At 35.6% G+C, this 72089-nt stretch overlaps 3 protein-coding genes and 1 long non-coding RNA gene across 7 annotated transcripts; 2 read left to right on the plus strand and 2 right to left on the minus strand.

Annotated features, from left to right (window-relative positions):
• The first annotated feature begins 19852 nt into the window (after positions 1–19852).
• On the plus strand, positions 19853–33053 carry LOC107801572 (histone-lysine N-methyltransferase EZA1). 2 transcript variants are annotated; one of them, XM_016624918.2, is made up of 19 exons: positions 19853–19935; positions 20037–20097; positions 20708–20809; positions 21566–21837; positions 22503–22664; positions 23698–23782; positions 23963–24118; positions 24198–24245; positions 24321–24392; positions 24930–25047; positions 25172–25571; positions 27096–27240; positions 28390–28610; positions 29082–29213; positions 29864–29951; positions 30045–30092; positions 30190–30318; positions 32439–32516; positions 32586–33053. In XM_016624918.2, exons 1-19 carry the CDS (start codon positions 19913–19915, stop codon positions 32775–32777), a joined length of 2532 nt encoding a protein of 843 aa, XP_016480404.2. In that variant the 5' UTR covers positions 19853–19912; the 3' UTR covers positions 32778–33053. The 2 variants fall into 2 exon arrangements, with proteins under 2 accessions (XP_016480404.2, XP_016480406.2); XM_016624920.2 differs by lacking the exon at positions 19853–19935 and having other exon boundaries at positions 19974–20097; positions 22484–22664.
• Positions 33054–33565: 512 nt separating this feature from the next.
• On the minus strand, positions 33566–36490 carry LOC107801571 (protein trichome birefringence-like 6). Its single transcript, XM_016624917.2, has 5 exons — positions 35646–36490; positions 35291–35483; positions 34987–35177; positions 34112–34270; positions 33566–34033 (listed from the first exon to the last, which is right to left on the minus strand). Exons 1-5 carry the CDS (start codon positions 36368–36370, stop codon positions 33712–33714), a joined length of 1590 nt encoding a protein of 529 aa, XP_016480403.1. The 5' UTR covers positions 36371–36490; the 3' UTR covers positions 33566–33711.
• Positions 36491–43307: 6817 nt separating this feature from the next.
• LOC107801574 (uncharacterized) lies at positions 43308–47692 on the minus strand. Its single transcript, XM_075244643.1, has 2 exons — positions 47112–47692; positions 43308–44045 (listed from the first exon to the last, which is right to left on the minus strand). Exons 1-2 carry the CDS (start codon positions 47545–47547, stop codon positions 43501–43503), a joined length of 981 nt encoding a protein of 326 aa, XP_075100744.1. The 5' UTR covers positions 47548–47692; the 3' UTR covers positions 43308–43500.
• Positions 47693–61875: 14183 nt separating this feature from the next.
• Positions 61876–65526, plus strand: LOC107801573 (uncharacterized). Of its 3 annotated transcripts, none has more exons than XR_001651663.2 (5): positions 61876–61979; positions 62474–62532; positions 62820–62927; positions 64823–64931; positions 65053–65526. It is a non-coding gene; the product is annotated as an uncharacterized LOC107801573 (long non-coding RNA). The 3 variants fall into 3 exon arrangements; XR_001651665.2 differs by lacking the exon at positions 61876–61979 and adding an exon at positions 61986–62315; XR_001651664.2 differs by lacking the exon at positions 61876–61979 and adding an exon at positions 61986–62227.
• The last annotated feature ends 6563 nt before the right edge of the window (positions 65527–72089 follow it).

Genomic DNA, 72089 nt, shown 5'->3' on the forward strand with positions numbered 1-72089 from the left:
TCATATCTTAATAAAATTTTCATTTCCCCAGAACCAAAAACTGGGGCAGAATTTTGAGGAGGACCCTCAAAATTCCGGAACAAGTCCAGCCGATGCCATCATATGCCAGACAGTCAGAAATTGGTTAAGTAACTGCGGTAGAATTTTGAGAAGGATTCTCAAAATTCTGGAGCAGATCCAACAAACTTCGTTGCACGTAGAACGGCCGAAGGATCAAACTGGGGCAGAGAATTTTGAGGAGGGCCCTCAAAATTCTAGCACAAGGAATCTGCAATGTCTCTAAAAGTGTTACAGTCATTAGTTCATATAATTTACTTGATATTATATACCACCATGCTTCTAAATAACTCTATTTTAACAACGAGTGCATATTTTTCGAAACTTTATTTCTATGGCAGCCAGGTGTTACCCAGGATGACTCGAACAGGGCCTCCAGAGCAAAGCAAGCAGACAAAGGCACAAACCAACCTCCCCTGCAAAACTCACAATTTTTCTTTGGATGTAAGCACAGTGAACATAACAGGAGTATTCGCAAATATACACATATCAAAATCACTATCAATCAGGCCACCAGACGCAAATATATCTTCAGCTAAGAAATATTCTACTTCTATTTGCTACTTGTTCATTGCATAAAGTTAAGCATTGCCTTCTCTTTGCATGAGACTAAGCCCTGTCTCGATCCTTGCATGATGCTAAGCCCTGCCTCCACATTTGCATAAGGCTAAGCATTGCCTTCTCTTTGCATGAGACTAAGCCCTGCCTCAAATCTTGCATGAGGCTAAGCCCTGCCTTCACATTTGCACAAAGCTAAGTATTGTCTTCTCTTTGCATGAGACTAAGCCATGTCTCAAATCTTGCATGAGGCTAAGTCCTACCTCCATATTTGCATAAGGCTAAGCATTGCCTTCTCTTTGCATGAGACTAAGCCCTGTCTCAAATCTTGCATGAGGCTAAGCCCTGCCTCCACATTTGCATAAGGCTAAGCATTGCCTTCTCTTTGAATGAGACTAAGCCCTGTCTCAAATCTTGCATGAGGCTAAGTCATGTCTCCATATTTGCATAAGGCTAAGCATTGCCTTCTCTTTGCATGAGACTAAACCCTGTCTCGATCCTTGTATGAGGCTAAGCCCTGCCTCCATATCTGCATGATGCTAAGCATTGATTTCTCTTTACATGAGACTAAGCCATGTCCCAACCCTTGCATGAGGCTAAGCCCTGCCTCTATATTTGCATGAGACTAAGCATTGTCCCCCTTTCTTGCATGAGGCTAAGCCTTGCCTCCACATTTGCATAAGGCTAAGCATTGCCTTATCTTTGCATAAGACTAAGCCCTGTCTCAAATCTTGTATGAGACTAAGCCCTGCCTCTATATTTGCATAAGGCTAAGCATTGCCTTCTCTTTGCATGAGACTAAGCCCCGTCTTAAATCTCACATGAGGCTAAGCCCTGCTTCCATATTTGTATAAGGCTAAGCATTGCCTTCTCTTTGCACGAGACTAAGCATTGTCTCCCTTTCTTGCATGAGGCTAAAGCCCTGCCTCCATATTTTCATAAGGCTAAGCACTGCCTTCTCGTGAGACTAAGCTTTGTCTCTCTCTGCATAAGTGTTTCTCTATTCTAAACTTTGCATTATCTTCTTCTCTCGGGGCTAAGCTCTGCCCCCAACTCTGCACAAGACAAAGCTTTGTCTTGTTATCACCTTTGGTACCATGTCTCTGCACTTCATGGGCTGATGTATAGCCAACTTGTCCAAAGACGTCATAGTCCGAAGGCATCATCCTCATAGCCTGAAGACACCATGCCATGGCCTAAGGATCTCTCAAACTTGCGTATCATTATTCAAAGGCTGGTTCGGAGGCACTATTTTCATGGCCCGAGAACATCATTTTATGGCCTACGAATCCCTTACCGCACAATTCATGGCCTGGGACATCATGGTCTAAGGACTTCATCCTCAACCGTCCAAAGACAATTCTCATGGTCTGAAGGGAATTTGCATCATGTTTAAATTTATGCAGAGATATATGCTTGCAGTGCATCCTTATTTGCAGGTAACCCGATGAGCAACCTGTTGATACCTAATTTTTCCCTCATATATTTTAAAATGTGCATATACACTTTCTAAGATACTGTACATGCATTTACAAACATGCACAAGTATTTTTACAATATTTTTTTACAATTTTTAAAGGCCCTAAATCCATTTATTTCTGTATTTTTAATTACATAAATGTTCAAAACTATCCCTCATATTATTTTATGCTGATTTAATCATCTAAATTCATCTTTTATGTTCATATGAGTATTCAAATATTTTAATTATATTTTTATAATTACATTTGCATTTTTGAGACTATAATTGCATATTTTGCAAAAATAGCCCCTATATATGCATAACTACCTTATCTACACAGAAAATGACTTTTTTTATTTTTATAATATTAAGTAATTATTTTAAATCACCTTCATGCATGAAACTTATTTTTTACCATTTAATTATCTATCTTTAAAATTTATTTTTATTTAGTAAATTGTGTATTTAACAAATAGCCCCAAATTATACCCAAAATCGGAACCCCCCTCCCAATCCAATTCAATTAAAAACCAGGACCAAATCTAGCCAGCCAAACCCTAAAGACTTCTACCCAGCCCCAAACCCCTCTAATCTTGGCCGTTGATCATAGAGATCAGCGGCCACCAACCATTCATTCATTCCTTTTTTATTCCAAATGAACCCTAATCCTAATCATTCTTCACACACCAGCCGCCATTGAATCCCTTCTTCTCCAGTTCTGTTTGAGACCAACCCTAACCCTAATCACCGCCACCTAAACCTATCTCTAATCCCTTCGATTGTTACCTGTTCCATGGGATTCCATGGCTGTTTCAGACCTCTACTGGTCTCCTACTTCTTCTGGTTGTTCGATTTTTCTATCTCATGAAACAGATCTCAAAGATATCTAGCCCAGATCATGTTCAAGACTCTTTAAGAGTCTGTATATGGTCACCTCCATTTGTGAGTGTTATTATCTTGAGTTTTATTATTCGAATCTTTGGTTCAAAACCAGATTCTCTTTACCCCACCCCTTTTCCTCAAAAACCTAATCTTTTAGACATGAATCTGTCCAGATCTTTGTAGATCTGGAGTGATTCTGAGTTTGTCAGTGATTTTTCTTTAAAGATCTCTTGTTTCTTTATTGTTAATCGATTTTAGCACTTTGTTACATCAGTGTTCTTTGCTTCATTGTTATTTGCTGGTTAGATCTCTGTCTATCTGAAGCGGTTTCGAGTTTTCATAACAGTTTTCTTTAAAAGTTTTCTGATTTCCCTGCTGTTAATCGACTCTAAATGTTTTTCAAAATTAAGGTTCCACTTCGTCTGTTTTTGCAAATGGCTTTTCTGAAATTCCTTATGTGTTTGATTAATCTTTCTTTAATGACTAGGTTCCAGTCTTAGTTGTTTGATTGTTCCTTGTTCACTTCAACATTTTGCCCGTTATTTTTTGAATAGTCTAAGGTTTCATGTTTTGCTGAGATGATTTACCGTATTTTGTCTGCTTTCCTTAATTCTGAGATTCTTAATTGACATTCCTTGCCTATTAAGCTTCAATTAGGGGTTGTTTGACCCCAGATTGGTCTATAATTACTTATGTCACCTTATTTGTGGGGTTAATTGCTTGATTTATGGTGTTCTGGCACTAATTGGCTGTCATACTCACTTCTTTCCTTATTTGAAACTCAATCCGAGTTATTTTTGGGTATAACTCCCTGATTTTCTGCCCTATCAGGCTTGATTGATTGTTTTCCTTGCCTTATTTGCAATGTTGAACCACCTTGCCTTATTTACTTTACACTACTCGACTCCTATTAATACATGACTCTATTCAAACACACACACACACACATAGACCTCAGGAAAAACACCTCTAAAAACTCTTGCTCTCTACTACTATTTGTTTATTGCACTATCTAGCCGGCTGAAAGCCAAGGCTAGATCTTAGATCCTATTTACTTCACTCTCTTACTACAAATTCCTAACTGGTATGCCTCACTTTATTATTATTCAGACATCTGTATGATTTAGTTTATGTACTTCCTGCTCAACCTGATCACTTGCATGTTACTAAATCAGTATGCTTCTTGTTCTCAACATGCCCACTTTCATGTCATTGAATCGGTATGTTTCCCTGATGTTAGCATGCCTGCTCTTAACTAAGACCTATGTAGTTTTTCCCTGCCTTGAATATGTCTACATTGTTTGTTTCCAAGACTTGTGTGTTTTCCTATTCCTAGCATTCTATTTTCATGTTGTTTGAATCAGTATGTTTCCTTGGTACTAGTATGCATATTTCTAAGACTTATGTGATATATGCTAATGCTTTAATCAGCATGCTTACTCGCATATGTTTAAACCTAGAGGGTCATGTTTTCAACATGTCAGCTTGCATATTTCTGTTCACTAGACTTATGTGATGTCCTGCTTACAACATATCTATGTGTCTGCCTCTATGTCATTAGACCTATGATTGTTGTCTTGTTATAGATGTTCATCCCTAATAAACCCCTGATTAAATCATGGTATCTACGCCCTCAACTTGCTTGACTTTATGTATTGTTTGATCCAACATGCTACCCTATGATTGGTACAAGGTTGTATGTTCACCTAGTATTAGTTAATGGACCAAGACCATAAGAAACCTTTGTTGAATCAATGGATCTTGTCTGTTGTTGATTGAGTTCAAGGCTGAAACTCCTTCTGCTGACCCTGGGCAATGTGAATTCATGAGACTTCTCTGAACTCTAACACACTAGGGCTAGCCATTCCACACTGCACAAATCTGTTGCTCTTTAAGAAGGATCTTTGTGTGACCATTGCTCGGGGTCCCTGAGGCCCTTGGAAACTTTGACACATTAGGATACCCTCTCTTGGACACTATAGGATATGCTAGTTTGGACTATTTGAAGGCCTGATTTTTCCCAGGTTTACTTTGGGCCTATTCAGGCTCTCTATAGTATAGTATCATTTATTTCTATAATTCATTTATGATTGGTTTGTAATAGTAATTTCCTTGTAAACAGGGTTTAATCAGTTCTTACACTTAGAAACCATGCTTATAAGTTATTATGACGTTTGTCTGATTATGTGCATTTAGATACCATGCCTATAGATGCTAAAATCAATCCTGCATTTTTACATATCATGCCTATAAGTTTTAAATTAATTTCTGCAATTAGAATTCATGCTAATAGGATTTCAGTATATTTCAGCACTTAGAAATCATGCCTACAGGGTTTAAGATAAAATCAGCCTCTAAAATCAGCAGTCAGTTCATAGTTTAGACATCTAGTCTATAAATCTCGTCCGTTCATCATTTAGGCAAATCTGGTAGGTTCAAAATGGTTATTTCTTGCTGCTTGAAACTGCCCAGATTCAAGAAGTAATAAAATCAGTAGGTAAACTGATTAGGTACTTGCTGCCCCGCTTTAATAAACATTGCATATGTTTTGCTTTGCGCTCACCTAGATATCCTGCTTTAGGATCCTTTGAAATATCTGAAATCTTTCTGTTTGAGATGTGCTATTGTTTGCTTGTATGAGGAGGTAAAAATTAGCCTTTAATTGCCCCTTTATGTGAATGTCCTATTTGTTTTTGCTTGTCGTTTAAATTTTCTCCTTTTAAACACCTTAGGAGAGTCTAGAACTGCCTTAATTAGAGGTCCTAAACACCTTCAGGGCCATAAGAAAGGGATGGGTAATGTACGCATATAGTACATTTAATTAGAATCGATTATATAACCACAAATGGGAGGGTAATCGGGTAGTAGAGGATATGATGACATGTGCGCTAATGTTATGTGTAGCACCCCAACTTGGGGACGATTACCAAGCATTGTACAGAAGTGATCCTGTAGGCTAAAAACCTAGGACCCCTCTTTACTCCTTGTTTAAATATAATGTCCATTTGTCTAAATTTGCTTTATCTGTTTATAAGACTAGTTGACATAATTTGAGTTCGGCCGGGACCCACCGTTGTGGACCTCGAGGGGTGCCTAACACCTTCCTCTCAAGGTTATTTCAAGCCCTTACCCAATCTCTGGTAATGCAAACCGATTTTTATGAGTTACTTGCTTTAGGTGCCCTAACGCACCTTAAATCCGTTAGGTCACGACTCTTCAAATCTCATACCAAATTCCCAAAATGAAATGAGTTGTTCCCAATGAATGTCGAAACCTAGACTCCACGAGGAAAAAAGGGGCACGACGGCATGGCGACTCTGCTGGGGATATTTTAGGCTCTTACCATAACGAACTTGTTTTTTTGAATTAGTCTTAAGCATGCTCTTTTCTGTTAATACATGTGCACCCTTTCCCTTTTCCCTTTACTTGGATTTAATTGCTTATTTCTCAAGCATTTACGATTTCCTTTATTTCCTGAAATTGACTTGTCTCCTTGTTTTCTTTTTTGTAATTGTCTTTCAATTATTTAAATACCGCATTTATCATTTTTAAACGTGAAAATATTTGACAACATGTTATTTATTGTTGTATAAATCATGCTCAACATCATATTCCACTCGTGCGTAATCAATCCTATAGCAACGTTTGATGAGTGTTTGTGCTCTTCCAATATATATCACCCACTAAATGTGGAAAGACGTATTTGCGGTAAAACTAGTTGATCAACGGTGCAGTCGACGGTCCCCTCAAGTTGTCCGCTTTAGGGTCCTAGTCTAGATCTCTATAGCAACCTTACTCGAATTTATTGTACATGCATCATGGTCAAACCTAGTCGGGTTAATATGTTGTCCACATAATAACCCTTTAAGACAAGCCTCACCCAAAAGTCCATCGGGTTTTCCATAATCCTAACGGACGCAACCACGATTGTGTGCATTAATTTTGGAGAAATAAGTGCCAATGTGCTAATCATTGTTGTATAATAGACAAACTTGGAGAGAGAAATGGCCTAACAATATTTTGTTTTGCAGAAAAATTGAAGCACGAAGTCCCCAGGTTCGGCATGGTCGGTAACATACCATCACTTTTGCTAGATTGGTGGAGGGATCTTCCGTCAAGTGACCAAAATCATGTGAAAAGGGTCTTATGCCTTCTTTATTGGACCTGCAGCCAAACAAAATGTTGATCGAGGCTGCCACCATGTTCTAGGACAAAGAAAGGGTTGTGTTCCGCTTTGAAAATATAGAAATGACCCTTATCTTGGAAGAAATAGGGGGATTTGTTGGGTTGCCTTGGGATAGCCCTGGTCTATTGGTACCTGAAAATTGCACCGCTAGGGGATTTCTTAAGATGATGGGGTTGAAGAAGAATGATGACTTGGAGTGCCTGAAAAACTCCTATATACATTTTGACTTCCTCTATGAACAATACGGTCACATCAGGTCTTATCATATTTTCGATGATGAATTCTCTATTACCTCCTTAGGTTGGATTCACCACATGGTCTTTATGTTCATCGTATGTTTCTTGGGTATACTGGTGTTCCCGATCCAAGGGGATAGAATCCATACCAGGCTGGCCATGGTGGCCAAAACTTTGATGGACGGGATCGAGGGGCATACATATACCATTGTCCCTATGATCATTGCAGATATATACCGGGCCTTGGAGCGCTGTCAGAAGAGGTTCAGATACTTCGACGGTTGCAATTTGCTGCTGCAAGTTTGGCTACTAGAACATCTCCAAAAAGGGTCAATATCGTCAGGAATTTTCGCGAAGGCCATGGAATGATCACATAGCATTCCATCATCCCAAGAGAATGACCTATATCCCAGACATGTGTTGTAGGATGGGTACAGTTTTTCAACAATTTGACCGAGGACAAGGTTCAATAGATGTTCGAATAATTCCCTACCGATGAGTTCATCATCAGATCCAGAGATGTTCCCTACTTGGTATTGATTGGGTTAAGGGGCATATACCCTTATTCTCCCCTCAAGGTTATGAGATAGGCAGGAAGGAGACAGGTCATACCACGAGTTGCTAAAATGAGTCACTTCATAGCTGATTTCCAAGGTGACGCCATTCCATACAAAAATGAAGCACAACACATGTGGCACTTGAAGATTATTGTGGAAAAGGATACCATCGAGCCGGATCAATATCATGTCGGTCATGCGTACTTCTACCCCTCATGGTTGGATGATAACATATCAGGAATATTTGAGCCAAAGGTTGGTCCAGGAAACAGGGTCATAGACGAAGTTGCCGAAGCAAAGGTGAAGTGTAACAAATTGCGCAAAAGAGTTTGCGAGTATGAAGCCGAGCATATGGAGCAATATAAAGTCGACATGGAAATGATCAATGAATGGAAAGAGAGGGCTGTTAAATCTAGCGAAAGGCTGGAATATCTGGAGTATAGTCTGATGGAATTGGAAGGAAGAATGAAGAAGAGAGTCACCGATTGCCGGAACGCTGAGGGAAACGAAGGAGGACATTTGGCAAGGGCATTCTTACTACTGAACCTGTGCAAACTGGGGGATCTGATCGACAAGAGCATCCACCCTGAAGCTCCTTCTGGGACCAAATAGATTAGGTTTACTTGCTTTTCAAATGTAATAAGGGCAAGTGCCATTAGTGACTTATCTTATTTAGTGTCGTTTTGGGTCGTCTATTTTTACATTAATGATATGAGGCAATTATTGGCACTGAATTTCTCCAAATCTATTTGTCGCTAGGCCTACCTCGGGTACAATGAGGCTCCCAAATTAGTATACGAATTTACATTCCTGCAATATGTGTTTCAAAACCCTTACTGACTTGTTTACCTTTTGTTTTTCTTTATTCTTTATTATTCATATCCCCTAAGGTTGGTTCGCACATACTGGCATCATCATTATATCACATTAGATCTAAAGGCCCTCCACCTCCTCCTCCTCCTCCTCCTCCAAGTAATACGAGAAGCAAAAGGAAAGCTAAGATGCATGACTTAAGTGGTATGCGAAAGGAAAATGTTGAGAATGCGAAAACTTCAAATGGTCAGAGTACTCCGGCATCAAATGACTTGGTTTTGCAGTTGGAACAAAAGATACTGGAGTTATAGGGAGAACTTGAGCAGGTTCGCAACTTAGCAAACCTCTCCCTCATCCTGAACATCCCTGACATCAACCAACAAAATACTAAAAACCCAATACGGCAAACCAGCATCCATAAAATCCTCCCGCACCACATCAGTATGCAACTCCACCTCAAAATCCTAATACTTTACCAATACCAACTCCACCACAACACCATCATCAACCAATCCAGTACCCACAAATCACTACTTATCACACTCCTCAGAACACACCACAATCCAGATCCTCAAAACTCAACCAACGACACCACTACACCCAAATCCCTGGCACTCACCAAAACAACCTCATATACGTGTAAACCATACCTCACTCCACTCAACCAATCTCCTATACACCAGAATCCGCTGAGAAGGACCTGCCCATCAAGAACATGGCCGAGGAACTCAAGAAACTAACAAGTCGAGTTTAGGGTGTCAAATGAGGTAAAGGGATAGAAGGTCTGAATTATGAGGATCTGTGCATACAACCAGATGTGGAACTGCTAGAGGGTTACAAAACTCCTAAGTTCGAAATGTTTGACGGAATAGGTGATCCCAAGGTTCATTTGAGAACTTACTGTGACAAGCTCGTGGGGTCGGAAAAGATGAAAGGATCCGAATGAAGCTCCTTATGAGAAGTCTTATCGGAGATGCCCTGTCCTGGTACATAAGTCAGAACCCTAAGAAGTGGGCCAATTAGGTGAGCATGACATCAGAATTTATAGACCGGTTCAGGTTCAATATGGAAAATGCACCTGATGTCTTCTACATCAAAAATTTGAAGAAGAAGCCAACTGAGACTTTCCGCGAGTATGCTACTCGGTGCAGGTCAGAAGCAGCCAAGATCAGACCAGCACTAGAAGAAGAACAAATGAACAAGCTCTTTATCAGGGCACATGACTCATAGTATTATGAAAGGTTAGGTCATTGAGAATCACAAGTTCTCTGATATCATCAAACTTGGAGAAAGGATTGAAGAAGGTATCAAAAGCGGGATGGTGCCAAATTTCGAGGCACTACAGGCCACGAACAAAGCATTACAATCAGGCGGCATATCAAAGAAAAGAGAAGTGGAGGTAGTAATGGTGGCTCAAAGCCCAAAATCTCCGCTCACATACCAAATACCTCCACCAACATACCAAACACCTCCACCCACATACCAACCCTCATCTCCCAGATATTCTCAACCCGCCACCGCCTCCGCCTATCACACTTATAATACCCAGCCATCCTACTATCATGCACCTCTAACTCGTCCAAATTACTAGAATATGAAGGGGCACACCATTGACGAGTACCGAACATTGAAAGATAAAATCCAGACATTGATTGACAACAAGGTCATACAGGCAAAGGAATCTACACCCAACGTCCGCAACAATCCCTTCCCAGATCATAGGGGTGGTGGGGTACATGTGATAGAGACAGATGAAGAATGGGATCTTCAGGGGTCGATCAGGCATATTCGGGAAGGCGATAACTTTAAACCCGCAGTCACACTCACTCCAATTGTGGTACAAATACAATTGTCAGTCGAAGTTGAGGTAAACGCATTGGTTCTATTTGAAGTAGAGGTAGCACCACCTTCCGCCACACCTGTTCTGTTTGAGGTAGAAGTGGCCACGCCTTTCACAGTCACGGGATCAACCACACCTCCTTTCAATTGCAAGGCTATACCTTGGGATTAAGTTGCGGAATCCAGGCGAAAAGGAAAAGCAAAAATGGAAGAATCTGATGCTGCACAAGGAATGACTAGAACAGGAAGGATCTATACACCCGAATATTTGGGAGGATCGAGCAAGAAGGCTGCTACTAAGCAACATGTCATTGAAACTGGGCCGGATGATCTTTGGAGGAAAGTACATGCGAGGGAATACTTCGTCGTTGATCATTTGAACAAGACCCCCGCCCAGATATCCATCTTATCACTATTGCAAAATTTGGTGGCGCACAAGAATGCTTTGATGAAAGTGTTAAATGAAGCTTATGTGCCCAACAATATCACCTGTGAAGAAATGGCCAGCATGGTGGGGCAAGTGCTAGAGAGTCATAAGATCATTTTCCACGAAGATGAATTACCGCCCGAGGGGTTAAGTCACAACCGGGCATTGCACATCACAGTACAGTTTGAAGACAAATTCATTGCCAGGGTCCTAATAGATGGAGGTTTAAGCCTCAACATTTTCCCGTTGACTACTCTGAAAAGATTGGGCAAAGGTTTTCATGAGATACGGGAAGTAAGTATGAACGTAAAAGCTTTTGATGGGTCTCAAAGGGCCATAATTGGGGAGATTAATCTTTACCTGCAGATGGGGCCAACTTGGTTTGATGTTGAATTCCAAGTGTTTGATATATCAGCTACATGCAATCTTCTGTTGGGTCAACCTTGGATACATGCCGCTGGGGCTGGGGCTTCCACACTACACAAGGCCGTGAAGTTCAAATGAAACCATCAGGAGGTGATCATTCACGGAGATGGAAGTAATCCTATTTACACCAGTAGAACCATCCCGGTTATCGAGAACAGGAGAAGGCTAGGAGGGGAAACTTATCACCACATTGAACATGTCAATGCAGTTGAGAAAGACAAATGGTGGAGTAACAAAATAGAAAGCATACTGGCATGGTCTGGGCATGAACCCGACAAAGGGCTTGGGAAGAATCTCTAAGGCATTACTAAACCAATACAGCTGAAACGACATGGTATAACTTTCGGGCTCAGATATCAGTATAGATGGAAAAAATATGATGATTGATCACCTTCATAGCGTGGTATTTATTACCCTCTCGAGCAATAAGTGCCACATTTGGGTCAAACTTTTTACCAAGCTGATACAATATGGGGAACTACAGAAGAAGAAGCTTTAGCTGGGTTGAGTAATTTGTTCCTAGAGGACGAGGATATGGATTGTAGTGCAATAATTGAGGAGGAGGAGGAAGAAGAAGAAGGCCTCACCATTCGGACTGTGGAGAAAGGAGCCGTTCTCAGGAATTGGAATGCCACACCATCCCGGGCCCGCCGAGTCCCTAGGTAGCTTGGCATTTAGCCTAAATTTATTTCTATAATCATGCTAGGCATTTCAGATGTTTTCAGTAATTTTGTTAAAGTCGCATTTTGTTTCAAATAATTGCCCGGTTCATCGAGCCCTACTTGTTTTGGATATTTTCAATTTTTAATCAATGAATTGCTATTATTATTCATTATTATCTTTCACACTTTTCTTTCTACAATGTTATTATTACTTTTCCTGATGAACCGATGACTGTGACATGTAATGAGACAACGCAACATAAGGATAGTGACTCGGAGGAAGAAGATGAAATACCTGAGGAAATTGTCAGAGAGGTTGATAACTTTGAGAATAAGCCTAAGTCCAACCTGGACAAGACTGAAGCAATCAATTTGGGAGACGCCGAAACCGTCAAGGAGACTCGCATAAGCATTCACTTATCACCGTCAGAGAAGGAGTAGTATATTCATTTCTTAAAAGAATATGAGGATATCTTTGCATGGTCATATTATGACTTGACCGGTCTAAGCACAATCATAGTGGCTCACAAGTTGCCTATCAATCCAATGTGTCCACCGGTAAAGCAGAAACTCAGAAAGTTCAAACCAGATATAAGCCTAAAAATTAAGAAAGAAGTCAATAAGTAGATCAAAGCCAAAGTCCTCAGGGTAGTTGAGTACCCAACTTGGTTAGCGACATTGTACCAGTCCCGAAGAAAGATGGGAAAGTTAGAGTATGTGTTGACTATCGAGATTTAAACAGAGCAAGTCCCAAGGACGACTTTCCACTGCCAAAATACACATTCTAATCGATAATTGCACCAAGCATGAACTCCAATCCTTTGTAGATTGTTTCGTGGGTTATCACCAGATCTAGATGGATGAAGAAGACGCAGAGAAAACAGCCTTTATCACATCGTGCGGAGTATACTGCTACAAGATGATGCCATTCGGTGTAAAAAATGCTGGGGCTACTTACATGCGAGCCATGACAACCATCTTCCATGATATGATACACAAGAAAATAGAGGTATATGTTGACGATGTCATCATCTAGTCCAAGAGGGCCGCAGATCACATAGCGGATTTGAGAAAGTTCTTTGACAGGCTAAGGAGATACAATCTAAAATTGAACCCCGCAAAATGTGCATTCGGGGTTCCCGTAGGAAAGCTATTGGGATTCATTGTCAGCCACCAAGGAATCGAGTTGGACCCGTCCAAAGTTAAGGCTATCCAGGAGTTACCACCACCAAAGAGCAAAAAGGACGTGATGAGCTTCCTAGGACGTCTCAACTACATCAGCCGCTTCATAGCACAGTCCACAGTTATATGTGAACCCATCTTCAAAATGTTAAGGAAAGATGCTGGAACAAGTTGGACCAAAGATTGTCAGAAGGCTTTCGACAAAATCAAGGAATACCTGTCTACACCATCAGTCTTAGTCCCTCCAGAACCTAGGAGACCTTTGCTACTCTATCTATCTATATTAGATGGGGTTTTTGGATGTGTTTTGGGACAACATGATGAGTCAGGAAGAAAGGAGCAAGCCATATACTACTTGAGTAAGAAGTTCACACCTTACGAAGCATGATACTCTCTGCTGGAACGCACTTGCTGTGCTTTGACCTGGACAGCTCAAAAATTGAGGCATTACTTCTATGCCTATACCACATACCTTATATCTAGGATGGACCCTCTGAAGTATATCTTTCATAAGCCCATGCCAACCGATAAGTTAGCCAAGTGGCAAATATTGTTAAGTGAGTTCGATATCGTCTATGTAACTCAGAAGGAGATCAAAGGACAAGCATTGGTAGACCACCTTGCTGAAGATCCTATGGGAGGAGAATACGAACCCTTAAAAATGTATTTCCCGATGAAGAAGTATCGTTCATAGGAGAAGACATTGTTGAAGCCTACGATGGTTGGAGAATGTTCTTCGATAGAGCTGCAAACTTCAAATGAGTGGGCATTGGAGCAATTTTGGTATCATAAACAGGCCAACATTACCTGGTATCTGCAAAGCTTAAGTTTCCATGCACCAACAACATGGAAAAATACGAGGCTTGCATCATGGGTCTCAATCTGGACATCAATATGAATATACAAGAGCTACTGGTAATCGCTGATTCGACTCTTCTGGTACATTAGGTTCAAGGAGAATGGGCTATGAAGAACACCAAGATACTGCCATACTTGTATCATGTGCAGGAGTTAATGAAAAGATTCACGGAGATAGAATTCAAAATGAGTTCACAGACGCATTGGCCACCTTATCATCAATGATACAACATCCAGACAAGAATTTCATCGATCTGATTATGGTGAAAATTCACAATCAATCGGCTTACTGTGCTCATGTTGAAGAGGAAACGGATGGAAAACCTTGGTTCCGTGACATTAAAGAATATTTGGCGAGAGGAGAATATCTGGAGTAGGCAAACCATACTCAGAAACGCACTCTACGGAGGCTATCCAATCACTTCTTCCAAAGCGGAGGGACACTGTATAGAAGAACTCCCAATCTGGGGTTGTTAAGGTGTGTCAATGCAAATGAGGTTCCTAGACTGCTCGAGGAGGTACATACGGGAACTTGTGGGCCATATTAATGGCTTTATCTTAGCGAAGAAAATTCTCAGGGCTGGATACTTTTGGATGATCATGGAAACGGATTGCATCCGGTACGTACAGAAATGCCACCAGTGCCAGGTGCATGCAGACATGATAAAGGTACTACCAAACGAGCTCAATGCAACAAGTTCACCTTGGCCTTTTGCTGCCTGGGGAATGAATGTCATCGGTCCGATCGAGCCCACTGCTTCAAACGGGCACCGGTTCATTTTAGTGGCTATCGACTATTTCATAAAATGGGTAGAGGCCGCATCTTACAAAGCTGTAACCAAGAAAGTTGTCACGGATTTTGTCAAGGACCGTATTATTTGCCGATTCGGAGTTCCCGAGTCCATTATCACTGATAATTCCGCCTATATCAACAGTGACCTAATGAAGGTCATGTGTAAAAACTTCAAAATCAAGCACAAAAACTCTACAACATACAAGCCTCAGATGAATGAAGCTGTGAAAGCTGTTAACAAGAACATCAAAAGGATAGTAAGGAAGATGGTAGAAAATCACAAACAATGGCACGACTATCACTTAGGCAAGCCTGACTATCACTTAGGCAAGCCTGTAGGTTAATTAAAATTCTAGGTCTAAAAACTGTGATTGTTTGTTTGAAATATGCCCGGATTCAGAGTATTAACAAAATCAGTAGGCAAACAGATAGGTACTCGTCTGCTTGCTTTAATAAAACTGATGTATATTCTGTTTATGCTCATTTAGATATCCTGTCTATAGGATCCTAAAATCATTTAAAATTGCTTATTTGAACATTGTGTATTTGTTTGTCTATTTGTAGAGGTTAACATGAGCCCACTTAATTGCTCCTTATGTGACAATCCTACTTGACTTTTGTTTGTCGCTTAGCTTTCTCTTTTTAAACAACATAGGTGAGTCTAGAACCACCTTAAATAGAGGTCCTAAACACTCCCAGGGCCAGAGGTAAGGGATGGGTAGTGAACGCATAAGGTACGTACTGGATGTTATTAGAACGCTTAGGTAATAATTGAAAAGAGGAGGGTAATTGGGTTGTAAAGGAGATGATGACATGTGCGCTAATGCTACGCGTAACACTTCAATTTGGGGAAGGTTATCGAGTATTGCATGGAAGTGACCCTATAGGCTAATAAACTTAGGATCCCTTTAATTCCCGTTTTAAAATAATCTTAATTTGTTTAAACTGCTTTATTTCCCTAAAGACTAATTTACTTAAATTGAGTTTGGCCGGGACCCATCGTTGTGGACCTCGACGGGTGCCTAACACCTTTCTCTCAAGGTAATTTCGAGCCCTTACCCAATCTCTGGTGATGTGAACTAGTTTCATGAGTTAATTGTTCTAGGTGCCCTAACGCACCTTAATCCGTTAGGTGACGACTCTTCAAATCTCTTACCCAATTCCCAAAAGAAAAGGAGTTGTCCCATAATATCGAAACCCGGACTCCACAAGGAAAAAGGGGGCGCGACACAGTCCATAATGTTCTTAAAAATATATACTTTAAGTTTTTATCATCTTCCGCGAGGGTGTTAATAATTGATATATATATCAATTATTTTTACAATATTAGTTAGAAATATATGATTAGTAATTAATATATTTTCAAGAAACAATATGTATCTTAAATGTCAAATTTAATATTATTAATAAAGACATATATTTGTTAATCTTAACTTTTAATTTTTGATAATTAACTTTATATTTAAAATTTAATATAATCGTGTAATTTCACTTTGTGTAACTAAACAATACACTTGTAATTATATTATAACTAGCATCTATGAACGCGTTGCACATTAATAATAGCACATGATGATTTAAATACCGAAAATCATTATTACATTAGCATAATACATGAATTTAAAGTAAAAGAACATTATCAAAACTTACACAAAGGATCAAATTTGTCATGTTAGTTGGAAAATTAACGAACACTTCTTTGTGGGCAATATTTTTTTATGTATGTTTCCTCCTAATAATTTTGTTGCTCTGCCTTAACCAGAAACTCTTGTTGTCGATCTTGATATCTATCATGAAAGTGCAATATATAACTGTTCATGTAAGAAAATATATTGCGGTAAATATAGTCTAATATTTAGGATGTTTGTCCTTGTGCTTTATTTATTATATTTGCAAAGCATAAACATATTATAAATTATTTTCACATAAATTTAAAAGAATATTCCATAGTTTCGGAAGACGGAAGTTGAATTCATGGATAAGAATATACTTAGAATCACATTGACCAGTATCATAATTTTTGCATGTATGACGTTATTGTCAAAACTTCAATATAGCATCTATGTCCTATTACATAAGCTATTTGGCGTATCTAAGTTAGCATGACGATCATATTTTTCTTCAAAATCAACTTATATACAATAGAAGATCAATTTTAACTTAGTCTATTATATAAACGGTGACACTAACATATGTAAGAAATAATAAACTTGACAACAAACATATATGGTAGAATGTCATTTGGTATTAAAATTCTTAAGTATTCTTCTTGGTAGTAATTATTGGTATCATTTTTTACTGAGTCAAAAACAGGAAAATATTTTATTTTTACTATAAAATTTTGCAACTAACCTTTTATTTAGTTGATCACCATTCATTTCTGATAGCTAAGATATCTTTTTAATTATATCATGAGATTTGCACAAATTGTGTTTTAATCTAATAATAGAAATATTTCTCTTATTAAATGCACTACTATTACCATTGGGATTGATAATCAAGTGTTTAGAAAGAACCAAATCATCTTTTATTGGATGCTCTTCTTCGTTTCTGACACGAAGCAAAAAGACATTGTATATTGTTTGTCCCTGCTTTATATTTCTTGTTAGTTGAATATTTTTTGTTTGAGACCAGAAGTATAACTTTGACAATTTAGCTTTTATAGTCTTTGCTTTTCTCGATTTTGGAACTACTGGTAGTACTTGACATAAATCACATCCCAAACCATTAATTTTCCACCAAACGGTTTATTAATACCCAATATATCTCTAGAACTCCGGGCAATTATTTTGATCGTTTGACACTTAGCCATAAGTACTTCATCCCATATTATCAATTTCGCCTTCCTTATAAATTTAGCATTATTACTCTAATTTGATATATTTGTGATGGTTATTTAAGTTGTTTGAAGAGGTATATCAAATCTAAAGTGGGTGGTGTCACAATAAAATCGTTATTGGTACACCACTTAATGATATTACTAATAGTGTCATGCCTCTTGATATGATATTTGTAAGTAATGTATGATATAGAAATATTATTTCGATTTGCCGGAGGCATCTATAAAGAATAATCCCATTATGGCAAAGTCGACTCTTTATAATATAGTCTTGAAAGCTTGTTCTAGTTTGGGATTTAGCTTTGATTGCGCTTCCTCAGTCACTTGTATGGTATTTTGATTCTTAATAATATACTAATCTTTTTACATTATGTTCTAATACTCTTTTTATGGAATAAATTTACGTAATCTAAGATTTATTTTTAACTTGAATAAGATTTTTACTCATATGATGAATTTAATAAATAATTGAATTGGATTCTCTTGCTAAATAATTAATTAAAAGATTTAATTATTTAGTTTTAACATAAAAAATAATTTATTATATGTTGGTTCAGATCTTAATATAGTTCATCTCTTGTTTTAAATATTTAATCTTAATTATAATTTTATTCACCATAAATTTTATTTTCAAAGAGTAAAAGATTGATATGACATTTTACTTTTATATCTTTATGTTTGTAGAATCATTAGTGGCATTAACTCTTACCAACCATTTTTGTTTTATTTTTCACGCATTTATATATTCTTAAATATTTTCTTAGTTGTTGTTTAATAATTGGGTATTTTTCAATATTACACGAAAAATTAATTAAAAAATATTATTTAGTAGGAAAATAGTTCAAATAAAATATAAATATATTATCATGAGGGTATTATTTTTTCTCAATTTCAACTCTTTATGCAGTCCCTTAATATTACTTTTATTTTTTCTTGGTATTGACATTATGGAGTGATAATGTATTGCCAATACAGAGGATTCTTATGAAATTTAGTTTATTAAACTTTCACATATTTTTAATAGACAAAATTTTATTAATTTTAAAATTTTAATTATTGAAATTAGTGTAGAAGGTATTGTAGTCCAAAAAATAGGTTATTGCAGTTATGTCCTCTTCCTATGAGTTCTTCTGTTTGATAATTTAGGGCTATTTTGGTATATTAATATCGTATTTATGCTTTTATAATAATACAAGCTCTCCTTTTTCAAATGAATTTGGACAATATAATACATTCTCAAATTAAATTAGTAATAGGACATTATAATACATTTTTAAATTAAATTAGTAATAGAAATTTTTGTGAAAGTAATAGAATTACATGACTAAAGATATTTGCTTTTTTAATTTTACATGAATTAAATAGCCCGAAAGTAATTATACTAATAGGATTCCTAAAGGTAATTATGTAGGATTCCTAACGTGTAGTATTATGTCCTAAAACTAATTGGATTATAAGAATAATATATAGAATTACGGTTATGTCCTTTTATTATGAGTTATTATGCTTAATATTATAAGTTTATTTTTGTAAACCGACATTGTATTCATGCTTTTATAATAATTTTTTTATTTTGCATTGTCAATTTTAGTCTCACAAAATGAAACTTCTAAACAATTTTAATAATAATTATCAAACGATAAACATTTATGGTAAATCAATTAAAATAAGACCATTTAAATTTTTAGAAGTAGGTATCCGAACTACTCATTGAAAGCGAGCTTTAATTACTCATTATTTAAGGAAAATTTGTATTATTCGCTGCTTAAATATAGGAATTAAGTCCCAACAGGAAAAGGTTTTACTTTGAGTAGTTTCTATCCAATATTACAATTATATCCTTCATTGAATTGCTTTAAATAGGAAATATTTGAGGGATATTTTTGTCCACCAACATTATTATTCGTATTTTTATAATAATATAGATAGATTATATTTTAACAAACAAATAAATTATCATAATTACAATTAATAATTACACCAATTTCAATTATCCTATGGCTTACCGGACCCTAAATAAAGCTAATTTTGAGCTTCTTGCCAAGATATGTTTTTACCGTTCATCAAGTTACTCTATTTTCTTACCCAAGGTTTATCTTCCCGGCTAGTAGTCGGGAGTATTATCTTCGGGTTTCATGTCACAGTCAGCACTCTCCACGTAAAGTCTCCTCTCACTTGGCTACTCTACTCTTCCTTAATTCTTCTTCAAATAATACTTCCTCTTTCCTAATGTTAACGTTGTTTCTGAAATATCTACAGACAGCACTTCTTCATGATCTCCTCCACCTCCGTTTCCGCTGAATCTGACGCCACCCCCACTGTCAGTCCCTTTTATGTCCCTTTTGATTTTGAATTGGTTATAAGTTAATTAAGTTCTTGCCAATTCACCAAATAAGTCTACTTTTTGCACTCCCTTCTGCTCCGATCATCTTGTTGATAGATCTTTTTTTGTGGGGTATTTGAAATTCTCGAAAAACTATAAAATTTGTTGAAGAAAAAACATGTTTTTTTTCTTGGAAATTTTCCTTCTCCAATTGATGAGAAAACAGGGGAAAGAGTAAGGACATAGTAAAAAAAAATCATGCGTTCTTGTTTGTTGGTCTTTTATAAAGTAGTGTGCTTTACTATGTCTATTTGCTCTAATTTTACAATTGAATTTGAAAACTACTTTTTTTCTAGCTAATGATCTATTGCCCTCACCTTGTTGAGTGAAATCATGGGCTATGAATTTATTTTTGTTTTGTTTTTTTCTCTTTTGCACCCCTTTTTGTTATTTTGATGTGATCAAATAATTTGGGCTCTACCATAGGTAATTTCATGAGGTCTGAACTTTTCTTTATTCAATCAATTTTAGATGAGTACTTGTTTGTGTTTCTTTTTGGCTATATAATCAGGCAATAGATGAAACCTTTATCTTTCTAAATTGACAGATGTCCTATGGAGAACATGAAAGAGATTCTTCGCCGTCTCTGACGTACAGACTCAATCAGCTGAAAAGGCAAATTCAGGCAGACAGAGTTCTTTCAGTTAGGGTACGTGTTCTATTGCATTCTTCTATTTTCTAGACTATTGTGTATTCAAACTGTATTTCTGCTGATATCATAGCAAGAATACGAATCGGCTTGTGCGTTTCGCCGATACTTTTCATCTCTTTCTCTTTTTGTTTAATAGTGTTTGCACTCAAATGGATTTTTCTTTTCTGAAGATCTTTGTTATTTGATTCTTCTTTGATCAAAGAAATTAGTGACGAATTTCTATTTTGTAATTACCAATTGGAAAACTTTTGAGTGGAAATTTCAAAAATTTAAAGTGGAAAATTGAACGTACGCGCTGTCAGTTTGTTGATGTGTATATATACACACACATATATATGTATGCATATGTATGAGGGAAATTACATAAAGGCTGGTTCGTTGTGCTTAAAGAGGATGATCGATTCATACTCCTAGAATCGAGTCAGATAACGAATTGTTTCTGGAATTTGATGCATCAAATATATCTCAGTTAGGATGGAAAAAGGGTTGTATAGGATGGTCAAAAGATGGCTTTGGTATACAAAGGGCCTAATATTTGGTACTTGAGAAACAAAACATCAATAAAGTAACTGTACTTGAAATGAAGAACACGGAGAAGGTTATGTGACCCAATAAAAGGAAACATCAATTTTCCTTGTTCTCATTGCGCGACTGTGCTGTACTATGCCATATGAATTTCCCTTTGGAATTCCCACACCATAATTAAAAGAAAGAAGGACAAAAGATTGTCTGACCATGCTTGTTTCTGTGTAGGACAAACATGAAGAAAACAAAAGGAAGCTAGAAAATCATGTTTCTGAGCTTCTTTTATTGGCTACGTCAAGGAGGGATACTATGAATAACTCTGGGACTGGCAAAATGCTTTCTTTAAGAATAGCAAATCCCCGCTGTAAAGTTGGTGGACTTCTTCAAGGATCAGGAGACAGGGACTACGCTAATGGAGAGGAAGTTGTATCTTCAACAACTGCCAAGCTTCCCATTGTTGAGAAGATTCCACCATATACCACTTGGATCTTTTTAGACAGGTATGTGATAATCATAGTTATATCAAGTCCAATACTGTAGAAACAAGTACATAGAAGAGGACACTTAGGAAAGGAATTCTAAAAAAATAACATTTGTTTGACTCTCACATCACATCAATTGGGACAAAGGAAGTATTACTTATGTGGAACAGAAAGAGGAAGCTGGATAAAGATGATAGATTTTTTAAGGTATCAGCTACATTAGATAGCCTTTTGTATATCGTGAACCTGAAATCTACTGTTCCGCCAGTATAAGGCTTAATTAAATTTGCATCTTTTTCTTTTTTTCTTCTTTTGTCCACAACAAGCTTGAGATAGAACCCTTGACCTTTGTCATGGATTTTTTTTTCGTTTAGCATCTATTTTGGTGATAATTTACCATCAACAGATGCAGTTTCACTCTGATGACTTAAAGCAGCTCCACAATTTAATAGGTTGGAGAAAATTGGGAGGGAAACTATTTTTCAGTAGTATCATTCATCCATTGTCATGCATTGAAGCTAATCTTGTTCGTCATGCTTTTTCCATTGTTTTTTGTTGAGTTCTTTTGTTAAGGCCAATAGTTGCAGCTTTAGACTTGCCTGTGGCTATGATTATACTTTCTTCTTATTCAAAATGAGGATTTTATTTGCTCTTTGTTCTCAAGTCTTCTTCAAAAAGCACAGAAATCAAAGAATGGCTGAAGACCAATCAGTAGCTGGGAGAAGGCGGATATATTATGACCAGCATGGTAGCGAGGCGCTAATCTGCAGTGACAGCGAGGAAGATATTGCAGAACCAGAGGAAGAGAAACGTGATTTCTCCGAGGGGGAGGACAAAATTCTGTGGTGAGTTCAGATAATACAATAAGTACTATAGCTTCATAAAAAATTCGCACTTTGCCGTTTTTCATTTATTTTAGCAGATTTTTGCTTCAGTGTCAAAGAGAAAAACTGACTATAGGCTGATCTGAAGAGTTGGAATTGATGTAATTTATTTTTCTCCACCAGTGTTGTTCACTTACTGCTTAGTGCTTACATAGGGAAGGTTTGTACAAGAATTCTGCAACTGGGAGTTTATCCACGGATCCTCTTTCCCATTTTCTTTTTAATTTCAAATTTCCTCTGGCTAGAATTTGAAGAGTTATCTTGTTGCTTTTCCTAGATAATACAGATGCACAGCACAATTTTTCCTTGCATCTCTGTTCTTGTTCTGTTTCTTTGTCCATATATTTCCTTGATTTTTAGCTCTGTTAAGGAAGGGATGATCAGAGACTCATAGCTCATATGGGTAAAGAAAAATACTCCCGCTATCCCATTTTTAACAACATTATTATTATTACTATCAGGACATTTTCTACTACTAATTTCTCAGACATTTTAAAAATACTTCAATAAGAAAACATTGTGATCTGTATCTCTTTTAGTAGCTCTAAATATCTGGTTTTTATTTCAATAAAAATCAATGTTTAGATTCACACCAAAAATTAGATGCTTTGACTCTCATACTCCAATCCAATCTCTCTTTTTGGCATGGAGGAAGTATGATTTTACTGTTCTAAGTAGTTAGATTGACGGATGATTTCTCATCCTGTCCTATCCCCAGTACTGCAGTAGCCTGGTCTTATTGCCCTGCTTCTTTTCCTTGGATAGAATAGTTAATGTTTATGTAGGCTGCTGGGCACCCTCAGTTGAACTAGAAGTCCTACATTTAGCCAGCTGGAGGGAGTTGCTAGCACTCATGCTAGCTCCCCGAACAGAAAGGGTATAGCTGCAGCCTGCAGATTTCAGACAGAAAAATCCATTTTGCAGTGTTTGTCAGCTTACTCCTTTTTGGTGTCTCCAAGGGCCATCTTAAATTCAATTTTTGGGATTTGTGTAGGATGGCTTCTCAGGAGTTTGGGCTTAGCGAAGAAGTTGTGGACATCTTAACCCATTATGTTGGAGGCACCTCTTCTGAAATCCTGGTAAACTGAGTTGGTGCTGTAATTGGGTGATGAACTTGTTACATGTTTTGGTTACCATGTTTATGCGTGTTTGATGTGCTCACACCATGTAGCTGGATATTTCATGGTTATCTTGTTAGTGGCAATCTGTGAAACCATTTTGTATATAATCTTGTTTGTGTTTGTTTGTTCGTTTATTAGGAGCACTGTAATCTGCTTGTGGAAAAACATCAAAATACAGACAGCAAAAGCTTCAAAGATTCTGGGAAAAGTGGACTTGGAGGGAACATATTTCTGGACAAAAGCCTTACTGCTGCTTTAGATTCTTTTGATAACCTTTTCTGTCGCCGCTGTCTGGTATGTGATTGAAATTTGTTCTTTTTTAGCTGATACAGAAGCTAAATGTGTTTTTATTTGGTTCCCTGTACTAAAACAGGTGTTTGACTGCCGTCTGCATGGTTGTTCACAAATTTTTATTGATGCTGTAAGTATAATTGCTTGTCCAGCTTTTTCTATTGAATTTGTATATGAAAATCTGAAAGAGTCTTTCATTTGGCAGAGTGAAAAGCAGCCCTATTCATCTGATTCTGAAGATGATGGAAAACCTTGCAGCGACCAGTGTTATCTTAAGGTATTTTTAAATATTTATAAAAGCGAAGAGGTCATACTTTTTTAAGTTCGGAATACCCCTTAACGTGTCATTGACTTGGATTTTTTTAAGATAACTTTTGTTCTTGAGGTACTTCGGAATATTTATGGTTTTAGTTCCTAAACTTATTCAACTAAGCAGCTTTGCTTTTTCGATAAGTACCTCGGCATCTCTGCATTTTCGATAAGTACCCCAGCATCTCTGCTCTTACCATATAACTTTTGTATTAGCTGGTTTGCTAGCTTTTGAGCTGATTGTAGAATGCCAAGTGATTTTGCTACTTTTTTTACTCTCTGCGGAGTTAGTGCTCTTAAACATACATCTTTTATAGGCCTTTAACATCCATTTTGATTTTGATTTTTTTCCTTGCTATTACCATAATCAGTTCATTTCGTATCACTTGCCACTACTACAGACTGTCATTCTCATTTGCTACCTTGCTCTTCCCCCTTTTACCCCTATTACTTTTTCACTCACTTTCACCTTTTTATTTGGGACAAATTCATTTTGCTCTTATAGGTAAAAGGTGTGACAAACCAGATTAAATATTCAACTGCATATCCACCGCAACGGTCCGAAAAGACCACTTCAGAAGTGGGAGGTACTACTGTGGCCACTAAAAGAGCTGGAGATCGAGGTGACAATGAGATTTACACACTTTTGCTGACCGATCACTTTTGCTGATCTTTTCTTGTCTTGACTATAACATTTGAAGTTACCTGCTGATGGTTCCCCTTGTGCATGTCTCATTGTCACAACAGAGGAGCACACTGATAGCAAAATGAAGCATGGAGCATCAGATTCGATATATGCAACTTTAGAGAAGTCAGATCTAGTTCCAGATGACCAACAAGATTCGTCTTGTAAGAGAAGGAAATTATCACTCCCTACTGCTGTTATTGTGGCAGCAGAAGATGGATATGACAGCAATGAGACGTCTATTATCGCCAAAGATCATGTACCACAATCACAAGCACCAGATCAGTCTGGCAATAATAATGGTGCTTCTTTGCATAAGGCTGGGGACAATGTCAGGAATGAAGGAGAAGACACTAAAATGGAAACTGTGAAGCAAGCATCCTACTCGAAAAATATACCTGAATGGAGACCCCTAGAGAAAGAACTGTACTCGAAGGGGATAGAGATTTTTGGGAGAAACAGGTATGTCATTTTAGTTAATTTTGGTTTTTTCTCAATAAAAGAATTACAATTATTTTACATTAGAATAGGATGATGTCATCAGTAGCAAGAAATTCATGTCCAAGTGAATTACACTAGGATTTTGCTTTCCATGTCAATATCATCTGGTAAGGTAGTTGTTTCTTGTTGACCACAGACTGAAGAGTGAGAGGTTAGATGGTAAAAACAAAAGGAGTCTTTCTGAGTCTTCACATGTCACTTGGTAAATTTGGGAGTACTCAGGTCAGTAGTAACATATCCTTAAAACTTTACAACCCCATGCAATCTATTTCCTCCACATGCAAAGGATATGTCAGACACAAAATAAAAACTGTCTGCCCATCTCTTCTGGCTACAGACACTAGTGTTGCAAGCCGGCATCTGGGAAATTTGTCTTAAGATCCAAAGCTCCACATTCGTTGTGCTCAATAAAAGGATTTCCATGTGTGTAGGCGTTGCTCTTGTTTTTGTGTCTCCCACCCATTTCAAGCAATCCTTTCCTGGGGCTTCCAAATAACAAATCCTCATTTTTCTTCACATTTTATAGTTGCTTGTAATAATTTCCAATGGAGGCCTTTCATATAGTTCTACAGGCAACACATATCATGTTCCAAGTGACTACTCTTGTACCATCCCTGGCACCATTTTTGGGAGCCACCATTATGGTGCTGATTAAGCTTTGGGATTCAAAAGCGCACGTCCTTGTGAGAAACCATGGGCAATTGAGGATAGGTGAAAGTTCAGGGGAAAAAAATGAGTTGGTCAGTGGGCTAGGTACAGGAAATGGCTTTAGCTGTACTACATTTTCTGGGAACATCATGCTATGTTGAATTATATTTTACATAAGTACTATTGATATCTTTCTGGGACCCCGCGCATAGCGGGAGCTTAGTGCACCGGGCTGCCCTTTTTTTACTGTTGATATCTCTCGGGCAATAAACAATTTGAAGGTGACCAAGTGATTAGATGGTTTTTGAAGTCTTTTCACTTGTATTATTGTGAGAAATGAGGCAGAGTTGAACTCGAGGAGATTTATTTAGCTGTCACTTTAATTATGATATTCCATTCTATAAAGACCATATGTTAGCTAGTCAAAGTTGTTGTCGATTCTTTCTATGCCAAGATTAGTTGCTGAAATTTCCTCAGTATCAATAAGTCAGTCAATCAGAAAAGTGGAAGTAGGGGACATCATCTTTTTGATAGGCTTTCAGACATCTTTTCAAAAGAGTACTTTTTTGCCATGTTACGAGAAAAGGAAGCACCTACACCATGTTTTAGCACATTAGTCCCTCTATGTTGAGAAATCTGCCATACTTTTTATGCAAACCATATTCTAGCCCCCCCCCCCCCCTCTTCCTTCCTCTCCTCCCCCGCCATGCTTGTTGAGTAACATGGAGTGGATTACGTGTTGGTAACAGATTCTTTTTGGTCAAGTGATATACTCGAATACTCAAATCATATGGTCATGTCAACATGCCAGCTCTAATAATATTTCATGCATTGCAGTTGCCTCATTGCTAGGAACTTACTTCCTGGCTTGAAATCTTGTTTGGAGGTATCCTCTTACATGGATGACGGAGCACCAGCGCGACATGGAGGCTCTGCTAGCTTGTTTTCAGAGGATAATGGGAAAACCGACATGGATTACATGGTTTGTGCTCTTTTCGTCGTGCCTAACTATTTTCTTGATGCTTTGGTCCAAAGATGGTAATACATGAATTTTCATATTCCTTAGACTTGAAAAGACTCAGAAGTTCTTGTGGTACACAGGTTTGGAGACACAGCATTTCTCTATTTAATAATTGGGTGTTTGGGACTGTGTGTGTGTATTCTTAAGAACACTCTGTGTGCTGATATTTTCCAATCCAAGGAGAAGTGGATATTGTTAACTGGATTGTTAGTCTTTTCTTTAAATCCTAAAATGGAAAAAGTTTTCCCTACAACATGATGAATTTAAATCCAAGGATAATTTTAAAAAGTTAATCCAATTGCAAAACCATATATTACGTTGCTTTGAAGTCCATATCCATATTTTAGTGCGATAAATATAATACAGCCACTCTTTAATCACACTTCATAATCTACTTAATTATTTATATTATCTAAAAAACTAATTCATGTACTGTAGTATAGTCTAGCACTGTATCATCTTAGCAACAAGAAGACAGGAGTACAACAAGTATAATCTACTTATTTTTGTTCAAATATATTTAGAGGTAAAGTACTTGACCAGAGGACAGACTTGTAATTCCAGTCAATAATTTGGACAAAGTAGTCTGAACAGACTGTTCCAGGCTATCGGCCTTGTAATGAGGGGGAAAAAAGGTGGCATGGATCTTTTGGTGTTTATCAAACCTTGTCGACTGTTATAAACATCTGCAGCAGCAGGCAGTTCTACTTTCTAACATTCTGTACTCTCTTTTAATATTTTATAAGAATGGGGTAGCTGCTGTAAAAAAAAATGGCATTTCTCTAGCCAGAGTAAGATATTTTCATGTGCAGAAGGAAGTATCATTACTTCTAGTTCATTTTTGAAGCACAGAATGATGCACAAGTTCATTTATGAAGTTGAGAAACTAGGATTTTCTTCTTTGAAAATTGATGCATATATGAGAATATTATTTCTCTTGAATTTCTCATGCTATAAATGAGAACATACTTCTGTATAGGGGTGCTGCTGGAATTGAAACGGCTCAAGCAGCTTATTTTACTTTTGTTAGCATTCAACCCTCCTAAGTTGAGTTTGAGTCACTTCCTTCATGGTATATATCCACCTAATTTGATGTATTTGGATATTCAGGAGCCAGATATGCCAACAAAATCACGTTTTCTTCGTAGAAGAGGAAGAACACGGAAGCTCAAATATTCCTCAAAGTCTGCTGGGCATCCCTCAATGTGGAGACGAATTGCAGATGGAAAGAATCAATCCTGTATACAATATAATCCATGTGGATGCCATCCTGTTTGTGGAAAGAATTGTCCTTGTTTACAGAATGGTACTTGCTGCGAAAAGTACTGTGGGTATGTTAAGCTTTTGAATTTATCAAACAAGGATTTTGACTTTGACCTGTTAAGTCAGATGCTTCTCTAGTCTACCTCTTTTTCTCTTTTTTTTCTTTCTTTCTTTTAATTAACTTTATACCCTCCTGTAAAACTTGCGCTCTTGCATCCTCCCCTCTTGGATGCATGGTGGTTCTGCTTGATGTTACTAATGAATAATTCATGCTGCTACAGTTGAAAGTGGGTGCAGTGCATCAATTTTTTGTCGCATCTATTCTAAGTTGAACTTCAGTGAAGTTGGATAGGACTTGATAAACTAGAACAGTTATGTCCTCAATTGTATTATTTGTTGTGTGGAAGACTGCAGCTTGATATCCTTGACTTCGTTCGTTATTGGAACAGTCTTTTAACTTAATGCTTGCTCAGTGTTTGTTCACTTTACAATATTATTTCAGGAACTTATTATCTCTCATATCTCTTCTTCCATTTCAGTTGCTCAAAAAGCTGTAAAAATCGTTTCCGTGGATGCCACTGTGCGAAGAGTCAATGCAGAAGCAGACAATGTCCATGTTTTGCTGCTGGACGTGAATGTGATCCAGATGTTTGCCGCAATTGTTGGGTTAGGTAATAATAATGGGCTTAACACACGTCATTATAGATACCTTTAGTGGCTCATCATAAAAGCTGATGATTTACACTAATCAGTTTGATATTGCGATGGATAATCAAGATTTTGGAAATTGTAGATGAAAGTAGATAAAACACTACTCAAACCTATACGTGTAAGTAGATAAAACCTCGAACCTATTCATTGTGGTTTTAGTTTCCGGAAGTGTCTCTAGTACATGGTGATACTTCTACTAGCAAAACCTTTTTGACAACTCCCTTGGTTGAATTTTTTTAATATTTACTATCACGAACATTGACGTCTAGGAATTGTTGTGACACCACCAGTGATCAATTCATCCAAAACTAGGTTCTCTTGTGAATTATTTGACCGATCACCTTATGAAAAACTTTATGGATGTTTCATCTTTATGGCCTGTTATGCTAAGGGGCCAAGAACTATAATTCCTCCAATCTCTTGAGCATCTTTAATAGACTTTCTTTTTTCGTGTTGTGAAGTTTTAGGCTATTTGTAGTTAGAGAAGCATCACAAGGCTGAAGTGCTTGTTTTCATGTTGGTTCCAAATAGTTATGTAGTTGAAAGCTAAACTGTAGCCTCTGAATTCACTCATGTATTTCTTCGTGAAATATTGGTACGCACTTTGCAGCTGTGGTGATGGGTCATTGGGTGAACCTCCTCGACGAGGAGAAGGTCAATGTGGTAACATGAGGCTCCTCCTAAGGCAGCAGCAAAGGGTCAGGCCATTTTAGGGATTTCAGTCACTTCTATTATGAAACTTTGTTTTTCATTTTCTCCTTTTCTCAATCTGTCTTGCCTCATTCCAACAGATTCTGCTTTCAAAATCTGAAATTGCTGGATGGGGAGCCTTTCTGAAGGTAGCCGAAATCCTGTGTGATACACTTGCATTATAAGCTACTATTATAAAGTGTTAATAAACTAATTTGTATAGTCTTTTTTTCTTTTCGTACCTAGAATCCTGTTAACAAAAATGATTACCTCGGAGAATATACTGGTGAATTAATTTCTCATCGAGAAGCAGATAGACGGGGGAAAATATATGATCGTGCAAATTCGTCATTCCTTTTCGACTTGAACGATCAGGTGAGCTCTGCTAATTCTTTGAGAGAATCTGGTATTCCCTTATATTGCGAAATCTGAATCGGGGTAGCAATATGAAAGCGGACGAGCTAACTAATACATAAGTATATAGAGCTGAGAGTAAGTTTCTGCTGGGATTTTTAAAAGATGGGGCAACAAAAAGATTTAAAGTATTGATTGAAAATGTGTCATCTTTTTTATTAAACATAGAGGGCTTTAAATAGCCAACTTGAGAACATAATCTGCAGAAAAAATCTGCATAAGAAAGAATTTTAAAAACCCAAAATATCTCAACAAACCTAAAAAAGACTAACAAAAATTTAAATTCAAAAAAGTAAATTTATCCTAAAACTAAGCCCACTTATGCTAAAAAAATGCAACAGTAACTGAATCAAATCATCTACACTCTCCTTTGCTTCAGTTGCTCTAAAACTATTTGTGCTTGAGGATAGTGTTGAGCATCTTTGAACTTACACACTTTTGTAACATGACCTGTTTGTTTGCAAATACCACATATTGCATCATGCCTCCTCCAACAAAATTTTTCTAGGTGTGTTTCTTTTTGCAATATTTGCAAAGAGGATAATTGACCTTTTTTTATTTTTTTTTATTTTGTGCATAAAAAGCAACTTGAGTAACCATTTCTTGTCTAAATGCTCTTCTTTTTTCTTGTGCTTGAAGAGCACTTATTAATTCTGTAACAGAGATGGCAGAGAGATCTTTAGACTCCTCTAGAGAAGAAATTTTGGACTCAAATCTCTCTAGAACCGTCACAAGAATTTTTTCAACTATTCTATTATCTTTGAAATCCTTGCCAAGCAACCTGATTCTATTAACAATAGAAGAAATCCTATCAGAATACCTAGTGATAATCTCGTCTTCTTGCATTCTAAGAGATTCGAAATCCTTTTTAAATTTAAAATCTGCATTTGTCTGACTCGATCACTTCCTTGGTACTCCTTTTTAAGTTATTCCCAAGCTTCTTTTGCTATCTCACATTCAATGATTTTAGAAAAGATTGAATCTACAATTGAATTTTGAATCACAGTTTTAGCTTTATATTTTTTGGTTCTCTTCTGAATGGTTTTTAATTTGGGCAAGTGTAGGATTTGCAGGGAGTGGTTGTAATGGTCTATCTTCCATTACAACTTCCTATAAATCATAGGCTTCAAGATATGATTTCATTTTCACTAACCAAATCTGATAGTTTTCACTAGTGAAAGTTTGTGGGTCATTCAAAGAAAGACTGCTGCTTGCCATGTTTGAAAATTGGTTTTAAAAACTGATATTAGTTAAAAATGATTTGAAAATGGTTCTTTGGAAGAACTCACAGATCCCGTAAGACTAATGACGCTCTTGATACCGCTGTTGGGTTTTTTAAAAGATGGGGCAGCAAAAAGATTCAAAGTATTGATTGAAAATGTCTTATCTTTTTTATTAAACATAGAGGGCTTTAAATAGGCAACTTGAGAACATAATCTGCAGAAAAATCTGCGTAAGAAGAATTTAAAAAACCCAAAATATCTCAACAAACCTAAAAAATCTAACAAAAATTTAAATTCAAAAAAAGTAGATTTATCCTAAAACTAAGCTAATTTATTATGCTAAAAAATGCAACAGTAATTGAAGCAAATCATCAACAGTTTATCCTAAAAAGCCCTAGCAGGTATATGCTCTTATTTCCACAGTCTAGAAATTCTGGTTCTAAGTTGTTGTTACTCATTTTCAGTCATGAATTTGGTGCATTACAATTTTCAATTGCAAAATATCCAATTACTAACCTGTCATTTCCTCTGGATTTACTTGTCATTCAAGTATTTTGGACTCTTCTACTTGTATGCCTGGTTTAATCAATCAGGAAACGATCAAAGACAAAAATATATGGCAACTAACTAATAAACATTCCTTTTGAGTGAACCCTGGGCTGGAGCTCAAAAACTAGACAAGTCCTTTCAACAAATTAAGTCTCCATTATTGTACTGTTTTTGGAGTGTTCTCCTTCTTGTAATCTAGAAGTCCTATTGACGTTTCGGAGAAAAGCAGGTTATAACATCTTAAGCTAACTTGTTCAATTTTTGAGCTTTACTAAACAGTCATCTCCTGCTCTCCTATCTTTATTGCAGTATGTCCTTGATGCCTATCGGAAGGGAGACAAGCTAAAATTCGCCAATCACTCATCAAACCCAAACTGTTATGCAAAGGTACATATATTCCTAGTGTATTAGAGCTCAATAAAATACTTGACTTTGCTGATTTTGATACCTTTTTAGGTAATGCTGGTTGCTGGTGATCATCGAGTTGGCATATTTGCGAAGGAACGTATTGAAGCTAGTGATGAGCTTTTCTATGATTATCGTTATGGTCCTGATCAAGCACCAATATGGGCTAGGAAACCTGAGGGCACAAAGAGAGATGATTCACCAGCGCCTCAAGGTCGAGCAAAGAAACACCAATCTCATTGAGACAGTGCTTTGACCATAGACGATTGTAACAGTTTTTCTTTATTTCTTTTTCTTTTTCTGGGGGTTTCCGTTATATTAATTCTTATGCTAATAAGACATATACAAGTGGAGAAAGGCTCCAGCTATGAATAAGTGGAAAATATAGAAAGAAACATGTAATATATATAGTCACAGGAACAGGTAAAATAAATTGTTTGGGTTGGGCACTTCTATGTGTCGTGTAATAACATAGGTTATGTGGTTAATTTAGTTTCTTTCTTTTTTGTGGAACTATTCAGAACCAATCTTGTTCAGAAACCCTCTTATAATTAGTTCGGGTGGTCAAAGCTCAAGACAAGACTAAATGAAGTTAGGGGTTTGGCATCTACCCCTACCTTGCTTATATATTAATAACCAAAATTGAAATGCATGAAGTAGCGAATATAGTACCTTTCTAAAGAAGGAAACTCTCTGTTACAGGGATGATTAGGAAAGGGAAACTAGAAAACAGGGACATGTCAACTAACCGTGCCTATGTTTTTACGATGATTCACCTTAAGCAGCCTCTCTTAGGGAAGAAGACCTTTCTTTCCGAGCCATTAATAACTGCCGGCTTTCAACGGGTCCGGCTATCCTTTCACCGGTCATTTTGTGCCTATGTAGGAGAGGGAGAGAAACAAAACAAAATATAAAGGGAAAAGATCACTTTTTAGTCCGCGGTCAAAACTATTTATATCCCATAGCCGCAAAAGTGTATAAACTTTGTATATTTTTTATATATAACATACAGAAATGTATATATATATATACAAAAAATATATATTTTCCGGCTATTATTTTGAGAGCGGTTATACAAGTGTCCTTTTTTCAAAGATAAACCCGAACTTCACAGTTATATGCAACCTGGCAAACAGGTTGAACAAATGAAAGAATTTACAAATTTGAGAAGGAAATTTCAGTTAGTCAAACTCTTTCTTCTTTTACTTTCTAAATGCGTATACAATATTTCGTTCCACGTATCTGGAACCCCAGGAAGACACCAATGGCTACAATCTTGAACACGCGAACAGCTACCCGGTTTTCTTCCATATATAGAGGGATGAGCATCAACCCTATAATCTGACAAACCAGTTATATTCAAAAAGGTAACTGGAGTCTTCATCTTCCCTATGATTTGTTCCACTAACATGTTCTTCTCTGGGTATTCGCCATTGTAAGTCTCAGGAAGAGGTTGAGAAGCTTCTCTGCAATGTCCACCAGTGTTCCACTGACCCCCGCTATCAAATTTAAGAAGAGGATGATTAGCAATACAAGATGTGAAGCCAATATTTAGTTCAAAGCAAATTAAGGCATACCTGAAATGAGAAGGAGCAGAGCTTCGGAAGAAAACTTGTGTTTTGGTTGGATTGACATGTCTATCTACCCATGATGCCCAAGTCGTGAGGGCCTTTTCGAAAGCTGTTGAAACATCAAGACGGGGATGAACTTGATTCCTCTCCTGGTAGTAATTTTTCCTGTTGTGACACTACCGGTTAGAAACGAGGATTTAGAAGAATACAACACAGCATCCATCATATACAAAAGAATAACAAGTAACTTGTTTTCTAGCTTAATAGCAAAAATTGAAAGGATTGACCAAGAAACAATCTAGCTCATTAACTGGTATTGCTAAGTTCGTTCTGTATTCTATCACATTATAATTACATTTTACATCGATATTAGCTTATCCAATTAAACAATAACAACAACTACACTTCGATCCCAGACTAGTTCGACTCAGCTATATAAATCCCCAGTGACTATCTCGCACCTTTTAAGCTCATCTCAATAGACTTCTCCAATTAACCACCAGTAATAACCTGCTAGTTAGTCCCAATCCCAAAGAAGTTGGACTCGGCTATATGAATTCTCACTCACTATCTCGCTCCTTTTAACCTCATCTCCATCCAATACAGGCTTTCTCCAATTAACCATCAGTAATAACCTGCTAGTTAGTCCCAATTCCAAACAAGTTGGACTTGGCTTATCCAATTAACCATTGGTAATAACCTGTTAGTTAGTCTCAAAGTGCAGTAGTCTAAAACAGATCTTTATATAGACTATTAAACTAAGAACTTCAACAAGAACTCCTTAAAGAACAGATTCTCATCCTACTATAAGTATCTCTAAGATGTTAAACTGGAAGTAACTTTAAATTAGTCCCCAGGAATATAGTTTCCGAAAGGCTTACCCTGCTTTAGTTTTATGGTGACTCCACCAATGAGCAGTATTAAACACCAGAACATCAGCCCCTCTCCATCTTGATGAACTTTTATCAATCGTATCAATTCGCAGGGTTTGCACCCGCCTGCTGCCTATTCTTGCCTTGCCCTCATGAACCAAAAAATGAGTTACATAGTACTCAACAGTACATTGGTAGTCCTGCAAAATTGACACCAAAAATTTCAAGCTGGCAAAAAAAAAAGAAATTCTGCATATTAAAGCTATCCATAAGTAAAAATAGAAAAAATTAAAAAGAAGTTTGGACTGATTACCACAAATTTGAAACAATAATTCCCCTTCTCTTTGGTTATTCTCCGACCACGAGTCTCATAAACCTTTCTTGGATCTTTGACTGCTCCCATTAATAAACACAACATTGACTCCCATTGGTTTCTGTTAATGGAATCACCAACAAAAACTAACCTTTTGCCTCTAATTAGTTCCAGCATTTGGGTAGAATTGAACCTATAGAACAAAAGTTACAAGCTAAGAATTACTTATTTGTCAAGCTTTCTTATTACACATTACTAGCCAAGTCTACATCTTGACCAGACAATGAAAGCGTACAATTTCAGCAACGGATAAGGGAAAGGGACAAAAGAGTAAAGTTGTTATTGTTTTACCTACCTTAGAATGTCACAATCTTGAGGTTGCCACCTCCATTTCATATAATGCTTATCCAATCTTCCATTAGATTCACAACTAAAACCTTCATCAATGTAGGGACATGAGGCATTTGTGTACAAAGGGTAGCTCTCATCAAATACCCACTTCCCTTTTGTGATGTCACATACTTTCTTATTATTCACCACCTTAAGCACAATATCACTAGAAGCTTCTCTTTCTAGTTTCTTGAATATAGGAAAAGAGACATTTTGCTGTTGCTTTGCACTATCGATTTGAAGAACCTCGGAAACAGTTTCAGATTTCGTCGAGCGGTTACCAAAAAAGGTTGAATTTTTCACAGTAGAGTTACTATTTATGACATATGCCACTGATTTAGGCTCACTTTCCTTTTCCAAAATTCCTTCAGGTGCTGAAATGTTAGAAATTTGGGACTCATTTTCAACTCTACTGAAATGTGTGCCCACCAAAATTGAGTTCTCGATTTGGGTTGCTGAGTAATTTCTGTGAAAAGAACTCAAAGTTTGAATCTTGAAGTTTGGTTTGAGATCCAAAGGGACTGAAGAAGTAGTAGTGTTGAAGTGAAGATGGGGGTCTTGACGAGTAGATAGTGGAAGGTTGAGGACCCAAATGGAAAAGAAGATGAGAATTATTAAAGAAAAGGAGACGGTGAAAGAGAAAAGCCATAGCCTTGTGGGCTTGATAGAGAAACTCCTCTGCTTCTCCATAAGATTTCTCTAAGAGACACTGTGTGTGTGTGTGTTTGGTGTAAGGGCTTTCTTCTAAAACACTATAGAAGTCGAGAAGAGTGGTTAAGATATGGTAATGCACATAGAGAAGCACATGCTGACATGCAAAGGCGTTTTGGGAATAATTATTAATAATAATATACAACAGCTAATGAAGATAAGAAATGTATAGTAAGTATGCTGTACAAAATGATAAATTATTGACAAGAGAGAGTAGTTGTAATCAAACGTATGCTCAGATTCTGGCGGAGTAGTTATCAATCGTAATCTATATGTATATTATATTAAAAGAAGAGTAGTGAAGCATGTGATTAAGTCAAGTGGCAAGCTAAAATGAAGTCACTTGGCAATTTTAAGATAACATTAATTATTAAAAATTATAAATAAAAATATAATTAATGAAAGTAGTTTAATGAATTTTATACATAATCTAAATAGATCTTAGACAAATCTAATCTATACATGTATATTTGTATCTATATGTATATCTATATTTATATCTATATATTGATCCACTCATAGCTTTTTTTCTATATTAGCTAGAAATATGGAAGTGAAAAATTAATTAAACATTAAAAAACTATAATAGAAAAAAATAAAAAATACAGAAATACGTAAATTGAGATAATCTATGACTATTTATATTTTGGAGTATGTTAAAATATAAAATAAAATTAAAATTTATTTATGATATTAAAAATTTATTGAGTATAAAAATTAAATAAAGTCAAGCAGCAAAATAAGATCTTACTCAATCTATCTATATTATATTAAAAGGAGAGTAATGAAGCATGAAGTTAAGCCAAGTGGCGTATTGAGAAAAAGCCACTTGGCACTTTTATGAAATCTATTTGTTGGATTCTATTTGTATAACATTGAAAAAAAATTATTCGATATTCTTTTGTATCTAATTATTAATTGGATAAAAAATCTGTTGGGAAAGAAAGATGAAATCGAGCTATCCATGAACATGTATTACCATATCTAGATTATATTATATATAAGTTCATGGTTTCCGTCAAAAAATTATTATTTGATGTTCTTTTGTATCTAATTAATAATTAATTTTTTTGGTGGGAATGAAATATGAAATAGAGTTGTCCGTGAATATATATAACCATATTTGGAGTAATATTACATATGACAAATATTCTGTTGAAATATGAAATTAATAATTTGAGTTAATGTGGGTAAGAGAAAAATGTATGAAATACTCTGCTGACATAAAAATGGAAAGAAAAAATTATTTCCAAAAACGTGTTATGGACCAAAGTCCAAAAATAAGTAAAAGAAAAAGATTATTGTGACATGACAATATATGATTACTCACACTTGCCATACAAAATTACAGGATCATCGATTTCTAATACTATTAAGGATTTCTTTTATGGTAGGTATCCTTTTTCGAGAAAGAATCAATTATAATTTTATTTTGGATCTTACACATTAATTTTAAGTTGAAATAATAAATCTATATTTAGTACAAGCTTTGTATCTAACCTTATTTGCAAACAATATATATTAATATAGGTATCATATACATTACTATAAGTATCTTTAATTAAATTTTGTGTATAATTCAAATATGGTGCGTATTCTTTTTCAAGAAAGAATTAATTAAATAAATATTTTGTCTTACGTCTATATTATGCTAAAAATAGACTGAAAAATTTAAGAAAGAATTAATTAAACTAAAATGTTCTCTTTTTAATGACCAAAGTAGAATCTTTTGGTCGTACACACAAAAAAAAAGACACAATTTTCATTAAGCAGACCAATATACTATAATTATAGGTATCTTTAATTAAATTTTGTGTATAATTCAGTTATGGTAGGTATCCTTTTTTTTAGAAAGAATCAATTAAAATTTCGTTTTGTATCTTACACATTAATTTTAAGTTGAAATAATAATTCTATATTTAGTACAAGCTTTGTATCTGACCTTATTTACGAACAATATACATTATTATAGATATTTTTAATTAAATTTTGTGTATAATTCAGTTATTGTAGGTATTCTTTTTTAAGAGAGAAATAATTAAATAAACATTTTGTATCTTACATCTATATTATATTAAAGGAAATAATATTGAAAAATGAACAAGAGGACAAAGGAAAAAGACAAGAAAAATTAAGGCTTGGTGGTTAACAAATTTTAATTAACCATAAAAAAAATGTTGAAAATTAAAATAAGCCAAAAGCTAAAAAATGAAGATCCATATCATTTTTTGCGCACTCACTCATACAAATTAATTTACACATACCTTTTTAAAAATTAAGATTTCATATACTTAAAAATTGATTTACTAGATTGTCTTTCCTTAGGAATCTTTATTTAAACAACTTTTGCTTATGTTTGGCTTCTCTACATTACTTAGAGTTTAGCTTCCACACAAACTTCTGCAAAGTATAGCTCCAAACTATAACTATATGAGCGAAATATTAATGTCCAAAATGAGTTGGAATTTAAAGGGCCGTGTTGTTAGATTATGACACATTCCAGATCGCGAGAAACTAGAAAATTCTAATTTAATTGAATTAATTATTCAAGATGAAAAGGTACATACTCTTTTACATGTTATTTTTTTCGAGTTGTGATGTATTTTCTTCAACTTATGCGCCTTACTAACTTAAATTTCTTTTCAAATTTTTTATTTTAGGGAGATCGAATTCATGCAATTATTGGGATTTTCGTACTTTCAATACAAGCATTAGGAAATGTAAGGTGTCTTACGCATAATTAGGTTTTCAATTTTCCAAAATGTTAGTGACAGGGGTTTACCAGAAATTCTTGAGTTTTTACTCATATTTTTTTGTAGTGATAAACCTCAATACTGAGGACAACTTCTGAAAAATGCACTGCAATATGTAATGAGCATTTGCTACAAAAATGTTCCCTTAGGCACGTGCTACATATCAAGCAAATTGTATAGCATCATTATTTTTTGTAGAACATTCATATCAAACAAATTGTATAATATCATTATTTTTTATGGAACATTTATTAGGAGATGGAATGAAAGTTTTACTGGAGTCTTAAAATGTTTTTAATGTTTGGTTGTAAAGATGGTATTAACACTAACATATTAAACTTTATGGTGTAGATCGTTCTTTTTAATTATCCGCGTATCGTGCGGGTACTAATACTAGTTATATTAAAAGGAGAGTAGTGAAGCATGTGGTTAAGCCAAGTGGCAAGCTAAAAAGAAGCCACTTAGCAATTTTAAGGCAACATTAAAAATTTGAATTATAAATGGAAACATAATTAATGGAAGTAGTTTAATGAATCTTATACTTAATCTAAATAGATCTTAGACAAATTTAATCTATATATCTACATTTAAATTTATGTTTATAAGTATATTTATATCTATATTGATTCACCCATAAATTTTTTTTTATATTTAGCTAGAGATATGGAGGTAAAAATTAATTAAAAATTCTAATCGGAAAAAATAAAAAATTAAAAAGACGTAATTGAGATAACCTATGACTATTTATACATTGGAGTGAGTTAAAATATAAAATAAAATTAAAGTTTACTTAAATTATTAAAGATATATTGAGTTTAAAAATTAAATAAATTCAAGCAGCAAAATAAGATCTTACATAAAGTATATAAATTATTTATAAAGTAATAAAAACTTAAATAATCAGTAAAAATATTTTAAAAATAAGAATAATAAAGCCATTTTAATATTGATAAATCGGGTAGACGAATATTTTATACGTAAATATTACTACAACATTCAGATATAATGTGTTCAAACAATTAAGAAAATATATTTTTTTATTAATATTTGAATTGAGTGCAGTAAGTTTAAGTTTGAAAGTATAACATAATTTTTTGAAAATGTAGTCAAATATAGAAAATAGAATAATAAAACTTATTTGAATTTGAGAAAGTTTTTTAATTTTTATCTATATTATATTAGAATGAATGTGGTAGAAATAGATATTAAATTCAAACAAGCTAATAAAAATCCACATGACAATGTAATAATATTAGGTATTGAATAATATAATATCAAAAATAAATAATAAATAGAGAAAAAATAAAAATTCAGATTTTTTATCATAGAGAAGAAGGGTAAAACTTATTTAAATTTGAGATGAGAATTTTTTTTATATTATGATAAGAAAATTCATAATATGGATAAGTCCATGTAACTCAAGTCTAATAGATAAAATCAACACCTAAAAATATTGAATAATAGAAATAAATTAGAGATAATATGAGATATTTATAAATCATAAGTTTAGAAAATAAAATAAATTAAATATACAATGCTTAAATTCTTATTAAAATTTAAATAATTTAAAAATTTCGAGCAATATTTTTAAAACAAAATAAATATTTATTTTATGATTAGAAAATTATATATCTATCTATATTATATTAAAGAATAATAGTTTATAATGATATTAAAAAAAGTTACAAGTTAATGAAAAGCCACATAAAACGTATTAAGACTATATATTAGATTAAAAATTAGCAAAATTATTAAAAATTACTATTAGAAAAGAAAGGGAAAGGCTATTTGAATTTGAAATTTGAAATTTGTTAAAACTACGATTAGAATGTCCAAACTATGGATAATATCACGAAATTGAAGTCTTATTTATGAAAAAAATATTAAAATAGAAAATAAATTTCTAATATAGGTAATTTTACTAATAAAAATTAAAGATTAAATTTGTATTAAATCTAAAAAAGAAAGAAAATTTACGTAAGAAATAAAATGATAATGAAAATATTACTACAACATTAACATATAATGTGTTCAAACAACAAAGAAAATATTTTTCTATAATTAATATCTGAATTGAGTGCAGTTAGTTTAAGTTTGAATATATAGCATAATATTTTGAAAATGCAATCCAATTTAGAAAATAGAACGATAAGAATTATTTGAATTTGAGATGAGATTTTTTTTTATTTCATAAGTTTTTATTTTTAAAAATATTACGTAAAGAAATAAAATGACAATAAACATATTAATACATATATATAATATGTTCAAACAATTAAGAAATTATTTTTCTATGATTAAAATAAATTTTAAAAATATAAATAACTTTATAATATAGGTAATTTTACTAATGAAAATTAAAAATTAAATTTGTATCTTAAAGCTAAAAAAAAAGAAAATTTAACTGCATCTAATACAAAAATAATTATAAGAGAACTCAATATATTTGTAACATAATCATCAAATATATGTATTAATATTTTAGACTAATTCAATTTTACAATTTAAAATAAAATATGATATTATTCTGGTTAAAAGTAAAATATTAATATAAAAATAATTAAAATTTATAGTAGGGAAGAAAATGTATTAAAAAATAGAGATAGTGTGAGGATACTTATACATTAAATTAATTTAAAAATAAATAAATTAAAAAATTAAATTATATTTAAAAATATTACAATAAATTTAAATGATTAAAAAAAATTTGAATGCATAAAAATATACCAAATTTCAAGAATAAAACATTTATATTTATTAAAGACTATTAAAAGAATAATAAGCAAAATATTAACTAAGATAATAAAAAATTATCATAGAGATAATATGAGATATTTATAAATCATAAGTTTAGAAATAAAATAAAATAAATATACAATGCTTAAAATCTTATTAAAAGACATATTTAACTTTTAGATAAAAACAAAGTGATAGTAAGAAGTTTGTTAAAATAATATGATCTAATGTGCTCAAACAAGACAGATCGCAACATGATATGTTTAGTATTCTTTGATACTGACAGCAAAACGAAGTGCAAGTACTAAAATCAAGTAGTTAGGTTGCTACAAATAAAAAACAAAATAGGTTGTGCACTACGAGATTTGAACAATAATTTCATATCCTACTTCATAATTAATATCTAATGTTATATAATTTTTATCTGAGAGGTTTATATTTTAAGGTTATTTGCACATGATTCAAATAACTAACATCACAATTTAACATGATGTGTATCCGCGCATCGCGCAGGTACTAATACTAGTTACTATAAAGTATAAATGTTAGTGAAAATGTTTCATATATTTTTTCTTCTTTAAAAGAAGTAGTAAAGAATTGAGTTATGGTTATCTTCGTGATGAAGAAAAGATTGACTATTGTGCCCCAAACATTTGTAAGGTTTAGCATTGCATGGAATGATAGCCGTTATTTTCACAACCTTTTTTTTAGTACTAATGGGATTTTTTTTTCCTACTTAGTAAGTAATATAAAAATCCTATTAGTACTAAAAAAAAAGTTGTGAAAATAGATTAATTTCATTTTTATTAACGTTATGTGTATTATTAGATGGAGATAGAGGGGTAATAAAGAAAGAGAAATTGAGTAGCTGGTTTATTTTTTTTATAAGATGAAATATTGATTATTTACTGTGAATAGGAGCAATCAGGGGCGTACGCAAAAATTTTCATAAGCGGTGTCACAATTTATACATAGACGGTGATAGTAGCAGCAAGCCAACGCATTCAAAAATTGAGTAACGGAGTTTACATATAGATACAATAATTCTTATTACTTAACCATTATAGGAGTGTCTTTTCTACTAGTTTGTTCAATGTATTGGCAAAAATTAACACAAATACTACTAAGAACCAATTTATTAAGTGGTGTCACTTTACTTTTACTATATCTTATTTTGTTTTTGCATATCATCTACCATATCCTGCGGGCACAAACAGAATATAAGCCGTTGCAAAATCACACACTTAAAATTGGAATTTATGACCAAACAACTTATGAAACAGATTTAAAAAGAAAAGGCGCGTTATTCAATGAAGAAAAGGATAGGAAAAAGAGTGAGACACCCTTTTCTTGTTTTGCTTTAGGTATTAAAGCAACAACACTTGCGGAATAATAAGACATCTAATAAAGAATAGGAAGATTTCATGTGAGACATTTGAACGTTGCAACTAAGTGATGCGTAATAAAATAAATACGGTGTATTCTACAAAATAAGATTGATATTTCTTGCCTGAGGTACATAAATCAGTAGCTGGAAATTACCTAGTATAAAATTTTCTCTCACACGAAAACTAGAAAGGAAAGATGGAACCCTGTCTCTTAAGTTTGTGGGTGGTAAAATTAAGCAGAAAAAACAGCCTCAACAAGAACATGTTTTTTCCTAGGATATCCCAAACCAATCATATGGTTAAGATAAACAGTCCCTTCCTTCACAGTAGCTGCTGTAGTTAAACGATGAATAGCACCTTTGGCCTTCCCTATAATACTACAACTCTCCCAATCATCAGAACTCTCAACTAACCTCGTCGGATTTCCAGCAACGACTAGCTTGGTCAAAGACAACAGTTCCATGCCATCACCAAATTTCAATGATCCACCATTTATCTTCACTAGCTTTACTTCATCACCCTTTGCTATTTCAATCTTGTACAAATTGCCCGAAAATGTATGAGCCGCCAGTAAGTATCCATTTGGATGATAAACTATTCCGTTTAGTCCAACTAGCTTATTGTACCACTCTTTAGGAGTAAATATTGGGTTCTTGATCGTATATTTAAGTTCTCCATTCACGCCCACCTTCCATATCTTATTTGCTTTGGCATCTGTAATGTATGCATTTCCCTCAGTATCGACCACCACATCATCCGCAAATGCTTTCTCATCCTCTGCAGGTTTTTAGTATAGCATTAGTACAGTTATAATCAAGCAAGTATAAAAGAAAACTCAAATTAAAGGCGGACCTAGGATGAGTATTGTGAGTTCAACTGAACCAACTGCTTTCGGCTCGAACTATGTATACATATGCAAAAAATTAAAATAGACATACACATATAATAAAGTACACTCATGTTGTACTTGGTGACAGTACAACAACAACAAACCCAGTGAATTCTCACATGTGAAGTCTGGGAAGGCTAGTGTGTACACAGACTAAATCTTAAATTTACCTCTATAAGAAATCATGTTCCATGAGCATATCTTGAAACTAAACGAAGTGCTAGAACACTAACAACTGGACATGTGGAAACAATCATTTTGACTAACAATTGCACAGATATCCCAGCTTTCAGTGCCTAGTTAGTTTTTTGTCAACCATTTATTATTGTCCTAGCTCACTTCCAAGTGATATCTAGTCATCTTACGATTTTAAAATCTAAAACATCTGCTTATGTTTGAGGCTGAATAGTTGGCCAAAATGAAACTCGCAGAGCTATACAAAAACAGATAAGAATACACAAATCACTACAGGTCATTGAGTGATACAAACTATGTTAGAACTCCAACACTACTCGCTGTCTCAACAGGGCATATTCTCTGGTTTGTCACATGCAAACACAAAGCTGCAGTACGTTTGAAGATATTTTTTCCTGAAATGATATTACTAGAATTTTAATAAGGTGGACTTTCAAGGGCATAATATAACACAATCAAAGCTCTCGAATACAAAACATATTGTTAAATAAGCTTCTTGTTTTTGTACCTTCGAGGACATCCCAAAAAATATACTAAATGTTTCTTTAACAATTGAACTTTCAAATAATGAGGGGCCATCAGCCGTACAACTAGAAAGAAGTTCCACAATGCAATTGAAGAAAGAAATCTTACAAGAGATTTCATGCCATGAAGAATGAATGGTACTGACTACTTGTTCCTTTACTTTATGTAAAGAAAGGCCCACTTTTTAAGCTTTTAGAGCAAAGATTAAAATATTAAGAGTGAATTTGGAGAAAAAAATAGCAACAAATGTTACTTATTATTCTAAAAATCAAATATCGGAACAAATATATAGTATTATTTTTCCTAAACGACTAATATTTCGAACAAGAGAAATAATTTACGGTAAAAAATACCGTCCCACATGGGCAGGCTTGACTTGTGGTAAAATAACTTTTGGAAATAGAAGTACCAAGTCTTAAAGTGCTTTCCTGCCCACCGAAAATTTAAGATATAATTAACGAATAACTCTTGTGCCTTTCTTAGCCGAACAAAGTGGAGTAACAACTGAAAACACATCAATGAATTAGGCCACAAGTGCTTTCTTAGTAGTTTTGTATTGTTGGAAATAAAATTATTTGTCGAAAATCCTATTTGGAAATTGGTTATTAGCCCAATTGTTGTACTATGCGGTGAATAACTTTTGGAAATAGAAGTACCAAGTCTTAAAGTGCTTTCCTGCCCACCGAAAATTTAAGATATAATTAACGAATAACTCTTGTGCCTTTCTTAGCCGAACAAAGTGGAGTAACAACTGAAAACACATCAATGAATTAGGCCACAAGTGCTTTCTTACCCACATTTAGAAGAAAATATTGGTAAAGGAAGAAATAAAAGTGGTTTATTGTGTCTTAATTAGCAAAGAAAATGGTCTTTACATAACCCAAATACACATCAATATTTTCAAATGTTTGCTGCTTATTATTCACCGGATAGTACAACAATTGGGCTAATAACCAATTTCCAAAAAGGATTTTCGACAATAATTTTATTTCCAACAATACAAAACTACTAAATTTGAGCTAATTTTTTATAGTATAAATGTATAATTATTACTCCATCTGTTTCAGTTTAAATGACACACTTTTCTTATTAGTCTGTTCAAAAAATAATAACACATTTCTACAAATGGAAATAATTCAACTTTAAACTATTCATTTTATCCATTTTACTCTTAATGAGAACCTTTCATAACCACACAAATATCAAGGTCACACAAAGCTTTAACCCCTTAAGCTTTTAGGACCACATGTTTCAAAAGTCTTCTTTTCTTTTTTAAATTTCATGTCGAGTCAAACTACCTCATCTAAATTGAAACAGAGAAAGTATTTAAGAAGTCAAATACTCCCTCCGTTTTAATTTATGTGAACCTATTTCATTTTTAGTCTGTGTCAAAAAGAATGACCCATTTCCTTATTTGGAAACAATTTACCTTTATGCAATGATTTATAGCCACACAAAATATATGTGCCTTATTTTACAACACAAGTTTAAAAGTGTTCTCTATTTTCTTAAACTCTGTACCCAGTCAAATGAGTTCACATAAATTGAAACGGAGGGGTATATTTCTTCCACTATAATATGTTTTAATTATATTCAAATGTATAGTGTAGTACTTTTTAAAATATTTCTAATATATAAATATTTTATAAAAAGTATTTCTCCAATCTACACTTCGTTACACAAGGAGAATAATATAACAAAAAAAATTGTGATATATATAGATTCGCGCCCTCGTGTGATGGGTCATTGCATTATTCCTTTTCCTTTTATAATAGTGACAAAAGCATAGGATAAAAACTACCTCAAGAATCTCGAGGCAAAATGGTCGCCAACAGAGCTTAATGATTGTAGAAAAGATACAAGTCAAAACAAAAATATGGATTACTTACAAAGTTTTTTTACTATACTAAATACTAATTAATTCTCATAAGCTCTATTTTTATTTGAGGTTTTAAACTTCGTTATGTTTGCCAGACAAAAAGTCGCCGTCCCATCTGAACAGATCACTTCTTCGTTCCTTTCTAATATATGACACTTCCAAAATATTTATTATCACAACTTTAATCAAAATGATTAGGTTTATCATATTAAGAGAGAGCTTAATATGGTGAAATCATTATTTGCCCCAAATTACAACAGGACAGAGTATTCAATCTGACTATATTTGGCGTGCGGTAATTCATTAGGAAAAGGACATAGAATACTATAAATAATTAATGTATTAGGGGGACTACCTGAACCGCTAAGTTTGGTGAGAAAAATCCGGTTCCACGAAGTCAAATCATAGGCAGCCAAAGCGCTATAGCGATTGCCAAACACATCAGCTATAGCAACCAGAACCCGGTTCCTTTCCCGGTCTATAGTTAAACCGAGCGACGCATTGCCGGTCAAGTCAACATCCCTAACGACCGGAATTTCCTGCAGCACATTACCTGGGGAGTAATTCTCATAGACCGGAATCACACCTAAACCGCCTCCAAAGAAACTGACGATAAACCGGCGGTTTACATCGTCCCATTTGGCACACTCACGTAACCACCCTGTGCTGTGGTAATGATAGACGTGGGTTGCGGGGGCGGAAGTTTCGAGGTGGATTATGAAAGCAGTAGGAATTGCTGATACGAAAAAGAGGAGCAGAAAGAATTTGGTTGAACAGAAGAAAGAAGCCATGTTAAGAGTGTTTTTTTGTGGAGAAGAGAAAAAGATGGTATTTTGAGTGTTGTTTATAAGGTGAGTGTGCGTACAAAGGTAGGTGACTATTGGAAAGAATATAAAGAGATACTGATGAGAAATGGGACGAGAGAAAGGCCAAGATTCAACATGGGGCCGGTTGGACTTCTTGTGATTTGGCCTTTGGGTTAAATGCCCAAATTCAACATAATAGGCGGTGTTTGTTTCAATACCCATTCAACTTATCTAAATTTTATGGGTGTCCTAACACTCCATTATTGTTAAAATTAGGGGTGTACACAGGTCGGGTTGGTTCGGATTTTGCAATTACCAAACCAAACCAATTGTATCGGGTTTTTAAATCTATAGATCAAACCAAACCAACAAAAGTCGGGTTTTTCAATATCGGGTTTTCTCGGGTTTCTCGGGTTTTTCGTTCCGATAAACTTGTGCTCCAAATATTTCTATAGTCCTAAATACAATTTTACCAATAACAACAATTTCTTATTTTTTAGCATTGACCTCAACTATTAGCATTGACCTCCCACCCATTAGGAAGTAGGCAGAAAGAAAATTATCACCAAAAATATAAACTGCATATTATATTGCACTCTACATAAGAATTATCACCAACTTTTTAAGAGTAGATATTACACCCAAGAGTCCTAAAAAATAAACAAAAAGAGAATATATTAAACTCTAAGAAGTTGGGCATCTTAGTAGACATTACAACCAGAGGAGCATGTTTCCAAAATACTTGTAAAGGCATAATGACCTCACTTCCAAAAATAGTCATGAAGCAAATTGTAGTTAGTCATCTCTCTAATCAATCCTCAAAGGAGAGTCTACATATTCTGGAAAAAAAAGAAGAAACAATTAACATATTTAAATATTAATTAATATAAAAATTAACTATACTCGTTAACAATTGAATATAAATTATTACCTTCTTCAATTTGCTCAATTTTCTGGACTTCCTCTAACATGTCTTCAAACTTATATTCCTTGGAAGGTGATCGTATCCATTGTTGAGTACAAATAAGTGCTTCCACTATTTTTGGTGATAAAGAACTCCTATAAGAATCCAGAATTCGACCACCTGTACTAAAAGCCGACTCCGATGCAACAGTAGAAATAAGAATAGAAAGAACATCCCTTGCAATCTTTGAAACAATTGGATATTTACTAGATGAAATTTTTCACCATGCCAAGATATTAAAATCCTTGATCTTCACCACATCATCCATCAAATATATCTCAAGATCAGATTTTTTTTTTAATATTTCCCTCCTCTTTCAAAAGTTTCTCCCACTTTGATTGCAACAAATCACCAACTTCACTCATACTAGTATCGCCTCCAATATTGTCACTAGAAGCCTAAAAAAAAGAATCATTGTAGTTATTATACAAGCGAGTTAAAATGCTTACCACATCTTCAGGCTTCAATCTTCCCAACAAACAACCAAATGCATCAGTAAGAATGAAGTTCACATACTTCATCTTGTATCTAGGATCCAACACAACAGCAACAATCAATAACATATTCATATCCTCAAACTTACCCCAATATTTCTCAAGCTTACTTTTCATTTTTCATGCCATATCATTCAAAGTAAGATCATCGCTTTTGGTATACTTTATAATAGCATTTCGAAGATTGAAAAATTCATGGAAGAAAGAGTTGGAAGTAACATATAAACTGCCTGAAAATTTTAAAGTTGTCTCATAGAAAATGTTAAGAAACTTGATAAAAGCTTTCACATTCTTCCAGTCGTCTACGGATGGATTTCCTCTTAAAGAACTTATTTCTCGACAATACTTTTGATACTTATGGTCATCCACATACATTTTTGTAAAGGCTTTTTCAAATTTTAGAGCTGTATCTAACATTGTATATGTGGAATTCCATCTTGTTTCAACATCAAGACTTACAAGACCATGAGTATCTATCTTAGCTTTCTCAACAAATGACTTGAAAGAAGTAAACCTCGAAGGAGAAGACCTAACATATTTCACCGCATTTCTTACACGAGTAATAGGCTCAATTTGTTCATCTAACCCATCTTTTACAATCAAGTTCAAAATATGAGCATTGCATCTAACATGCAAAAACTCATTTTCAAGTATTGCCCCTTTCCAATCATCAATACGCAACTTCAAATGCTTAATGGCAGCATCATTAGCACTTGCATTATCCAAGGTCACTGTAAACAAGTTCTCAATGCCCCAACCAAATAAACATGCTTCAATTCCCTTTGCAATAGTCTCACCTTTGTGATCCGGTGTTGGAAAAAAGTTCAAAATTTTCTTTTGTAGATTCCATTGATCATCTATCCAATGTGAAGTAACAACCATATAAGTTAAGTTTTGTAGTGATGTCCATGTATCACTAGTGAGACATACACGTTGGTTCTTAATAAGATTTTTAAGTTTTTCCTTCTCTTCATGATAAATCCTCAAACAATGTCTAGCAACAGTTACACGAGAAGGTAATTCGAAATTAGGTAAGGCTTTAGCCATTAATTTCTTAAATCCTTCTCCTTCAACAACTCTAAAAGGTTGCTCATCAAGAATTACAAATTCGGCAATCGCCCTCCTAATGTCATCCACATTATACACTATCCTTTCAGTAGCACCCGAACTACCTTCTAGCCACCCTTCCTTGATAGTTTTTAATGTTGATTGTCTTTTATCAATGACTCTAAAGGGAGATTTGTGACATGTAGAATTTAAATGCGACCATAATGTAGTAGTCCCATTCTTGCTACCAACATCAAATGTTTTAGGACAATAATTGCATTTTGCCTTACATTTACCTCCTTTAGCAATAAATTTGGAGAAATGATTCCAAATCCCGGACGTCTCTCTGGCACTATTCCCAGATTTAGATTTTTCTGATGGAGTTGTTCTTTTTTGCTTCTTAGGAGGAGTGTGTCGATGAGGAGTGTCTTCACTTTGTTTTTGAGCTGCCACTGGCGAAGGATTATTGACAACCACCTCCGCATCTGCTCCAGAAGTTGTAGTTTCCATTCTTAGAAAGAGTTCCTACAAATAGAACATATCCAGTTACTATTTAACTCATGGAATTTACCTTCACATTGTGACAGCAAATGACATATGCAAAGAAATACACTAGCTCATACGTTGAGGAATAAGACAAAATCGCATAACAATGTAAGAAATACATCTCTCTTAATTTTACACAGTTTATATCATTTAACCAAATGATTCAAAATATAAGTAAACAAGTTTCAATATCTTTTTAACTAACAACCAATTACTCATGTTAATCATCTAAGAGAAACAAAATAAACAAATGAATTCAACAGTAGGGAGGAATACACCAGATTTGCCAAAAATCTGTTAAGAGAAACAAAATAAGACAAAATCGCATAACAATGTAAGAAATACATCTCTCTTAATTTTACACAGTTCATATTATTTAACCAAATGATTCAAAATATAAGTAAACAAGTTTCAATATCTTTTTAAGTAACAACCAATTACTCATGTTAAGCATCTAAGGGAAACAAAATAAACAAATGAATTCAACAATAGGGAGGAATACAACATATTTACAAAAAAAAAACTTGCTAATCGGAAAAAGAAAAATCTTAGTTAATTGGGGAAAAGCAAGGTATATGTATGCAGCTAAAAGAAAACCTGTAAAATGAGAGCAAAAGAGCTTTACCAATGATAGGGATTGAGCAAAGGAAGAGCGTAGGTTTTTTTCCTTTGGAGATGAGGAAAGATGATTTCCATTGTTTACCTTTACGTATTTCAGAACAACTTTAGGACAATGTATTGCTGCTTTAGGATTAGGTTTTGGTTTGGGCTCAATTATTCTTTTATGGGCCAAACAAAAACAAACATTTACATGGGCTATAATACCAACTTAAAATATTATGCTATATACATACATTATAATAAAAATTAAGAAATATTTATAACTTACATTCTATAAATATTTTTATCTATCTAATATATAAAATATGTATACATATAATATTGGGTTGGTTTGGTTTCGGTTTGACTTTTTTTAGTTAATACCAAACCAACCCTATTGTGGTCGAGTTTTATTTTTCAATACCAAACCAAGTCAAACCAAACCACTAGTCGGGTTTTTTTTCCGGGTTGACTCGGGTTTTCGGGTTGGTGCGGGTTTTCGGTTTGGTTTGTACACCCCTAGTTAAAACAATTGTACTTATTTACTCCCTCCTAAGCCCTGGCCAGTCGCGCGTCTTAGGCAACCGAATTGAGCGCGTCCTTGCTCTCTTTTAATCGTTAAAAACACCCCAAAAAAAGAAGAAAAAGTTAAATTTTTAACGGCAATATAACCCCCAACCAACGGTAAAATCTCTTCTTCCCCAATATTTTACCAAACCCAATTGAAGAACCATAATTTCTTCTTCTTCTAAATTCTGCCGAAATTGCATCAAATTGCCCTTTGAAGTTTTGATCTGTGAAAGCAAAGTTTAATCTTTCTCCTTCTTAAGAACCCTAATTTCTTTCTTTTATAATTGTTATATATTTCTCCTAAAATCCAATTATCTGATCTTTGAAAGCAAAGACAAATTATCTGACTTTGATATTGTTTGTTGTAGTTGTTGCAATGCCTTCAAAAGGCTTGAATTTGACAAGGCTTTGCATGGAAGAGGAAGAAATGAGTCAAGTGGAGAAATTCGATACAACCATGGCTATGTGCTGCCTTTGTTATTGAAAGAAGATGTAATGAGGTTGCCATTTTGAATCTAATTTTGTCATCTCAATATGTATCTATTGTTGCTTATAGGTTTTATTTTGTATATTTGCAATGGACCTTTCATTTGAATATAATGAACCTTTCAACGGAATGTAATCAAGTGTTGTTTCTAATGAAGTGTTGTTTCTACATTGTGAAGTGTTGTAGGTGTGCTCTGCTTGTTTTTTTGTATGCCCAGAACTTGGCAATAAACAATAGACACACAAAAGACTTAATATGACAGCTGCATAAATTGTATTAAAACACATATTTGGTCTCATTGACCTAAAAGAAACAGACATAATAAACAGTCACAAAATGAGATAACAAAACATCTATTTATTCTCATTGTCGCAGCAGCAAAACAGACACCATAAGATAACAAAATACGAAATGCAGTCTATAGCTACCTAAAAATCCTTATCATAATACAGAATTGCAGTCTAGCTGTTTAAAATTTTAGCATAATGCAGTCTATTGCAATACAGTCATCAACAAAATAGTATTTTGATCAATTAGGTTGTTTTGCAGTGGTGCTTTCCTGGTTCAACTTAGCAGCCCTAGACCTTGTTTGAATGAGTTTCTTGCCTCTCAATTATTGAAGTTGTCTTGATGTCATAGCTGCTTTGCCTTTCTATTTAACACCTCATGTTGGTTGATGGCATATATCTCCAGTTACTTCTGTTGAAGACCTCACATTCTCAAAGTTTGTAGAGGACATTCCAGGCTGCCAAAATCCAACAGAAAATCAGACCAGTTATTCACCTAAATATGAGAGGTTGTGTTAGAACTTACACTTTGAATTTTGAATCCACTTTGAGTGTGAAAACTTCCATCCCAACCATTATTGGCCTGTTACATTGTGTTCATACATCACTGCTAGTACCAACATCCTACATAAACCAATTAAAAGTAAGAATTTGGTAATTATTTAAAAAAGAGAAAGAAGACATTAAAAGGAAGAACTTACCTTTTCTTTAGAACCTTTTGGCCTACTACTTCCTCTTCTAGTACTTTCCTTTGGTGGCTTTGAATTACCAACACTTGTAGGCACAGAGCTTGCTGAAGTAGCAGCAGTATTACTTCTAGCAGCTTTATGACACCCCCTCTTGTTATGACCCTTGTTATGACAATTGCTACATGTCATTTTCACTCTACTTTTGGACAATTTTCCTGTCTTATTTTCGCCTGGATCTTTTCTTCTAACCTTCTTTGGCCTGCCTGGCATCTTTTTGACATGAGGTGGTATAACAATTGGGTTTTGTGACTCTGGCCACATATTCACACCCAAGACAGGCTGAAGAAAGTAACTGTATGTTTTCATGTAAGTGGCATTACTATATCAGTGAGAAATATAGTTCAAAAGCTCTAAATTTTTATAATGCAGGGCAACAACTGCATGAGCACATGGTATGCCTTTTAACATCCAAGCTCTGCAGGTGCATATTTGTCTGTTGATGTCCACCAGATGCTTCACTTCACTTGCACCTGATCCTTGCTTTACTTCAAATCTAAACTCACCATTCCAAAAAATGTTAAATTTCATTGACCTTTTTGTGTTCTCTTCCAAGACTTTCATGGTCATTGGTGAAAAATCAGTAATTCAAGTGTTTCCAAACTGCCTGAGCTGACCTATTCTGTTCATCATCTTCACCCTTATTTCTTCAAGCATTGTCACTATGGTCTTCTGCCTTGCTGCCAAAATTCAAGCATTGAAACATTCTGCCATATTATTGTCAACATTGTCACACTTGCAGAATGTGTTGAAATACACCTTGCTCCATCTTTCAATGTGGTAGTACAACAGTTCATCAACTATCTTATTACCCAATTTCTTTATTTCATACGAATTTTCTTCAACTCCCACTCATAGCTAGACCTTGCACACCTCCAGAAGCAGCTCCTTCTCTCTATGCCCCTCCATTTCTTAGACCAGTTAGCTAGGATGTGCCTTTCACACATCTTATGCTCAAAATTTGGAAATAGATCTGTTATAGCATTCTCAAGCCCCTACAAAATGAACAATGATAGTTATTTTTAAGTTAAATAGCAGTAGGAAATAACAATAAACTATAAGTGCTTACCTTTTACATGTCTGTTATAATGGTCAGATTTGTACCATCTCCAAGCTGAAGATTATCCTTTAACAGGTTGACAAACCACCTTCAAGTGCGCATATTTTCAATCTCAACAACAGCCCAAGCAAGTGGAAGCATCTGATTATTTCCATATTTGAAAACTACTACAAGTAGTTGGCCTCTACATACCCCTTTTAAAAAACATCCATCTAACCCAATGCATGGCCTACAACCAGCCAAGTATGACTTTTTCATTGCATCAAAACAAATATAGAACCCAACAAACATTTTCTTCCCACCTTCAAAAGTTTCTTCACTAAGCTTCACTACACATATACTCCCTAGATTAGATCTAAGTAACTCATCCCTATAATCTAATACTCTGGCATACTCCAGTTTATGATCACCTATTATCTCATTCAACACAATATTTTTTGCCCTCCTACAAACTGTCCTCCCAATATACAATCCCAATTTCTTTCTAATCAACTCCTGAAACTTGAATTTCTAATGTTAGGTTGTTATTTTATTCTCTCATTGAACCTTTTGGCCAATAACTTTGAATTACATATCTTGTTTTTGTTAGTAGGGTCACATTTGTGAAATAGATTGTAGTTCTTGACTACAAAATCCTTAGTCCTAGAATCATAACTAGGAACTAAAAGCCAAGGATATGATGCTTTTTTGCACTTAACTCTCACCATTGTAGGTTCATTTACATACTTTTCTATAGAAACTTTTTGTTGAACAACATATTGTTACACCCTGTAAGTTTAACAACCTTGATACCGTTACACACACACACACACACACACACACACACACACACACACACACACACACATATATATATATATATATATAGTATTTTTGTAAAGAAAAAAATGGTTTGAAAAATATGATTTTATATAGTTATTAATATTACTACTTTCGAATATGTTTTAAATTATACGCATAATATGAGAAGGTTTATGAGATTTTCTTTATTGTAAAGATAGATTTTTCACAAGAAAAGAAGGTTATATTTTTATTATTTTAAGAATTAAGCGTACGAAAATTTTTACTCTTTATATGGGATCAAGAAAATTAAAAGTTGAGAAAATATGTGCATTTTTTTACATGGATGCTTTAATAAAAATAATAATGTATGTATTAATTTTATATGGTACAACATGACCATGATAGTAAGTTATATAAAGTATATTAAAACTGAATAGTATTTTAAGTAATTTGAGACAACTCTTAATTATGCGGGTAATTGGTTAATTACCGGGTAGCGGGATATTACCTAATTAATTAATGGGATAAGATTAAATCCCAAAAACGTGGCAGCCCCATGCTAATTAAAGTGACTCATTACTTTGATGGAAAGGTGACCATATTAAGTAACAAACACATGTTTGGCTTTTCTACACACATAACACTTACGTTACTATTTTAATTAGTAACAAACACATGTTTGTGTCATATATGTCATTCTGTTCATGTTATTTCCTATACTTTTTGCTTATATACCAACTTCAAAAGAAAATCTTTACGGAATTGAATGGAATTTCAGGATTCAAATTCTTTCTTCAACAAGTTTGGTATAACGGCAAGTTGTTGCTGTATTATCTATACAATTTTTAAACTTTCATGCCTTATTTCAATCTCGAGAGTTCCAAATTTCATAGACAGTAAATGTAAAAGCGAGGCTATTATTATAGCATGAATAATCCAATGTCCTATCTATGAAAACCATATTCTGATTGCGTAATGCACTGTATTCCATAGAAGCTCATACTGGTAAGAACTCATCAACCTATGACTTTTCAACTAGTAATCCCAAAGCAATAAGAATATGTATCTTCTTGTATGTTCACTCAATATGTCAAAGAAAGGGAAGGGACATAGAATTTATTTGGAGATGGAATCCAACATCTTTTCATTTGTGTTTTTCTTGTTAGATACGCCACCGCAGAGACAAAAGATTGCACATAGTGGATTTATCCATTATGCTTAACAGAATACTTCCCTTGAACTTGGACTTTGCTATGTATGGGATTTAAGGATCGATAATTTGGAGATGGAAAAACTTGTTCGTAGTCAACAAAATCATGATAGTGCTAGGAAGAATAGGTTTTAGTTGTAGCTTAAAGATCTTGAATTATAAATGAAGAAGATCAATCTGTGATTGGTAAAACATCTCATCTTTACATGCAAAGTTACATGATTTTTAAATATGGTTGTTTAAGTATAACAAAAGCAATATATTTAAAGAGCTCATGGAGGCTTCTAATCTTAGATGTAGCCGCTGAATGAAATATAAGGATTTTTCCCTATTTCGATCCGGTATTATGTGTTCTTGGCAAAAGATGTGTGCTAGAGGGATTGTCAAGAGAATCGGCTCAGGGATGTTAAAGCTAAGCTTTTCCTTCATTTTGGCATGATCTCGTCATTACACAAGTTTGATAACGAGGAATAAAGAAAAATTCATATCCTGGAATTTACGTATATTTTGTTGTCTCGCAAGTTACTTATATTTTTCTAGTTTTGTAAGTTACAATATTCTTCTTATCGGGACTTCATATTCAATTGGGTATTTCCCTCTTTCAGTCAAGAGAGCAGAGAGTTTATATATACAGTATTAAAGTATTTTTATTACCATCAAGCTATAATCGATGGGCAGGCCCCTATTGGGCAACCTCTGATAAGATGGTAAGTTATATACTGAGCCTACTGTGCCTGAGCACTTATGAGCGAGCCCAGTTGGTCGAGATATAGATCCTAGTATGGTCGAGCGCCTATGAACGAGCCTACTATGGTAGAGCAGTTATATATAGACCGAGCTTACCGTGGCCGAGTGCTTATGAGCGAGCCCAGTTGGTCGAGATACAGAGCCTAGTATGGCCGAACGCCTATGAACGAGCCTACAATGGCAGAGCAGTTATATATATATATCGAGCCTACTGTGGTCGAGCACTTATGAGCAAGCCCAGTTGGTCGAGATACAGAGCCTAGTATGGTCGAGCGCCTATGACCGAGCCTACTACGGTAGAGCAGTTATATATATACCGAGCCTACTGTGGCCGAGCGCTTATGAGCGAGCCCAGTTGGTCGAGATACAGAGCCTAGTATGGCCGAGCGCCTATGAGCGAGCCTACTACGGCAGAGCAGTTATTTATATACTGATCCTATTGTGGCCGAGCGCTTATGAGCGTGCCCAGTTGGTTGAGATACAGAGCCTAATATGGCCGAGCGCCTATGAGCGAGCCTACTACGACAGAGCAGTTGTATATATACCAAGCCTTATAGGGACGTACAACTATTTTACTTACTATATTAAGAGACGCTGCATTCATGCCTGCAGGTATAGATAATCAGTTTGACGAGCCCTCATAGTAGACAAGATTGGCATTCAGCAAAGGATCGGTAAGACTCCACCTCATTCGGAGTGCAGGCGAGTCTATGAGTCATCATGTTAGAGTTTTGCTACATACTTATGGGTAGGCTGGTACCCTGTCCCATTTGATGTCAAATAATCTTAGAGGCTTTGTAGACAGAGGTTCATTTTGTACAGTATGTCAGAGGCCTTGATGGCCCATAGTATTCATATTTTAAGAAAAATAGTTCAGTAATATAGTGTTGCCCACTTATAGTTATACATTGCGGGTTGTGGCCAAGTTGGCCCATGATAGTCGCAGAAGGAAAAAATGAGTTATAGAGTAGTTCGCTCGAGCCAGTTCGGCACCGGGTGCCAGCCACGCCTCCCCGTGTTTGGGGCGTGACAAAATGGCCCTCTCTTACCTATATTCATATTCATTATACCCTATATCTGGCCCTCTCTTACCTAGTTTAACATGTTCTTTCCTCTTCCTTCTCTCTACAATCCTTTTTTCTGCCCTAAATTCCCTGTAATACTCATGTGTATCACTGCCATAATAAGCTTCTTCTGTTTCAAACAGCTCCTCATGCTCTGAATCTGAGATATTATTAGTGCTGCTACTAAATTCAGATGAGTTTGATTCAGATGAGGAGTTTGAACTATCATCAGTAGTAACAGCTGTAGGCACACTGTTATTGGCACTTCTCAAACCCTCACAGCCCCCTAAATCTTGACCAGATTCCTTCTCAAAAGTAACATTACTATATGATAACTAGGGATTATGGTTCATTTTACACTCCTTCTTACTTGAGTTTTGATTAAAAATGTGTACAAAATAGTCCCAAAGGCTTACATGTTGTACTTGTTTGCAGGGTTTGGTAAAAAAGGTGAAAATCAGTCAAAACCAGCTCAAAAAAGAGTGAAACATGCACAAGTACCAAGAACAAGTCCAAGCACAGTGCAACAGATCCACTGCGGCCGCACTCTATTTGGTGCAGTCCACAGTGAGGAGATTTAGAGAGGAGCATATTTTGGAAACTCAAGCAATGCGGCCGCAAAGCATTTTGTGCGGACCGCAATGGCCTCAACGCGGCCGCAATCAAGATTGTACGGTCCGCAAAGATGGGGTTCAGAGAGTTTGGAATTTTGAGATCAATGCCAATGCGGTTCGCAGTCCTTTTTGTGCGGACCGCAGTTGAAGCCACCCCGGCCAAGGTGCATTTTATGCGACCCACGGTGGCCAAGTTCAGAGAGCAAAGACTGGAAGCCAAAAGCCTCATTGCGGTCCGCGGTGCATTTTATGCGGACCGCACTACCTTCGCAGGGGTATTTTTATTCAGAAAATTCGGCCTAGTATAAATACTTTCTTTTCCCATTTTATGTCATCTTTTGTAATCTGACTTTCAGCTGAGCTCGTGAACGGAGGTTTTTGACTATTTTGAGCAATTTGTAGCTACTTTAACACTGAAGTTTCTTTATTTTAGCTTGTAATTAAATCTTATGGGTTTTTCTTCATCTATTTCTTTGTTTTCTTCCATTATGATGAGTAGCTAAACCCATTAGCTAGGGTTGTGGCTCAACCCTAGTGTGGATATTTGATGGGTCTTTTGATTTGAGGCTTACATATTTATGGGTAGTTGATATTTGGATTGATTTGTATTTTTTATGTTGAATTAGTGGTTGCAAACACTAATTTGTGCCTATTTGACTTGGGTTCTTCTTGAGAAAGAGAACTTTAGCCTAGGAAAATCAGTCCAATAAGGAATTGGGGCGTAATCAAGAGATTGATAGCCTCAATTAAAGGGTTAAACCTAGAGATAGTAATACCCGACTTGAGCTTATATTGCTAGCACAATTTTGACACCCAATTGGTCTTAAGAAAGTCAATTAGGGCAAAGTCACTCAAGCTACCGAGATGTATAGAGTGAGTAATTCTGTGCATTGGCTATATCACAATTCCCAACATAACGTCTTTGCCTTAGGCTTTAGATCCCGTCAAGTATTCACCTAGGAGAAAGTCACTTCCCTAGTGCCTTTTTAACTGATTAGAAAATCCTACAAGCAATCATTCTTAGTTTAATTTAGCTTATCATTAACATAAACATTAGAATTAATATCCAAACAAAAGATGATTGGAAGAGTAATTAAGAGCAATACGCATCTCTAGTTTAGATAGGAATCTACCCACTTCTAGCTCTTTGTGGATTCGATCCCGACCATCTCGGATAAAAGCTGCTTCGATCGCTCTCACCACTTCGTAGTGGTGTAGGGTTGGCTCCGATCACTTTTTGGCGCCGTTGCCGGGGAGCTAACGGTTTGGGCTATATATCTAAATAGATTTGCGTATTGTTCTTCTTTCCTTCTGTGTTACTAATTTGTGTGTGTCACAACTTCAGGTACAAAAATGTCAGCAAACAATGCACCTCTTGGAGATCTTCCGTTGGGGGAGGAGGTAGATGACAATGTTGGTGATGAGGTTCCTATTGTACCTCAAGGACAAAGGAGAGGCCACCAGACCAATAATAATATTCCAGACCCTCCCCCACCACCTCCAAGAGTGGCTCCTCGAGTGCTTCCCAACCAAGGATATGCAAGTGCAATTGTCCCACCCCGGATCAGGGCGGGCAATTTTCAAATTACAAATGTGATGCTGACATTGTTGGAGCAGTGAGGGTATTTTACGGGCGCTGCCAATTAGAATGCTTACAAACATCTCAAGGGTTTCGTGGATACCTGTTGGGCAGCAAGCAAACTAATGTGTCAAAGGATGCACTTCGGTTGAGACTATTCCCTTTCTCACTTAGAGGGAAGGTATTGGATTGGCTTGAACGGCTTCCCAACCATTCCATCACTACTTGGGATGAGTTGGCGGATAAATTCATTGCAAAATTTTTCTCGCTGGGGCACATGGCAGCATTGAGAGATGAGATCTTAGCTTTCAAGCAGGAGCCCACCGAACCATTACATAAGATATGGGAGCGATATAGAACCATTGTAAAGGAATGTCCCAACAATGATATGACTGAGGAAATGATACAACAGACATTTTACCGGGGCATTAACACAACAAATCAGTGCATAGTGAACCAACTTGCTGGGGTAATTTCATGAAGCTGTTTTATGATGAGGCTTGTGACATTCTTGACGAGATGGCTGACACGTCTTCCACTTGGCAAAGTAGAGCCAATGTGTCACAGGGTAACCCCACGGTCACTCACTTGCACAAAGACCTACATGATCATGGGCAAGCTATAACAGAGCTGACAACAACAATAAATCAGCTAGCAAAGGCATAGTTACAACATGTTCAAAATCTGCGCCAAGTAAATGCTACGGAGGGTGTCAACATGCTTGTGAACAAAAGAAGACAAAGAGGTCAATAGAACCAAGGGAGTTCGGATCAATATGACAATGATTGTGGTGGATTCCAAGATGATGGTTATGATGGGCAGAATGAAGAAGTGCAATATGCGAACAATTATCAGGGCCAAAAAGGCAATTCTTCCAACCAACAATAATGGAGACCCCAAGGCAATTGGGGCAATCAACAACAACAAGAAAATAATAATTGGGGAAACAACAACCAAAATTCCAATTGGGGCAATCAGAACAATCAGGTTATTGGAATGGCAACAACAACAACTGGGGTGGTAACAACAATCAGGGTGGTTGGAACAATGGCAATCAAGGAAATCGGGGGCAAGGCTTTCAAAGGCCCCCACTACAAAAAAAACAGCGTTTAGCGACGGAATTTAGCGACAAGAGATATTCCATAGCTAAATAACGACGGTTTAGCGACAAATTTTATAGTTTGTCGCCAAATAAGCTACAAAATAATTCGTATCAAATATAGCGATGGATTAGCGACAAAAACTTATATTTGTCGCTAAAATTGGTGCTAAATATTAGCGCCTTTATTTTACCTACAAAATTAGCGACGAAAGTTGGGCAACAAAATTTATTAAAACTTAGCGACGAATTTAACGACAAAAAATCCGTCATTGAATTTATTTTACTTATCAATACATTCGAAAGTTAGCTGCGACAAAATATTCTGTCGTAAATTTTCTAAAATAAAATTTCATTAATTATTTTAGCGATAAAATTTTGGTTTGTCGCTATTTTCGTTGCTAAATTTCTGTCCAAAAAATAAAATTACCCTAGTTAAAAGACTCCAACCATTAGGGCACAAATACCCCAATTCGTCTCCTCTCTATCAGACTCCCACTTTCACTTTTTTTCAACAAATGTGAGTTTTATTCTTCAAATACCAAAAATTGGGCGTGAATCTTACAACTATTCATTGTCATTTTTCTTGGGTTGAAATTAGAAATGCTTGCTTGATCTTGGCGTGCCTGTTTCCTCACATTTCAATTCCAATCATTTCAAAACTTCGGAATCAAGCTTGTAAAAATAGTTTCAACACTCAATTGAGTCTAACCAATAATTTCAGATCTCCAATGATTGTTTCAACCCAAACATCGTCTGACAATGGCGGTCGGCTTTTTCTTTAAGAAATCATCGATTATGTGTTTGAGTAGCGATTTTAAGCTCAAAAACTGACACTACAATTAAATTTTGAATAGTAATTTTCCCCAAAAGTTTCGTGTTTTAGATCTGAGTTTTCTATTTTAAGCTCGAAAACTTCTTTTCAAAGTTTCTCCATCTTTTTCTATAATGTCTTTCTCCTTTGTTCTATTAGATGCTTCAATTAATTCCTCACGCGTTTGTCTTTTCTCACAGACATGAAGCTGAAATTCAAAGTTGTGCGTTGATTTTAGGGATTGTATGTCCTTGATAAGGTAAACTTCTTTGTAATTTCATTCATGCATTGTAGATCTGGGCGAGAATCATGTTCATCCTGTCTTGTGCTTTATTTTTGTGTTTTCTTGTCAAAGTTTCTCCATCTTTATTCCAGATTTTCTCTACTCTTTGTTATTGTTTTTCCCCCTCGGAAAAATTCTTCAAAAATAGCCATGTCTTCATGTAATTTTCTTGGTAGTTACCATCTTTAAACTTGTTATAATGTTAAAAACTCACACAGTGGTTCCTTTAAAAAGAATTCTTTTTCTCAATCTTGGTCAAACAGGCCAAATGGTTCATCTTATTTTTCACAAGAATTCTTAATTTCGAAGAAGCAATTTTGTTATAGTGAAGGCTTCAGATTCATTCAAGAACTACCAGAAAACAAGTTGAGGTAACCCTATTATTTTTGTGCATAAATTGAATTTGAGTTTATTTTTTGTTGGAAATGGAGTTGTAATTGTTTAAAAAATTACTTTTTCTGTTTTTTTTAGCAGTAATTATGTAAAACGTTTTGAGCTTTGTGTGAATTTTATTGTGGGGGTGCTTAGATAACATATGAATTTTGTGCATAGTTTGGATTTGAGTTTATCTTTTTGTTAGAATCGAGCTGTAATTGTATAAAATATTTGTATAAGAATTCATATAATTTTGTGTGTCTGGAACTCGTGATGTTTTGTGTAAGAATTTTCGTCCACCTATGTAAGAATTGTATAAAATATTTACTGTGTAAAAATATTGGCTGCGTAATTCATTTATTTACTTGGAAATTTTTCTGCTTAGTAAATGTATACCATGCACTTGATCTATTTGCTTTGATGGAGTTAGAACTATGGTAGTTCTGTATACTTAGAGGTTCTTGTACAAGTCTGCTATCATGACTATCAGTTTGGTTGTTAGTTTCTTTGCTATTTAAGTATGTCTTGCAATTCCATGGATCCTTAAAACACCATAAAGTCTCCTGTTAATTTTCATGTTCATATGCCTGCTTAGCTACACTTATAGACTCTACTGGATAAGTGCCTTCTAAAAAATGATTAACCTAAATCTTAGTGAGTTTCTATGGCTGTAGTGATTCCATATGTTTCTGTCAGTTGGTACCTTGCTCATAAGCCTAATTTAAGTTATGTTATTAACTCCTCTTTAATGTTTGGTTAAAAATTGTACTTGTTGCTTTTGTGCTATCTGTCTCTTGGATTAATAATGCTATTAATATACCTAAAATGTGCTTCATCATTAATGTTGTGCTTGCCCTGTGTGGTGGGTCTCTTGTCTCTGACCAAAGATGAGTGAAAATCGTGTCCTCTGAACATAAAAGTAAGAAGTAAAAAAAAAGCAAAAAACTGAAACTTCATCCAGATTATAAACCTTCTCTTGCATATCTATACTTCACTGTTTTCAGATCTTTTCTCTGGCCTTACTGTAAGTGTTCACACATAATTGTTTATTTTAATTAACATGTTTCGACTTTTAAGTGCTTGGTAATTTTCTTGTTATTTATTAAAAAAGATTGCTTGTGGTGTTCTTGTCTTTTCCTACCTTTTTGCTATTTTCCATTTTGGTGTTGGGGGTGGAGTTAAAAATCTTAGTTTTTTTGTTATATGTTTATGCTATCTGCTGCTGATAATTTTGATGATTATGTAAGGATTTTAGGAGTCAAGATAAAAAGACATTCTTGTGATTCTTTATTATGCAAAGCATAATTCAAGTTCTTTGTGAGAGTGGGAAATATGTAGCTGCTTGTTAACTCCTGTTATTTTTCTTTGATATCTATTATGAATTATTTTGATGAGGATGTGTTTTGGATTTGATCTTGCTAATTTGGTGGTGGTGTTGTGCATGTGATTACCTATGAACTTGAGGGAAACTCATTGATGTTTGCTTGCCCTGTTTAAGTACTACAATGTGCTTATATGAACTTCTCAACTCTTAATAAGCTTAGTGTGAATCTGAGATGTGAACTTAAAAGGGTGAGTGATCATGTTATGAGTTTGGATTAGGATTAAGATTGACCTGCTACCTTCATAAGTATCTCTGTTTATAGTCTTTAGAAATCCTGAATAAGGTTGTCAATTCATACATCGAATAGAAGTGAGGATTTAACCTATGTGTGAACCTCTGATTTACTTGGAAATTTTTCTCAAAATGAGAATACTACTCTAACTAGTCACAATATGATACTAAAGTTACAGACCACAAGCTCTTTCTTGGTGTTTCAATAGTATGCATATCAGTTTTGAGCTTTTGCTTTTGTTGCCCTATCTTCTTAATTGAATAACTTTTGTATAGGCGGTTAAAAAGGGATCGAGATCCAACACCAAGTGAGTTGCATTTGCACGTCCATACACATGGTAATGATGGAAAATCTTTTGTTGATGAGAAATCCTGAATCATACATGTAAGATAACTTTTTAAATAATTTTATTGACTTTACTTTCATATATTTTTTTTCATTTTGTAAATTGAATGCTATATTTTATTTAGTCTTTTTATTTCGCTAATTATTAGCTCTTCTGCAGGAAAAATATCAGGAGATAGTACAACAACAAACACAAACTCAATCTGATATTGATCAGTGTAAAGCATATTATGAAGCCGCGGGAGGAGAAAAGAAAAGAAGAGTATATGATCTTGGATCTCAAGAAAAATGCTACTACGGGCCATATAGTTCATGTAATCGTTGATCGGGTACACAAATTAGTTTCCTTACCCTCGCAGCAGCCAAATACTGGTCTTACCAACCGCCCATTAGATGTGACACCTACAGTTCCTATATCTTCTACTGCTGCTAACACTGATGAGGTTCATGCATTTGGTTCTGATGATGACCGTAACTCTCCAGCTTCTCATAGTTAGCCTACTTTGTTTGGACTTTATTGTTGGTCCTTGTAGATTTTTTGTACTTAATGATACTATTAAATACATTATGCTATATATTTTGGACCTTGTTGAATATATTGTTAATTTATATTAATGACTTTTTATTAAGTGTATTTAATAGCTTTTATGTAATATGCTTGAACAGAGTACATTTAAAGTAATAAATAAAAATAATTTTAAAAAAAATCAGCAATATATTAAAAATAAATTAGCGACGGATACTTTTCGTAGCTAAAATTATCGTGTAAAATTAAATCTTGCAATGAATTGGTGACAAAAGGTTTTGTTGCAAAGAGAAGGGAGAATTAGCTATAACATGACTAGCGACGGATGATTTCGTCACTATAAAAACAAACGACGAATTTTGTTATGTATTGCAGCGACGAAAGCCGTCAAAACAGCGACAGAAACAAGCAATATAGCGACGGTTATTTCCGTCACTAAACTTTGCTACGGATATATGTTGTCGCTAATTCTGCGACGGTTTGTTATTTTTTAGCGCTATAAGCCTAGCTACGAGCATTTTAGGGACCAACTTGAATCCGTCGTGAATCCGTGGCTAAACAACTCTAGCAACGGAAAACATTGATTCAGCGACGGATTGGAGCCGTTGCTAAACACTGTTTTTTTGTAGTGCCCCAACGTATCAACAACCGAACAATCCACCCCCATTTCCATCCCAAGGTCCTAGTTCTTCCAACAATGAAATGCAGAGAATTGAAATGATGTTTGAATAGATGATGAAAAAGAATGCGGACTCTAATGCTTAGTTGGCTTTCTACAATACTTCAATCAGAAACTTGGAGGTTCAATTAGGTCAAATCTCACAATCATTGAATACTCATCCTAAGGGGGCTCTACCAAGTGATACGGTAGTTAACACGAAGGGTGGGAAAAATCATGTTATGGCGGTAACTACAATAAGTGGACGAGGCAGTGATGTGAATGCCTCCAAGCAAAAAGAAATTTTGAGTGATGAAGTTGAGTTGCAAGAAGATGAGATTCCTTTGGTGGTTGAAAATGTGATTGATGAGAATGTGAATGAGGAAGTGAGGATTGATATTCAAGATGCCGAGGTGGAGACTCAGAATGACGTAAACCTGTCTAGGGAACACGTAATAAACATGCCGGAAATGGTTGTGCCTAAAGCCAAGGCTCCTTTTCCAAAGCCACCTCCACCTTATCCTCAAAGGCTCACGAAGCAGAGAAATAAAAATCAGTTTAAGAAGTTTATTGACATGATGAAGAGCTTATCCATTAATGTGCCTATGGTGGAGGCTCTAGAGCAAATGCTGGGTTATGCTAAATTCATGAAGGACTTGGTGACAAAGAAAAGATCCATGGGTTGTGAAACTATCAAGATGACCCACCAAGTTAGTGCAATAGTGCACTCAATGGCCCCGAAGCTAGAAGATCCCGGTGCTTTCACAATTCCTTGCACCATTGGGAGTGCAGACTTTGCTAAAGCTCTATGTGATTTGGGGGCGAGTATCAACTTGATGCCCTACCCAGTTTTCAAGACTTTGGGTATTGGGTAACCGAGGCCGACATCCATGAGATTGCAAATGGCAGATACAACTATAAAGAGACCATTGGGTATTATTAATGATGTCCTTGTCCGGGTGGAAAAATTTATCTTGCCAGTTGATTTTGTGATCTTGGATTGTGAGGTAGATTATGAGGTTCCAATCATATTAGGAAGACCTTTCCTTGCTACTAGGAAGGCCTTAGTTGATGTGGAAGCAGGGAAAATCACCTTCCGTGTGGGTGATGAGAAAGTGGTCTTTCATGTGTGCAAGTCAATGAAGCAGCCCAACAGTTCTGAAATGTGCTCTTTTGTGGACCTTGTCACGACAGTGATAGTTGATGATACTAGTGCAATGATCAATGTGGAGGACCCTCTAGAGGCAGTATTGTTGAATCTTGATGTAAATGAGGATGAAGGCCGAGTGGAGTGCGTGAATGCTTTACATGGAATGGGCTCTTACTCGTATGAGCCTAGGAAAATCTCTTTGGACCTTGAGAATAGGAATACTCCACCAACAAAAGCTTCAATCGAGGAACCTCCGGTGTTGGAGTTGAAGTCGTTGCCTCCACACCTCAGGTATGAGTTCTTAGGTCCTAGTTCAACTTTTCGAGTTATTCTTTCCTTTTGTCTTACTAACATGCAGGTTGATACCACATTGGCGGTGCTTCAAAAGCGGAAGAAGGCAATTGGATGGACCTTAGCTGATATTTAGGGGATAAGCCCCGCATCCTATATGCAAAAGATTATTCTGGAAGATGATGCAAAGCCCTCCTTGGAACACAAAAGGAGGTTGAACGAGGCAATGTAAGAAGTTGTGAAAAAGGAGGTGATCAAGTGGTTGGATGCCGGGGTTGTGTACCCCATCTCTGATAGCTCTTGGACTTCGCCGGTGCAATATGTGTCAAAGAAGGGTGGTATGACAGTGGTTACAAATTTGCAGAAAGAGTTGATTCCAACAAGGACTGTCACTGGGTGGAGGGTGTGCATGGATTACCGCAAGTTTAATAAAGTGACCTGCAAGGATCACTTTCCATTACATTTTCTTGATCAGATGTTAGATCGACTTGCTGGGCGTGCCTTCTACTATTTTTTGGATGGGTATTCTGGGTACAACCAAATCTTGATTGCTCCAGAAGATCAGTAGAAGACCACCTTCACTTGCCCATATGGCACTTTTGCCTTTTCTAGGATGCCTTTTGGGTTGTGTAACACACCGGCTACATTTCAACGGTGTATGATGGCCATTTTCACCGATATGGTAGAAAATATTTTGGAGGTGTTCATGGATGACTTTAGTGTTGTGGGGGACTCGTTTGATAAATGTTTGAAAAATCTTGATAGAGTGTTGGCCCGTTGTGAAGAAACCAATCTTGTTGTTAATTGGGAGAAATGCCACTTCAAGGTTGAGGAGGGCATAGTTCTTGGGCATAAAATTTCAAAGCATGGAATAGAGGTAGATAAAGCAAAAATTGATGGGATTTCAAGGCTCCCTCCCCCTACTTCTGTCAAGGGAGTTAGAAGTTTTCTTGGGCATGCAGGGTTCTACCGGAGATTTATCAAAGACTTTTCGAAGGTAGTGAATCCCTTATGCAAGTTATTGAAAAAATATGCCAAGTTTGTGTTCGATGAGAGATGTATGCAAGCCTTTGAACTTCTCAAGCACAAGTTGACCACCACTCCTACTATTACCGCACTCAATTGGAGCTTGCCTTTTGAGCTTATATGTGACACGAGTGATGTTGCGGTTGGGGAGGTCTTGGGTCAAAGAGTGAACAAAATATTTCATCCGGTGTACTATGCGAGCAAGACAATGAATGATGCTCAAGTGAACTACAAGGTGACTAAGAAAGAGCTTTTGGCTATTGTGTTCGCGATGGAGAAATTTCGGCCGTATCTCTGTCACGACCCGGAATTCCCATCCTCAGGAGTCGTGATGGTGCCTACTCGAAGAATCTAGGCAAGCCACGAACTTAGAAATCTTTAACTCTACTATTTTAATCCTTTTTACAACTTATATTAACAAGTGATGAACATCCAAATGGCAGCGGAATATGAGATTTAAGCGGAAATCTTAAATAAATATAAAACCAAAATGTTTCGAAAGTCAACACATGCCTCTGCCCAGAAATTGGTGTCGCAATATCTACGGACTACAAAGATCACTACACACAACTATTTGAAAGAAAGAAGCACTATATGTTTCGGATACAAGAGATAACAGAACATAATAGAAGATAGAGGAGACGCCGGGCCTACGGACGCCTGCAAGGCTACCTCGGTATCTCGGTGGACTGAAGGCTGGCTCCCTTAATGCTGTTGACCAAGTGCTGCTCCTGTATCTGCACATAAGTGCAGAGTGTAGCATCAGCACAACCGACCCCATGTGCTGGTAAGTGTCCTGCCTAACCCCAGCGAGGTAGTGACGAGGCTAGGACCAGACTCCAGATAAACCTATGCAGTTATATAATATACAACGGAAATATAAACAGGTAATAACAGTTTAAAAGGGAGGAGGAAACATGCTTCGGGGAAACATATCAATTATATCAAAAACTTAATAAAGTATGAAAAAACACTCGATGTCTACAATCAATACATTGACAATACTGTTGCGGCGCGCAACCCGATCCCTTATCATTTAACATTGTTGCGGCGTGCAACCCGATCCACATATATAACTGTTGCGGCATGCAACCCAATCCAATATAATATCTATTGCGGTGTGCAACCAAATCCAATATAATATCTGTTGCGGCGTGCAACCCAATCCAATATAATATCTAATAATATTGCGGCGCGCAACCCATTCCAAATATACAGTCAACAATAATCATAATTAACCGTCCCGACAAGGGATCAACAATAGACTACACTATCTCGGCAAGGGAACTCAACAGTACAAGTATATATATCGTGGCAAGGGAGAAACAACCATAACCAAACTTGTTCCAACATCTAACTATCTTAACTATAACTCAACTAGTTTCAACATCTAACTACCTCAGCTATAACTAAACTTGTTACAACACCTAACTACCCAGCTATAACCAAACTTGTTACAACACCTAACACAAAGAATCATCAACCTAAGCGTCTGTAATATCAATTAAGAACACAGTGCAAGGGACCCCCAACTCAACAATAGCCCGACAAAGGGGCAACATAATGATCTCTTCTCCTTCTCACTTTTACTTCACAACTCGAGATACTCTAGAGTTTCGATTATCACTTATACTTTCACAATTCGTTATACAACTGGAGTCAACGCTCTTCAATGTTTATAGGTCACAATTCTTTCCACAACTTTATACAACAAATAGAAATCTTCACCAAGGCATGAATAATACAACGAGATCATAAAAATCACAAGATAAGACTCACAGTCATGCTTGACACCAATGCATAGATACCCGTCACCATGCCTATACGTTGTACTCGACAAGAAACAAATAGCAAATAGGACACAACTCCTAATCCCTTAAGCTAGGGTTAGAACAAACACTAACTTCGATGCCACGAACACAACTCAAGGTTCAATTATAGCTTTACCCATTGATTCCACCGGCAATTCGCTCGTATCTAGTCATAAATTACTTAATTACATCAATAAATGCTAAATGAATCAATTCTAATGCATGAAAACAGGTTTTATAAAGATTTCCCTAAAAAGTCAAAAATCGACCCCGGGCCCGCTTGGTCCAAACCCGAAATTCAGACCAAAACCCGATTACCCATTTACCCCCGAGCCCGGATATATAATTGGTTTTGGAATCCGATCTCAATTTGAGGTCTCAATCCCCAAATTTCAGTATTCTTAGGTTTTACGCAAAATTCCCAATTCCACCATGAAAACCCTAGATTCTAGGATGAAATCTTGTTAAAAGAAGTCAAAGAGTGAAAGAAATAAGTTAAAAATCACTTACTAGTGTTTTGGGAGAAGAAGGAGCGTTTGGAAAATCGCCTCTTATGTTTTAGGGTTTTGAAAAGTGAAAAATAACTGAAAAGTCCATTTAAATATACTTATCTCAGACCCTTTCTGCGGACCGCATAAAAAAGACTGCGACCGCGGAGCTCCACCGCGGACCGAAAGAAATCGAGCGCGGCCGCGAAGGCTTGGCCTTGCTCACTGCGGACCACACAAATCCCACCGCGGTCGTGAAGTCCCCACCGCGGACGCGAAGCTTCCACCACAGACCGCGAGACCTGGCTTCAGAGACGTGCAACTTCTCTGAATCTGCAACTTTTTCCTAAGTGTAAAAACATCCCGAAACTCACCCGAGCCCCCCGGGGCTCCAAAACAAATGTCATATTAACTCAAAAACATCATATGGACCTACTCGTGCGATCATATCATCAAAATAACATGAAAAATCATGAATTAAACCTCAAAACTCAACATTTTCATCAAGAACTCTCAAAGTTAATAACTCTTCAACCGGAAGTCCGACTTACATCAAATAAACTCCGATTTTTGCCAAATTTCATAGTTATCTTTCAAATACTATAACAAGTTTGTACCAGGCTCCGGAACCAAAATACGGTCCCGATAACAATGGTTTCAAATATTAATTCTTTTTTTATTCCTTAGATAATTCAGTAAAACAATTTCTTTCAAAAATTGATTTCTAAGGCTTGGGATCTCGGAATTTATTTTCGGGCATACGCTCAAGTCCCATATTTTACTGCGGACCTCCCGGGATCGTCGAAACACGGATCCGGGTCCGTGTGCTAAGAATGTTGACCAAAGGCAACCATAATTAAAGTTTTAACTCTAAAATTTCTATTTCTCATATTTTCACATAGAAGACTTTCCAAATATATGTCCGGACCACGCACCTATTGGGTAAAAGGGAGGTTTCTAGGCCTCGAAACACTGAATGCACTTGTAACACAAGTGATGACCTTTTGGGTCATCACATTCTCCACCTCTAAAACAACCGTTCGTCCTCGAACGGACATAAGAAGGAAGTACCTGAGTCGGGAAAAAGATGGGATAACGGCTCTACATATCGGGCTCGGACTGCTAGGTCGATGCCTCAGGAGGCTGACCTCTCCACTGAACACGAACAGAAGGAAAACTCTTCGACCTCAACTGACGAACCTGCCAGTCTAGAATAGCTACCGGCTCCTCCTCATAAGACAAGTCCT

The sequence above is a fragment of the Nicotiana tabacum genome, chromosome 22, assembly GCF_000715075.1.
Source record: "Nicotiana tabacum cultivar K326 chromosome 22, ASM71507v2, whole genome shotgun sequence".
Taxonomy (NCBI): domain Eukaryota; kingdom Viridiplantae; phylum Streptophyta; class Magnoliopsida; order Solanales; family Solanaceae; genus Nicotiana; species Nicotiana tabacum.

What these genes read in the sequence shown, in the direction of transcription:
- LOC107801572 (XM_016624918.2), top strand. Translation starts at nt 19,913, where the DNA reads ATGTCACAGTCAGCACTCTCCAC. An exon ending in ACAGAGTTCTTTCAGTTAGG is followed by an intron (nt 20,810 to 21,565) that starts GTACGTGTTCTA and finishes GTTTCTGTGTAG; the next exon opens with GACAAACATGAAGAAAACAA. An exon ending in GCGACCAGTGTTATCTTAAG is followed by an intron (nt 24,393 to 24,929) that starts GTATTTTTAAAT and finishes TTGCTCTTATAG; the next exon opens with GTAAAAGGTGTGACAAACCA.
- LOC107801571 (XM_016624917.2), bottom strand. Translation starts at nt 36,370, where the DNA reads ATGGAGAAGCAGAGGAGTTTCTCTATCAAGCCCACAAGGCTATGGCTT. An exon ending in CAAGATTGTGACATTCTAAG is followed by an intron (nt 35,484 to 35,645) that starts GTAGGTAAAACA and finishes TTTGTTCTATAG; the next exon opens with GTTCAATTCTACCCAAATGC. An exon ending in TCTGCTCCTTCTCATTTCAG is followed by an intron (nt 34,034 to 34,111) that starts GTATGCCTTAAT and finishes TAAATTTGATAG; the next exon opens with CGGGGGTCAGTGGAACACTG.
- LOC107801574 (XM_075244643.1), bottom strand. Translation starts at nt 47,547, where the DNA reads ATGGCTTCTTTCTTCTGTTCAACCAAATTCTTTCTGCTCCTCTTTTTC. An exon ending in CACCAAACTTAGCGGTTCAG is followed by an intron (nt 44,046 to 47,111) that starts GTAGTCCCCCTA and finishes AAAAACCTGCAG; the next exon opens with AGGATGAGAAAGCATTTGCG.